The following is a 72,089-nucleotide window of genomic DNA, read 5'->3' on the forward strand; positions in this document are numbered from 1 at the left end:
TAAAATGTCAAACACTTAAAGTACTAATTTTGCAAAAAGAAGCCCTATATATATATTACTGTACACGTACATCCCATCTTCAGCAGCTTAACAACAGCATCACTCTGTGTCCTGTTGTTGTGTGTGATCAAATGCATATAGAATCTCACAGCTGTAGTGGGACTTGGCACCTTGTGATAGTAAGCGGTGCCTTGAGGTGCTAAAAATGTTCCTCTTTAAACGGCCACATGACGTTAACTCTAAGTGACTTAAGCTCCATGTTAAAATGTCCGACTTCACAGCAGAAATAAACATGTTTACAGGGTTTTTTACATGATTGTCTGGGAAATAACTCTTCAGGAACCTGTAAGTGACATCACAGAGGGTTCAGCCATCTTTATTTAAAGTCCGAGCTTTGCTCTAATGCAAACTAGGATCTTTTCCTAACAAGTGGTTAGGATTCTGGATTAGTGTTTTTTCTCACTTATGTTTACCAGAACAGAGTCAGAGTCCCTCTGAGCCGATCCTCTTAAACAGCAAAAGTACAACATGTCCTCCTGGTTTCTTTTCTTTTTTCTTTAAAATCCATATTATTATATTGTAACCAACCCAGAAATATTAACATGTAATTCTACTGGACCACACAGAGAAGCCAGAATTCACCTCTGACTTCTTTATTGTGAGCGTTCAGCTTCCAGCTGGGTCTCTCTGAACCGCTACAGGTTTTTTTTTTTTTTTTACAGTTTTTTTCTTAAGGAAATGAAGTTTTTGCCAACCCTCCTGCGTCTCCCCTGCGTGCCCCACTGACCCTCTCAGAGCTGCTGTTGGCATCCTCGGCGCTGGCTGCAACCCCCGCTCAAACAACGACGGCATAATGCTTCCCATATGGCAGACAACATCTCCTGCTGAGGGACTCCTTCATTTCTAATAATACGCACAGTGTAATAAAGGGCTCAATTGAATTAATCAGCTTGAAGACATTAATCAGACATTAATGAAGTATTAACCTCTGCACTGCACTGCTGTTCACCGTGTCTGTCTGCCTGCCTGTTTACAGCTCCACTCACATCATCGACCTGCTGCTCTGCCTCTTGGAAGGTTTTTCCGCTGACAGTTAAGAAAGGAATCTCCTGCTTTTAAACGACAAAAAACTTTTTTTAGCCACATTTTTTTATTAGATGAAGGCTGAAAACAGCTTAAAAAAGTCGGAGGGAAAGCTCCACCAACATGTTTAGTTGTCAGGGGTTCTGATTGTCCACCGTTGATTAGTGAATAATGGGACAATGGTGCCCAATAACTGTAATTGCAGTAATTCTGTTAACTCTGCACAATTAATCAATGAGGCGCTTTCAAAGCAGCAGCAAGAAAAGTGAAAGAGAGACAGAGACATAGGAGGGCGAAAATCAGGAAGGAGGTAAATTATATACCATCAGACAAATGTGATCTGAGTGGTGATGTAAAGAAACACAGCGGAGGTGCTAATCATCTGTAACCATTCAGCACATCCACTTGGGATAATTGTGTATTGTTAGCAGGGTCTGAAGGTCAAAGCTCTTCCAGTTCAATTGGCTCTTTGAGATTCTTTGAAAAAAAAAATGTAAAGAGAAGAAGCCAATCCAGTGTGTGTGTGTGTGTGGAGAAATAATTAACTTGAGAAATAATTAGCTTTTTACTTTAATTTAATCAAGTTTTACATTTGGAAGAGGCGAAACACAGACAATGCCTGCTTGATTTGCATGAACAATATTTTCATTTTTCTCACAGAAAATTCCAACGTCTCCATCTTGATTTGATAAAAAAATGTCAACACCCCCCCCACCCCAACCAAAAAACTGCCGTAATAAAAATATTTAGTCTGAAAAGACGTTAGGGCCACACAGGAAAGATGAGTGCATGGAAAGCATGAGCCTGCATGACTCTGATTTGGAGAATTATTTCATAGCAACTCATGCCAAATGAGCTCCAGATTACAATAATACCACTGGCGGGCAATTACGTCCATATAAACAGTGCATGCAGAGAGCTGGCACCAGGATAAGCCACACACACACACACACACACACAGGTTGGAGCTGGGTGTTTAGAGTCCGTATCCATCAGCAGCAGCAGCAGCAGCAGATGAAGGCTAACCTGACAAACACCCAATATCACCAGCAGCTGCCTGGGCGAGGATAATTAACACAGCCAGCAATTTGGCAGAGTTCTAAATGTCCTGACACTGCGACACCGAGGGCCGACTGGCGCAGAGAGCGACTGTCACCAGGCAGGAGAGAGACTGATCATCCAGGAAACATAACAGTAATGTCATTGTCTCTGTCAAAGGACTGTAGAAATACTCCTCTGTCCTGACAGTGACTTTTAGATACTTAAAAAAACACACATGTGGAGACTCCCATGATGCATTTCAGCAATAAACATTCATTCACACCCCTCACTGGCTTCAAGCTGCAGCTAATGAGTATCATTAGCATAACCCTGTGGTACTGCTCAATCACACAAAAGTCTTCTTAATGTTTTTTTTTACATACTTTGTATTCACATTTATATGTTTAATAGTATTATTGAGTAGCAAACCTTTCATTGGAATTTAATGTTTATCTTTATAACTGTAATGTTTGTATTTCTGTTGGGTTTAAAAGAGAATGTGAAACGTGGCGGCCATGTTGGTGACATATACTGCACCAGAAGGATTCAATGAACATGTCATGTGACATTCTGCCGTGGTGCTGATGCGGGTGTTGTGTGACCAGGTACTGTCCTGGAGCTCAGATCATTGAGGCTGAGACTGTGATAGTATGGTCGCCACCAGTGGGCCAGCACCGTGGCTGCTTTAAACTTTTTAACCTAAAGGATGACAAACATCATTGGAAGCCACGCCTCCCAATCACGAGCTGCGGTCTGTGACTTCGGCCATCATGCACGTACCTCTCTGGTGCGCGCAGAGCAGGAAGAGAGTGACAACCAGCCAATACTCCGCGCAGGATCCACCCGGAGGATTGGCTGATGTTTGTAGCGTTTTATAGCTTCCACAGATGATTCATATTCTTCGTTTTAAAGCGAAACTGCCGAACTAATTGGTTGCTATCGGATTGTAAAGAGAAGTTACACTAATTTAACAAATAGTGCATAAGAATGAAATCTCCTACCCTACTTTTAACAGGCTTACTGTATACGAAGTGTTAATCAAAGGACAGATACACAACATGCGCCTTCACACGGTGAAAAAATAAAAGTGCCCGTATTCATTCACACCCACAACGCAGCAGAGCCAGAGCAGCCATGTCTCCTCCTGCTCATCTGTGGCCTATGTTAATATGATTAGACTGGATTATGGTAATGTGCAGGGGGATCTGGTGGGTGTGGGGTGATGCTTTGCTGTTCTCGTTTCAGGGAATAGTTAATTGGTTGGGCTGCTTTGATGTCGTGGTGATGAGAGAAGGGGGTTGGTGGGAACGGCTGGCAAAGGCGCCCTACAACTCAAGCCCATTTTATTTTTGGCCTACGAGGGGATCTGTGCTGGCAAGCGGTAAAAAGGAATGAAACCTGATGAAACCCACAAGAAACTGTGCAGATCTGGAGCGGAGAGCATTTTGAACGTATCTTTCATTGTCGTTGAAATTCCCGGAGAAATCGTCGGTCAGGTGGCACCTGTTATGACAGATATTGCGTAATAACAAACTAAGCATTCCGCGACGAATCCAACGTTTTATCTGTAACATTATTTCAAACAGCTAACCCTCGCAGCTGGCAAGGTCAGTGTGCAAAAGGATTTACATTTCAGCTTTAAAGGTTTTTATCTACAATCCCTGCAGGAGAAAAATCTGCTTCACTTTATTTTCATGTGTGAGTCGAGACTTTAGGCAAGTTGCTGCACAATCAGGGCCAGCAGGTGTGCTGCCTGTAACACCTGCTGTGATGTCGGGCTGTACAGATAAGCATACATTTATACGCTGTATGACTAAGTATTCAAACAGCCCCTCATAAGTAGGCCGAGCATGCATGCAGCTGTGGTGAGTACATGGTCAACACTACAAAATTCAATATTTACATTAGTGGCTGATACAGTGTTGATATTTTATAAGGTAAGAGCTGTTCATATGCTTAATGTGAAACAATTAAATAAAAATATAAGATGATGGTTTCCTTTATGTGCTAGCTAAATACCAGTATTATAAATGGATGGATCGTGCAGTTCCACCTCCACCTATTGTACAAACTCGGCCATGTTGGAAAAACATGCCAGTCTGTGCAGTAGTTTGAGAGGTGAAGCCTCACCCGAATGACGGGGCTCCTGACACTGTCTCTAAGCGAGAGTCCAGCCAGCCTGCGGTGAACACTCGTTTCAGCAGCTGGTATTTGTACATCCCATTCGTTTGGTGACCTCCCCATAGTTCCTGCACATACAGTAGGTGAGAGGAGGAATCAGATCGACCACTAAAACAAGTGCCTTGCCTTTTGGCTCAGCTCTCTCTTTACCAGAAGGGACCTAAGCAGAGCCCACATTGCTGAGGAACCAGCACCTTTACACACCACATCAGCTGATGCAAACTAAATGCTCTGTGTGAAATTTAATACAAACATATTGGGAAAAGGAGCATTTGAACACGGGGGAGCTGTCATGTCATCCATCTTTATGTACAGTAGAAATGTAAATAATGAGTCATATAATTCACGATAAATGATTAAATTGGTCTAAAATGAAGCAGCACCCGCAGAAATAAAACCACCATAAAAATGTCAAACATGTTCTTTGAAGGGCCATTTCAGGCCCCGAACCTCTGTCTTCAATAAGCATGTTTACAGTTTGGTTTCTTTAGGTAATATCACAATATGGCAACAATGGCCGGAGCCTCTAGAATAAACTTTACGACCTGGTTTTGGGGAAAATGACAGACCTGTTGTAGAGGCTCAGAATTGTTTAGCTGTATACAAATAACTTGCCTGTTTTGATTTCTTGTGTTTGCTTCCAACTGCGTAAATGAGCATCAAACAAAATGGAAAAAAGAGACTGATTGCTGAGCTCCTCATATCCTCCAGTCTGTACAATGAAGCACAGAAAAAAAAACAATGTGTGGAGACACAAGTTTAGCTGCAACTAGAGAATATCAGAGCAGAGAATGTAAATTAGGCGCTCAACGCGCTCGCAGGCTTGTGAGAGACCAGAGGGAGTCTGAGTGTGTGGAGCAGATTTTAATATCAATGACTCCGGACTAGAGTGAGAGTTTAACCTTTTGACTCGAGATAACTTTGATATTCTCTTCAGCAAACGTGAGCAATGAAGCAATTCTTCTTTCCAGAATATATATATATATATATATATACATACACACACACACATACACACTGTCCACACCTTAGAAGTCATTTTTCTTTAGATTTAGTACACTGCAAATTTGTTGAAGGACCAACATTGTGTTAGTTTTCCTATTTGAGAGGCCCAGAGATGCAGATAAATGATGATCATTAACAGACATTCACATTAGACTGAACGTAGTGTTAAGTCTTGTGTTTGGAGACTGATTCATTCAACACCTTAGTGTAAAGCCAGAACTAAGACAGGTAGTGGGTGGTGTCACTCAACAGGTGACTAACTACTAAAAAATCCCTAGCTACCCCACAAAGTCAGTGAGACAAAATAATAATGTAACAATTTAACAGTCAATAAGCAGACATTTAACTGTCAGCATGTATTATTCCAGGAAAAACACAGGAGCATGAACCATGTCTGTAAAAAGGTCACATTAGTGGGCCATAGCTCCATCTGAGGAAGTGAATCTCTCTCTAGATTTTAAAAATAGAAAAAAAGAGTCAGTTTCATAAGTAAAAATCTTGCAATTTTATTTGCATATAAAGGCAGCTAAATATATCACAATGAACTGAAAGAGAACTAACATTTCCATGAAGAGGGATACAATCAGAGAAAGAGCGAGAGAGGAACAGAGCACGAAAAAGAGCATTTACAGCGGCAAAGTTGAGACAACTATTGGCAACGTTTTTTTTTGTGCTAGCAAGATTGCATTTACACACAGTGCAAAATTAGAAAAAAAAGCAATAAAACACAAATACTATCAGATTTACACTTTAAAGGACAACTTAACCATGTTTAGGCAGGTGTGTTGTTGAGAACAATCGGCACCTGTTGGATTGTGATCGACAAATTTTCCTCTCTTCCAAAAAAAAAAAGAAAAAAATACAAAATAAAAAAAATTACCCTACAGGGAGATACAAAAACATTAAAGAAACAGATTTGATGGAGCATTAAAGAAACATCATACAGGTGCATACAGGAAAAAAATGCACCTCATTTTCTTTTTTCTGTCAAACACAACTTTTTAGTACAGATGTTTTACAACATGAATATATAATATATATATTTTTATACATACATTTTCCAAATTAGATAATGGGATGATAAAAAATGAATTTTTCAGGCTGTAATCCGATAACTTTTCCGTCCCTGCGTTCATCAGATGTTTTTTTTGCGGGGATGATGGGTAATAAATAAAGGACTTTTCTCTGAGCTCGCAGAGAGAGCGGGGGATCTAGCTGAGAACATTAAAGCTAGTTTAAGGCAGCGTCCCTGTCAGCCAATAAGAAAAGAGGAACTGACGAGAAAAAAAAAAAAACCAAAAAGAAGAATCTAAACACAAAATATTTGATGACACAACATAAAACAATGGCATCCATTGTCTGGCAAAACAAAGAAATTGTACAAATTCACAAAGCATCATTTATCTTACAGATCTGACCAATATTTATCAAGAGCAAGATTGTTTAACCACAAAAACCCCTCAAAGAAAGGAGAATACCGGCGCCAGCTTCACACGCCCTCAAATTTGAAGGACTTTAATTTTTCTTTCCTTATTCTGACCGTCCAGATTAACTGCTACAATCTGGAAGGCAGAATAAAAAAAACTGTTCCCGTGCGTTGTTGTAATGCTCATCAAAATCGTGTTTTTTAAGGGGTTTATTTGCTGGCAGGAAGCCGAGTGTGAAATGAAGTAGCCACAAAAAAAAAAAAAAAAAACAACGCTCAACTCTCTGCACACTGAAATCAGGACAACAGAAAAGCTTCTTCATCTTGCTTTGTGGAAGCTGGTTTCTCCTTCTAAACAACACTCTGGTGGAAAACAGGCCCTAATATCTGCAACGACACAGACGGCGTGCAGAAACCAGGATTGTTGGCACGAGCTTTAAAAAATAAAACATCAGTATTCTCCTTTAAACGCTCCCAAAACTAACTCCCCACCCCCCCTTTGTCTCAAAATCTTCTCAACAACAACTTGGAGAAGACTAAAAGTTTGCAAAGAAACACTTAGACTTTTTAACTTGACATATTTATAGAAAAGAAGTAGTTTATCTAGCCTGGTGACCTTCCCCACCCCTCCCTCCCTCCCCTGTCGTCTGGTCTCAGGAGCTGGATGGGTTGGGCAGGTCGAACACGATGGGTGGGTTGGTGGGCTGGAAGCTGACAGTGCAGGTCGACGCGTTGATGAACGTCGTGTAGCCGTCTGTCATAATCCCGTACCCTGAAGGGAGGAGGCAAGCAGCATCAGCCACCAAAGCATTATGAACACACCTGCACAACACGCTGCCAGGCGAGGCTCAAGTTGCACTGCGGCTCCTGACAGCACGATGGTAGCAGCGACTCCTTTAAGGTGTTGTAACATTATGAGATGGAGCAGCCGCATGTTCTCTGTCAGCAGCTTCGGTTTCCAACCACTGGATGTCTTCAGACCTTCTATAAAGTCTCCTCTCATTCATAAAAAGACCACCACCAGAGGACCAGGACTCCCCCCCACCCCACCCCCAGGCTCAAAGCACTCTGTCACTCAGTTGATCGAGTCTGCGCCAAATTCTTAATCAATAAATCATACTGCCTCATATTAAGGCGTTGAAGTCTCTTCTCTCTATAAATAAACATTTCATCTGACCGGTCAGAATATTTGGCTCATCAGTATATATACATCTAATCTTAGTTTTTAAATATATGAAGTGTCATATTTATGCTTATGTTAAAACTGTCAAATTCTAAATACAAATACAGAAATGGAAGTTTTTAAACTTCACAGTTGCTGAGTGTTATAGTAGCATAAGCTAAACTTGCTAAACTGCTTGTAGTGACACACAGATGTTTAAATTAATTGCCACCACGTGATCGCTCTCATGCGATCATGACTTTCCTGCACAAAAAGATAATTCACAGGAGTTTTTACCTTCGTGAATGCCTCCGAAGGCATGAAGTTTGGGTCGCACTCTCTTCTGGACCGTGTTGAGCAGCTCGACACAGCCGACCCGCTGGAGCTCTTTAGGGACCCAGTCTCGAAAACCTACAAAAAATATTCACATTTTAAAAACCTTTCCACGATCAAACATGTTCTTTATTGCTGCAGGACATCTTTACTTTGCCATCTTTTCTACTCATTAACTCAACCTGGTAGGTAAATGAAAACCTCACACTTATTTTCACATGTTACAGTGAATAAATCTGTTCCCTGCAAATGTTCTTTTTTCATCCTCCATCTTCAGCTGCCCCCCCACCTCCCTCCAACCCTGCTCCCCCCCTCTCCCATGGTCTCCATCCAGTCATTTGCAGTGTCTGTCACACTGCTGCAAAATCGAGTTTCCATGCAATCAAACGGCCACAGCAGCAGCAGCAGCAGCAGCAGCAGCAGCCCTCCGTAGGCGAGAGGGAAGGAAATCACTCAATAAAGCCAGATGGAGAGCGCAAAGAAAAAAAAACATAGAAACAAGGCAAAGAAAAAAAACAACTGGGACCAAAACAACTAGGAGGTAAACTGAATGAATCCAGAGTGAAAAAAACAAATATAAACTTTCTTTGTTAATAAAGTCAAACACAAATATTGAGTTATGGAGCATGTGTGGACTGTGATGTAGACACACACGGCTGGCTACCACACCACCAGTTACTCCATACAGACTATTCATTAGGTGATAAGAAGGGTGGCTTGCTGTGATTGGTTAATTAACACTCACCGAGTGGAGGTCCGTGGGTCATCAGGATGTCGATGCCCTCAGGGATGAGGTTCCATTTATCCAGCAGAGACTGACCCCGAGGCAGGTTGAACCCCCAGCCGTTAAACCACGGAGTCCTGCAGAGACAGAGGGCGAGAGATCACATTAACATCACACAGGAGACCAACTCCACCATTATTAGAGCACCGAGCAAAAAAATGATATCAGGAAGCAATAAATGTTAGCGAAATCTTTCAACATGCCATGAAAGGAGCAGGCGGAATTCACAGTTACTGGCACCAGTTTGTAAAATTAATTAACGAGAAATTATTTGGTTTTGTTTTGCATTTTATTATAGTTTGCCAAACCGGTCGCTGTGGGCCAAAGGGCGAGCAGAACACACCGTATTAACAGAGCGCGCTGGAGGAGGCTTCGTTTATTGTTTGTGAATGTGTAAAAGTGATCAATGGTTGCATAAAGGAGGGGTGTTATCTCTGTGAAGCAGCTCCAAAAAACTGTCAAACAAAACTCAGCAACCATCAGCAAATTTGACATTTTCCTATGTGTTTGAAATGGCTTTAGATAAAAAAGCTGCAAAATTCTGGAAGTCAACCTGTGAGAAGAAGCGAAGTGGCGACCAGATGGTGCAGCACATTTCTCAGTGGAGTCACTGACCTCTAGTAGCACTGCACAGTTTTTTCTATGGGAGGCATAAGGATGCACATGCATGTAAACAAACAGAGGAAATTATTAAAAAAAAGGATCTTCATTGATGAGGTGCTTTTAGAGATGCTAAAAATCTACATAACTTGTCTGTGCTACAGCCTCTTTCAAAGTTTTTGACCTCTTGCACAACTCAACTCTATTGATCAATGATACTATTGACTGGTGTAGTTAAAGCTCTTATAGCATCAGGGAAAATCTAATTTTGTTTACCACAGTAAACTGTGATAAAGCCTGAAATAAGATCCAAGATGCATGAGATAAGAAGCAATCCCAGCATAATATGTGCATGTTACCCTCGTTTGCTCAAAAGTTAGGGAGCACTTTTAAATGTGCTTCAGATTCCAAAAGCCAACTGCGCATGCCTCATAGATGAGAGAAAAAAAAGTGCATTTCTAAACAGCATGGAGCCACATCATGTGTCAACCCCCACTCCCTCTGCTATCCTTCTACAGATTGATTGACAGCAGCCGGGCCACCTCCAGCAGCCTGGATGGGAGTCTGCATCTCTGGGGGTGACAGGCAGCTTCTCAGCCTTCCCTGGCAGACACAAAGAAAGCTTCGCTGTGGCTGAGTGGGAATGAGGACTGGGATAGATGGATGGGTGGATGGATGGATGCAGAGGGTTGAAAACAGATGAAGAAATAAAGTGAACTGTACAGAGGTTAGATATAGGAGCTGGGCTGTGGAAACCAATGAGGGGGGGGGGGAGAAGGAATCGAGTAGAGGATGGTTGATAAATTGAGCCTTCATTTATCACAATAGTGGTAATGGCAGAAGAAGGCTGACAACAGAGGAAAGGAAGATAGATTATCATCACATAATACCTCAGTATATAAGCTGACCTACTGCTGCAAACCCAAAGAAGAATCTTTTTATTTTAATGTAAGGATTTGCAGCAGAGTCGCTGATGAAAAGATGATTTTGGTTCCATTACTCTCAGGTTACTTTGGGACAGAATTTCCAGTCACTTAGTGATGGCGCTGCGTATGGTATTTGACCGAGGGGAAATCAGGGCTCCACAAACATCAATAGGCTTTGTTACAGTGAAGGATGGACGCTCCAGCACTAATCAATAGCTACCGTTCCACAGGAGGGCCGAGTGGGGCTAACCAGAGCCAGAGCCGACTCGAGATGTGTAAAACATGAGATCCCAGTTCCCCTCGGTTCATTTTAAAACACAACCAACCACCTAAAGCACTGCTGCTGAGAGTAAGAACCCAAAAAAAATCTCATTAATTCAGTGCAGCGAGAGAAACAAGAATTACAATGCAGTCTAAGCACCAGCGCGACCTGTTTGGAGTGTTTATGTGTTCGAACAAAAAAAGGCGGTGGCGGCGGCGGCCAGAGACCCAGAGCTCGGGTCTTTGATTTGTTCACTCAGTCGTTGCCTCGTTCTCTCGCTCAGTGGAGAGCTGAGAAATGAGGTTAAAAATGAAATGTGAGGAGCGCACAGGGGAGTGAAGGCCACAGACTGAACTGATTAATTAGAACTAATCACACAAATCGGAGCTAATGGAAGTCTAATGGATTACTGGGAAGAGTCACCACTTTCGAAGATGGAAACAGCGCTGCTTCTGCTGCGGCATGGAGAAAGTTAGAAAGTGGTGAATCAGAGCAGAGCAGGGCCTGGTCGGCTGGCTGCACACGGAAAGCACCAGCAGGGTATTTGTCTGGCTCTGGTTTTGACTAATAGCGACAAGGCCAAACTTTGAAAAATGGCCGGGCGCGTTTATTCCTCCCCATTCAGAAAAATAAATTGTGCCTTCTTGCAGCACAAATAAATAAACAGCTGGAACCTTGATTTTGCTCTGTGTTTCACATGTTTTCTCCCACATAAACACATTCATCTGGGAGATGAAACATAACCCCTGACATGAGCTGCGGATCCGCAGCCAACCAAAAGGTCCTGACTGAATGCAGAGCGGGCCGCTACAGCTCGACACCACAATGGCCCCATTGTCGGCTGTCTGCCTATGAAATATACCTTCCATGCAAGTGCATTTGTTAACCTCCGCCAAGATTAATGACATCCCGGTCACATAAAGGAGAGATTGTTTCCTGTGTGGCTGTGACACAGGTTTAATTATACTGTACTGCTGAGTGTGAGTCTACGTGCAAGAGTGTGTGTGTGTGTGTGTGTATAGTGGGCAAAGTGCAGCAGCATCTGAGTAGGATGTGTGTTGAACAGAATGTACACTGCCAGTGTCTCAGTCTGTTCTCTGACAGTATATATATGCAGACCAATGTGTGTGTGTTGTGATCAGACTACATTCAGAGCCCAGTCTTTCCTTGACACTCGCCATCTGGAGAGCGTCGCTGTGGCAACAAAGGAGAAGCGTCTGGAGGCAAGCACAGTGGGAAGTGAAACGCCGTCACAAGAATAGAAGCAAAAGTAAGAGAAAAAGAAAAGAAGGAAGGAGATGCAGAGCAGAGAAAAGAAAGGAAGAAAGAGCGGAAACAACGCTGACATTGTACATGTTTGGTGCCAGAAGGTGTTTAAGTGTAAAACCTCCTGATAAGAAAATATTTTTAAAATCTGTTCTTTAACTTAAACATCAGCAATGTCAAACAAAACACAAAGATACTACATCAAATGAACAAAAACCTGGTGACCATGGTAACAGGAACATTTAACAACCCCCCCCCCCACCCCCCCAAGGAAATCAAACAGTGCAAAAGGGTTAAAAATCTGCAGCCCGAGCAAGCAGCGGAGGTAAAGCAGACAGAAGCCATTTAGCCCTGTGCAGAACGTCAATATTCAATTAGGCCGGTGGACATCATTAGGACGGCGGCGCAGCGTCTCTCTGGGCGTGACACTGCTCTTAACCCCTCTGCTCCCCCGAGCTGTGCTCTCTGGGGCCCTAGACAGGCTAAAGGATACCCCCCCCCCACCCCGATTCAATACCATACACACAGAAACACACACAAAAACACACAAAACTGAACGGTTCAAATCTCTCATTACGGCTTTTAATCCGACTCCTCCCTCATTTAATGGATCATTTTAACCAGTTTTACACCTCAGTGAATCTGCAGTTTTAAGGTTATCTGACATTTGTGTGACACTTTAAGCCAAAATGTTTTCGACCCCACAGACACAGCAATAAACACAACATTACAGGATTGGTTAAAGCCACAAATTCAGACTGAAAAACAGATTTTATTTCCCTTAACACAGTATTTATTCTTCTTCTTAATGCTTTATTTATGCCATCAAAAATCATTTAATAACACCATTTGATAGATGGTGGAATTATGTGATTATATCACATATGATGCTCAATGGTTCACCTAAAATCACTCTGAAACAGGTCAGACTAAAGGAAAAATGTACACAGTGACGTGTAGAAGTCTAAACACTGTCTGAATCCGACAAATTAAATTCAGCCAGCGATGCTCTAAGGCCATTTGTTTTTAACAATATTCCAAACAGCACGTAGGCAACTCCAACCTGCATTTAGCTGTATATGGTTTTGCACATGGCATCTACACAAACACCGGCTGTTACATTAACATATATATGTGTTGTTTGGCATTCAAGAGCTGTTTGTTTCATCCTGGACATTTTTAGCCCTTATATTTTCTGATACAGTAAATAACACAGTAATATGAGCCTAAAGTGCCCATCATTAAGCCTCGGGGGTTTTCAGTCTGTTTCCTTCTCTTCTGTTTAACCTGCTTGTTCAGTAGTCAAACCTATAAAGGCTTTTTTTTTCTCCCTAATCTCAGTTTAACCTTCCTGAACTCCAAACACACACACACACACACACTCTGAGCGGTACCTTCATTTATGCTGTGCAGAGAGCAGTCTGTTTACCAAACACAGTGCAGGCTCTCAGCCACCTCTGCTCGTCTCACTCAACATACGACTCAGACATCAGCACAGACCTCAACAACAAACACTTGAGCTGAAAAGTTCAAGCAAACGCTGTCTGTTTGCATCACTACACCTACACAGAGCCTGACTCCATCCGTTTATCGAGGCAAAAAAACTAAACGTCCGATCATTTTCTACAAATATGCCAGACTGCATACGTGTGCAATGTCCCACATTAAACACACAGGGATTCAAATGATCAGAAATACACCAAAACAAAAAAATCCACAGAAAATATGATGTAAATATAACCATGTTCATCAGATCAACAGTGTGAGCTAAAGGCAAAAAGGAATTAGTATTACAACAACATAAATACTTTAGGTTTTAGGGTCTGAAGCAGGAGAGCCCATTTTTTCTATAACAATCATAGACGAAGAAGATTTTTTTTTAAATTATTATTCTGAGGCACAGAGAATGAATTCTAAAGCCAGAGCAGCAGGACCAGAATACATCTACAGGCCATGTTTAGATTAAAGGGCTCAGTTGTGATTATGGTTGATTATCAAACTCCTTCTGAGTTAATTCACCAAACTCTCCAGTGGAAGTGGAGAGTTTGGTGTATGGAACAGCTAAACGGAGCACTCCACTAGACCCTTAAAACATTCCTTCATGGTGAGACAGAGCACAGAGGGTATGCGTGTGCGATCGGGTCATGTTGAGAGTGGCGATAAGATCAAAACATGTCTTAAGTAAAGTATGAACCTCCTTCCTAAAAGCTGGAAAACAGTTGCACCCTGGGATATCAGCCTGGTGCTGAACACACAACGGGACGAACAAGCTGCACTGTGACCAGCCCAGAGATAACAGAAGACAGAGAGAGGGGGAGTTCAGAGTGTGTGTGTGTGTGTGCAGGTCCAGCGATCCATCGTGTCTGACCTCTGAGTCAGACCAGCCCCGGGGTCAGCGGGGGGAGGGGTCTAATTGATCAGCCTGTCAGAACCAATGAGGAGGGCCATGTTAATGGGACTTTTATAAGCCCCGCGGGACGCACCACCTGACATTCAGAGCTGTATGAGTATGTGCAAAGCAGAGTGCATGCCCTGTGTGTGTGTGTGAGTGTGCGAGTGTGTCTACGTGTGTAATCCCAGAGCCCAGGTAGCCTTATTAAAAGGAGCCAAGTGGAGACTCTGGCTGGGTTTTGACAAATGGCCTCTCAACACCAAGGCCACCTTTTCAAACTTTGGGGACAAGGTAGAAGGCGAAGTCACAAGGGTGAAAGGGCCTTGTTGGTGTGTGTGTGTGAGAGAGAGAGAGAGAGAGGGGAAAAAAAAGAGTGTGTTCTCTGCTCTGGCCCCAGCACTAATAACCTGTGCCTAGTGACTGATGGAGTGTGGAATGGATTAATCTCACTGCAGTCATGCTGCCAAATGCAGAGGCGCTAAGGGTTAGCCACCAGACTTAGCCCGCTTAGGAAAGGCTACAACCATGGGGACGTGTTGGTTCACACACACACACTCACACATAGTATATATATATATATATATATATATACACACACCAACACACACTGTGTCTCTGGGGTTTGTCTCCACGCAGAGATGCAGCCAGCTGCAGTTTGACCTGCAGGCTGCTAATGTAAAACAACCATTGCAGACACTTCACAGCAAACACAGCTGCTCTCTGCGACCCAGCAGCTCCCAGCACTTCAGTACATGCACTACAGGTAAGAGTGCAAGATACACTGCACTCATGCACGGTCTCACAGCTTCACAGCAGACGGAGGTATGATTAGACATCAAAGTCCTCAAAGAATATATGTGACAGTACATGTGTGTGTAAGCTAACATAAGGGGAACACAGGTTTAATGAATTAAGCTACGCAGTTTGATCTTATAGTTAAATAATCTGAAACTAGTTTCAGTAGCACTGGGTGAAAACTCCTTTTGGATGTTGCAGGTGGGGGTTAGGCGGAGCAGCAAGGCGTTGTGAGAACACAGATGCGACAACATGCGAACATGGAATCTAAACACTTTGAAATATGGATGTGTCAGGAAGCAAGGCAGCTCTGCGGAAACTGGAGACCAGACTAATAAAGAAAGGAGGGGGGTTTGGGTCCTATTCAGAGAGGCTGTATGGGGCCTGGGGGCAGGGGCCAAGACCTATTCAACCTGCCCCAAGACACAGGGACAAGGGTCCCATTACCCTCCTCCAGCCCCGACCTCTGTGAACTTGATCCTGGAGAACAATGAGAGAAGGGGGGGCAGGGGAGCAGAGGAGAGAGGATAATATCTCTGGGAAATTAGTGAGCTTTCCTTGGTGACAATAACAGACAGGCAAGGTTTCATTTCCCAGGTCTGCTCCAAGGACCAGGGCTTTTTTTTCTACAGTTTTCAAATGGGACAAGGTGATCTGAAAATGGATTAAATGCACTTTGAACACAGGTGTGTCTTTCAGGCCATTTCAAAGCTGTACCCTCTTACTGCTTTTCTTCCTCAACACAAAGACGACAGCTCCAGGTCCACAAGTTAATTGAAAAAAAAAAAAAAAAAGAATTGAAAAAGCAGTTTTGTACGTCTCAAAACTTTCGTTTATGACATGCAATACTGAGAAGCACAGATAAGGGATAAAAGAAAATTTATTAAAAAGGACTATTGTGTGTTTTGGCCTCTGCCAGACATTGTGCCAATTCAGGCCTAAAGCTGAAGGTCTGTTGCTCTTCAAACACAGAAAGAATTTAAACAGAAAGAAAAAAAGATATAAAAATCGAGATGCTTTGATGGGAATTAGCCCGCTGACAGTACAATAGAAGTATTCAGACTTCAAATCCTTGTTCCTTTAATAAAAAGCTACACCGTCCTCAAAATAATCTACTACTCAAACCATCAAAACAATCCTTTGTGCCCTTATACCTGTGAATTCTTGTGCAAGGCGGCACAAGATCTTACACAATGTTAGCCTTCTCCTTCTGTACTTGACTACATGTCACTGTATATCTACAGCTAATGAATGCATATTGTAATTACGTACATCTATTTACCATGAAGTCTATTGACTGGTCCACTCTGCTTTCACACCACAATACCACCAGAGTCCACAACTTACAAAGTTAAACAGGAAAAAAACACATTTTATTTTGAGAGGACTTTTAATGGAAACACATAATAGAAAGTGGTTTTGAATGTTAGATATAGTGTAATTTTGGCAGTTCTTTGTTCTTTAAAAAGGCATACACTGACATGTTTGTGGTTCTGAGGATTAATTATTTTGGAATTCCCCTCTTCTGCAGTGTAGAATTACTCCCCTTACAAGGATTTTAAGAGAGAAAGCAGCAAGTTCTCTTAGAGTCCTGTCATAAGGCCTGGAGCACACTCCTGCCTTGTCCCGACATGACAGGGTCAACCAGGCTTTGCTGCAGGAGTCAAAGGCCACACGGGGGGGTGGATGAGGAAAGGGGTGTTAAAGGCAACAGGAAGGGGCACGAGGTCAGGCCAGTGCAGATACATGGCACTCTGTCTGTAGCTATTGTCATGACCTTACAACGAGTGGATGTTACCGAGGGCACAGAGACACAGCAGCAACAATAGGCACAGGAAGGCACACAAACTGGCATTGTTAGTCCCGCGGGTTCGTATACAAAGAGCCGGAATACAGACATAACAAAACGCACAAGGTTGATCAGGGCGCAGGAGTTAAACAACTCAAAGAATTCAAGTGTATGTAGATGCAATTCTTTAAGAAAAAACTAACCTAACTTGTATTTAACAGTCAAAACTTTATAAGATGTGAACATTTTCGGCTGTACTCAGTTCTATGTATTTAAGAACAGGTAAGGCTTTAAGGTATTCTTAGTCTTAGTGTTATTTAAATACACTCAAAATAACTTTTTTCTCTATTGTTAGTTGTTTGCTTGTCACAGATGACAGAATCGAGGTCACGGTTTGTTCACCCCTATGTTTACAACACCATGTCCCTGCTGACACCTGTGTGTGTTCCGATCACCGTCACCAATCGTCTAAATGTGTCTAAATCCAGCATGGTGGAGATAAGCAGGGACCTGTCCTTGTTGCTGAAGCTTGTCCAGAGGTCAGCAGGAAGGAGAGGAAGTGCTGCAGGACGACGTGAATGCTATCACTGCAGAGCAGAAACCAGTAGGTAGGCTGCATTTCTGTTTATGGAGCTGTCGTTACAGCCATGATTGATGGCTCACTATAGACAATTCCCAACTCCCTCGTGGGCTGCACAACGGCACGGTGGGAGATGAATTGGGAGAATCCAGAGTGTGTTTGTGTAAAGAAATTTCTAGCTTGTTGCTCTGTTATTCTGCAGTTTTTCAAGATCAATAAATTAATGTGGTGTAAATTTTATTTCAGTTTCAACCTAATTTGCTAATAAATACAGATTTTTTTTAAATGGCACACTAACCTTTGAAATAAAGACTATAAATAAAGAAAGGAAATGGTCCACTGAGGGGTTTTCTGTATTTGTTTTATATTCTTTATATTCTTCTTCACCAAAGTCACCCATTTAAATAATGGTTCAATTTTTCATGAGCTACATGTCTATCTGTCAGAACTGGCAACTCTTATTTGACTGCGTTGGCTTCTTGGCCAGGACAAAGTGGGTAATGCAACTTGGAGCAGAGTTTGAACATCTCATTCCAAAACTATGGGCACATTCTGTAACCAGGTTACAGGAATTTGATCAGAATCAGGCATCTGATGCCCCACACTGACGTTAGTTGTTTGGTTTGGCTCAGAACTTCAGTTCAGGTCAGAGTCTATGCAACCTAGGGTTTAAAAAAAATGATATTTATTATTTATGGACCTGGCTTTGTGCACTCGACCATTATACTGAAACAGAAAAAATGCTTTACAGAAACTGCTGCTGCAAAAAATGCAACCACAGTATTGTCTAAAACATCCCTGTTCACTCCAGCAGTCAAATGTTCCTCCAAATAAACAAAGCCTGTATATATATATATATATATGCAACCTGGGATGAACAGACTGCAGAAGAAACTATTTTAAGTACAGAAGCATAATCCACACCAAATCTGATACACTTTATAGATGAGACTAAATCCGAAGAGTGAGCTGCATTGAGACGGCACCAACTGCAAAAAATAACACCTTGAAAAGTCTGACACAGCCTTTGAGTTATCCCTTCACATTTCCCTCCTAAATCATTAATGGTTTCTTTCCTCTAAAAATTGCAAGAGGAAGTGGAGCTTGCACCTTTTTTCCCTCTGTATCAAAAACCTTGCTGCACTTAGGTCCTGCAGTGTCGTGTCCAGACATGTTGTCATTGATGGTATGACTTATTTATCTCAGCTTTTTTTAATGTGTGTTGCATTCAGCTGCGCTGGCACTTAGGTTTGTGACCTTTCACACCAAGCTCTGCACAGAATAATGGACTGGACACTAAGATACACTTTGAGCTGAAATCTATGTTTAGAAAAAGAAAAAGGTGCAACTAATGCAGGGCAGCCACACCTCGGGCCACAGCAGCTGGGGACTCAGGGCTTCCTCTGCTTTTCAAATATTTATCCCCTCATAGCGTGAGACGCAGCATGGGATGGAAAACAAGATGAAGTCATGCTGTGCCCAGGATCTGCCAGTGTACACACATATACACCAGGACAAACACAGCAAAGAAAAAACAAACAGATGGGCAGATTCAGATGTCAGAAACATACATGCACCCCCCCTTTTAACCATGACTACAGCTCTGACAGTGATGGAAACTGCAGCCTGCCAGCTGCAACAGCAGCCTGGAGTTTTCAGCATCCAACCAGGTAGCCTGAGGTCGGGTTCAGGGGGACACCACGGGGAGACCAGGGGACCGTCTGCTGACAGATCGCTTTTATTCCCCGACTGGTAGCTGAGCCATCTTGGGCTCCCTTCCAGGGGATTGTGATTGCATTTTATAGCCTTGAGCAGCCTTCTCATGTCATGTATCCCTCCTCATGTTGCAGACATCTGGCTAGCTCTGGGCTCTTCTGGTCTCCCCTGCGCTCCCTGCTGTGCTGGATCGTTTGATTAAGCCTGCATTGCTTGTAATCAGGCTTAAAGCTCTTCCACCCCCCCACCCCCCAAACCGGCAGACCCCCTTCCTAACTGTGAAAACAATGGTGTGTTAAGCAATGTAAAAAAAATTCTAATGAATCTTCTTTCTCCCTTTACTGAGGATGAGGAAACTCATGTGATGACGTTTTTGATTTTAACCTAATAAATAAAAACATATTTCTTGGTTAAATCAAACTTTCAAACAGTACATGCTGTTTAAATCACTATTCCTCCAACAGTTTGATTTAACCAAGAAATATGTTTTTATTTATTAGGTTAAAATCAAAAACGTCATCACATGAGTTTCCTCATGTGCAACAAATTGATGACATGTCACCAAACAGCGTAGGATGAACTTGCGGCACAGAACCCATTTATTACCTCTTCCTCACCTGCCCCATTGCTAAGCTATTCATTATCAAGGTGACTAACCTGCACAGCCATTAGCTGCAGTGCTATTCATATCCCGTTAGTTAGCGCAGGTATGCTGTTAATGGGCGACGTGCCATTAATTCTGCAGGTACAAAGAGACGTGACCCTGTTTCAGAAAATCCGTGGTGAGCCGGTACGCTGCCATCACATGGCCACCGTGTGTTTAACGGGCCTCATAGGGGGAAACAGACTGAGAGTGTGTTTACACAGTGGCATCTCTGAGCCGGTATTAATAATGGAGCCACTTAGCATTCAGAGGCACTGGTCTCAGCCACGCTGTTTGTTTCACAGGTCATTAAATTTATACCGCAGCCCTAATGTTCATTACAGCAGCAAGCTGGCCAGGGGTCTGTAACACTCGCTCACTGTCTTTAATCCCCCGCTGTATTCCCAACACCGGCTTTCTTTTCATCCCTCACCCATTCTCCCTCTCTCACATCTCAGTCCATTTGCTTGACAACAATCTTCCCCTGGTTTAATTAAAAGGCTTGTGCCAGTGTTTCCAGGTTTATGAATATATCTTTCAGCCATGGCACACATGCAAAAAAAAAATATATAATTTCAAACAAATGCCTTCGCAAATATTTTATCTGTGTTGTGGTGTTTCACCCCTTTTTTGTTTGCGGTCACTGGCAAGAAGCTGCAGATCCCTGTTCAGGCCGAACAGCTGCTAATTCCACTTCCAAAGTCACTGTGCTGCAAGCTGACAGACTCGAGGTCAATGGCGACACAAAAGGCACACACAGTATGTAAACCCATTAGGGAGTTTAACAAGGATTTTACAGAAATGATGAAACCGGGAAACAGCAGGGAGTTAAATAGGACAAATAAACAACTAGAACTAACTTCTCTGTCCTTCCATCTGAGAACCCCTTTGGCTTCTGATCAGGTGCATTTGCACACAAACATCAAATGCATGCATGACAATGTGGGCGGCACGTTTAACATGCGCATACACACGTTGTAAAACAACACTGCATGGATTCACGTTGCAGCCACAGACACAGCCTGGTCCCATGGGCTTCAAACTGCCTACCAATCCCTCCATTATTCCTTTAGAAAATGTATAATATAAAAAGCAACACAAAAAAACACTCATTCCTGCAGGAGAAAACACAAACACTTTAAAGAGTGTGCAAACACTGTTTAATCTAATTAATCCTCTTGGAAATGTGGCACAATTAGAAAGCTGACTGTTCAACCACTGGAGGAAGAATACAGCAGCAAAGGAAAACAGAACTGTTTCTTTTATTGTGGGACATTTAGCAATGTGACTGAGACATGGTTTAGTGATCCACAGTAGGAGTAGTAAAACCTGAAGACCACAGTGCTGATGTACTACCTTAAAGTGCACTGACAGAACACTCCAGAAACCTTCAAAACATCTAAAATAAGAATATTTTCTACACTAATCTTAAAAAGTTATTACGTTTTACTGTTGACATTTGTTTTATAAGTAGAATTAGAAGTAGAATTAGCATTGATCTAATCAAAATAAAACCTCGCCCTTCTCGTGGGGTCCTGGCTTTGGGAACTGGCTGATCTCACCCTCTGTGTGTATTTGTCAGTCATTAGATGCATCTGTTGTCCCGTCTGCCTGGTCCGGCCTGCATCGAGGATCAGAGGCTCTGTTGGAGTATCGAGTCGTGTGGCTTTCTAATTAAAGCTGATGCTGAAGCCCGCCAGCCCCAGGGTCAAAGGTCATCATGCAACCACTGACACGAGCAGGTACCCAGCCACTGTGAAACAGGCTGAAAGCCTCCCTTCCCTCCACCTCCCACCACTTCAAATTGTCATCCTCCCCCACTACTCGCTGCTTCATCTTCTATTCTTGAGAAAAAAAAAAAAAACAGCCCGCCCTTACTCGCATATTCCGTCAATGACACAGGAGAAAAAGAATAGACAGAGGATAAAAGATGGAAAGAGGGAGGGGAGGAAGAGGAAAGGCTTTTAAACAATGACAGATCTATAGGAAACACGCACTTCAGAGTCCTTTCAGTTTGATAAAAGAGTGGGGACACTGCTCTGAAGGCCAAACATGTTACAAGAAGAAAAAATATTGTAGGTGGAGAACTTCTCTGTGTAGCACTCATAGATTATCCTATTGGTTCACCAGAACAAAGGAACGCTGTTGACCTTGCATGTCAGTTCTATGGGAGAAAAGTGGAACCGGACCTTGGTGTGTTTTCTTGAGAAACAGCAAAGCAAAAAAAAAGGTGATTCAATGACAACAGTGCCAAAGAAACCCATTTATCATGCTCCCAAACAAGAAAGAAAACGGTGTATTCTTTGATCCCTGTGGTCAAGTACAAGTGAACCAGAGCTGTAAACAGAAGTCACGCGGACTCAGAGGCCTCTTGTTTATCGGTCATAGTTGTAGCAGCGAATCGACCCTGGAGGTCAGACCCTGCCAGCTGCAGAGGAGGAAAGTCAACAGTTACTTCATCTACACTGTTGTCAGGCTTGTTTTTTCTTCTATAGGAACTGTGGGATGTCAGATGTCAACATTCACCTCCTCTTTTGAGTTGATTGGGTTTACATGCTCGGTCTGTACTCTTATCATGCTTCATGTGGTTTGTTTGATAGTGATGCACACAAATACACACCATCCCAGCTAAGAGTGCAGAACCTCACCTGCATTTTGTGAGGATGTGAAAAGTCACTTGTGAATCTGCTCTCTCTGTACACCAGGATCTGCACCGCCAGTCACCAGTTTGTCAAGCTCCTGAAGATTGCAGACACCAGCACCCTCCTTGGGCTTATCGCTGAGGGGGAAGGGTCTGCCTACAGATGGAAGATTGACCATCTGGCGACACGGTGTAACAACAACAACCTGGAGCTTAACATCGACAAGACAGTGGAGCAGGTTGAGGATTCCTGGAGGACGTCCTGAGTGACTCTGCAGTCCTTCTGCTTCCTGGGAAACATAATCAACCAGGATCTCAATCTGAACATCAGTTCTCTCATCAAAAAGAGCTAACAGACCATTTGCTTCCAGTGTTGGTGCATGTCTACACCTCCATCACTAAGTCCATCCTCACCTCCTTCATCCCAGTCTGGTACACTGCTGCTGCTACTGCTAAGAACAAAAGCAGGCTGCAGCATATTCTGCTGAGAAGGTGACCGGCCCACTGCATGGCCTGCACACCGCCCGGACTTGGGCTTAGTGTTGAGGTGGGCAGGAAAGTCCCATGAAATGTCCAACGTTACAGCCTGCTTTCTGGTGTCTATAGATAATTTCTCAATTAAGGACACTGTATAAGGTTGAACACATATTTAACCACCCATTACAAGTGCTGAAATAAAATGGACACCATTTTAGGACCTCCTTACACAGCCATCTGTTCACCTCAGGTACTCTTAAAGTCCTGTTGGTGTGTCCAGCATGTGAGAGAGACTTTAAAGCCTGCTACACGAAAGGAAACATAGCAAAACAATTTTCAAATTGAATGTGACACAGACATTCACTAACAAAAGCTGCCGCAGCTACAAAGCAACAATAACTTGCCCTATTCGTCAGAATTTTTCACAATAACGTATTTTTGGGAAAGATCAGGAGGAAGCTTAGCTAAATGAAAATTCATGGCAACAAACATGTCAACGTGTGTGTTCACACTGCAACCAAAATTAGCTTAAGATGAGATGCGTCTCCTTTTAGCCTCCCGCATGAGTGTCTCACAGCCACAGATGGATAGCATTTCTCACACTTATGCAGAAAATTCAAGAGCTTCAACTTAAAAGATGGAAACCATATTAGGTGAAAAGAGCCTGGTGACTCATATCTGCATATTTATGTCAGTTACAATTTACTGACTAGAAGACAGTGACAAGGTCTTTCATGCTCATTTTCTATGCAAAAGAGTTGTTACAAAGAAGATGCTGTTTGTTATCCATCTTCAACGTCCACATCAAAAGGACGAGGTTGCCCACAGACAGGGGCAACCCACTGTTCACAATCACAAATACACACACACAAAAGCACAGACAGGAACAATTACCTTCCAGCTGGAGGCTTTGTGTGTACTGTAACTACAGTCTGTCCACACCGCCAGGGACAAACACCAATCTGACCTCAGAGCAGCGTTAACAGTCTGCTACGTACCTCGGGACCGGAAACACACTGCCGGCTGGAACCCAGCTGTCTCCCTTCATTATCTCACATTATTACTTTTATTCACAGTGTAGTCAAGACAGGGAAACCTGACAGCTGCAGACATTAACAGATTAAAGACATAAATGACTCGCCATCATCCTAGAACAATGCATAGAGAAAAGCAGCAGGTTAAATTACCTACAAAGGGCAAAAACTCTAATATAATCAAAACTGTCTCAAATAAAAAAATGATACTGATGTTGATAGATGCTTCTAAATCAATAACATACTACCTTATTCCCTCAGTGTCTTAATATGAAATTTATCAGCCCAAAACAGATTTATTTTTAGAGAAATTCATATTTTTGACATATTAGATAACATGAAAGGTGTTTTTTTCTTGAAAATATGGATGTGCTGTACAAGAAGTCTGCTGTTTTATGTCTTTCCACTTTCAAGTAAATCCCTCGACACCTTGAGTGAACTTGTATTGGACAGCATTCAAAGGAAAAACATGATGTTCCTCCCACAACAAAGACCCGACCAACAACTTGTCAAGAGTGAAAGAGGCAGAGTAAATGACTTCAAATTGATTATTTCCCTGTTTTTTTGTTGCTGTGTATCTCATGTTGTGGCCTGAATAAGAGCAGGATTTTGGCTGTGTCAGCCTTTTTTCCCCAGACTCGGCGAGTGTTTGATGGAGCTGCTGAGCGTCGCGTGGCAGACCTCTGCCTGCCCAGCCAGTGACTGATGCACAAGAGGCCACGGAGGAGAGCTTTATTAAACGACGGCGAAGACCCATCACTCTCCTTCTGACATATTGGGGGCCTAACTTGGGCTGGGGGTTGGGAGGTGCACCAGGAAACATTTAGCCCATCGGTACCAACTCACAACTATGTGCGTGATGGGTTCCATTATGGGGCACATTTTAATTTGTCAGATGTTTTTGTTACAAAAAAAGAGGTATGCTAGTGAGTGCGTACATGGGCCTGTGTGCGTGAGTCATTATGGGGGAACACTGTGAGCCATCATACCACAGAGAGCGAGGGCGCGATGACAAATCCATCACTTAACCCTCTTATTCACTCTACTGACACACACTGTGAAACAAATACACACACACACACAGCTGCCGGCCTGCACAGAACAAACCTCCAGAACACATGCCTCCTTGACACCCACCAGCTGCAGCAGGCTCCACACAGTCTGAACCTCAGCACATCTGCAAACTGAAAAACACCTGCATCTGCACAAGCACCCATGGGTGCTCACAACACACCGAAAAACAACAAGAAACACACACACACGTACAGAAGCACGGTTCACGTCAAATTGTGTCCTTTAACAGATGCTTGGCGACTTCTATTTTTTACCTCATTAAGTAAAGGTTTCACATTGTAACATCATCAAATCGGTATCTCATTAATTCTGAAATATTGCAGTAATTAATGCAGCTGTCGAGTGAAACAGTTCATGTTATAGTTAATTTTTCACATCATGAAATAATTTTCTTTAGGGTTGGTATACATTACCACAAACGCACTTCATGTATGCACATAGCACAAATAAACTACCAAGTATATACAATTAATCAATAATAATAATAGTAATATTATTATAAAAATAATATTTTAAACAGCTTGGAAACAGTGTTTTACTTGTTTCTTGTTTCTCTACTTTTTTTCCACATTTCTCCACATTATAAACAAGTGACTTCACCAGACCAGCTTTGATTCCATCCAAAGCATCGTCCCTCCTCTTTGTCCCTCACTGCCACCTGAACAATATCAAACAGTGGCAAATAAGCCTATAGAATAAATAACACAAATAAACAATGCTAGTAATATCCAAGCTCTACAAACTGACCAACATAGAAGAGGCACTGCTTTTCAGTCTATTCCAAAACTCAGAAAATATAACACACATAATGCTTTTTATTCTCCTTGTGCCCTCTCTTATAATGCGACAATGAACTCCCTGTAGGGTGAGAGAAAGAGGGCAGAGCGGCCATGAAGTCCTTGACTTTTTGGTGATGGACATTTGTCAGGGCCCATTGCCTCATCGGAGGTTAAGCTGCCATGTGCTCACACTCTGACAGGGAAAATACTGTGTGTGTGTGTGTGTGTGTGTGTGTGTGTATGGCAGGCAGACAGCCAACACAAACTGACAGAGGCTGGCGCCGGTGAAGAGGTGACTTAGGGGTGATTAAGCTAAAAGCAGCCGACACAAATGCCAGATCTCAGCGACGTGGACAAATGAAAACAAGTTAAAAACGTCCCTCTATTCACTTTCATACATACAGTATTCTAAATATATAAATATAAATATTATAAATGTAAAGCTTTAAAATTAACTGTAAATTAATTGTTACCAGCAGTGATAGTGTGGCTGGTATTGTACGTACCTTGTTAGGTGTCTGTAGATAGATTTTGTTAACACAACCCTGAAAGATTAAGGCCTGTTTACTCACTGAGTACTCATGGTTCAGAATGCTAAAACGTTAACGGGTGTCATGGCTGACAAATGTTTGCAGACAGGCGTGTCTGCATAGTGTACAGAGAGACAGATAGATGAGAAGCAGGAGGTTAAAATGAGTCCAGAGTCAAGAGAAACTGCTGCAATATCCCATTTTATAGCAAGAAATCCTGTGGATAAACATGCCGATATTCAAACATCACTTCCATGTATTACTCTCCATGCAGCTCACACATACGCGGGTGACCTTTACAGTGAAAAATGAATACATGAATAAAACTAAAATCTGCAAATGACAAATCTGCATTTGGCCCTCTGGGTTTCCCCTGAGGTGAGCTTCACAGTCAAATGAGGGCAGTTGGATTTAATCTGCCACCTCAGGGAGGCGCACACACACACACACACGAGCCAGCAGAGTGATATAATACGAACCAACCAAGAAAAACATCGATTGCTGTTTCGCTGGTTAACAGGCACCAAAGTAAGCACTAGCAAAGGAGAGGAGCGTGAAGAGAAAAAGAAAATGAGGGTAGGGGAGGAAAGAAAAATATGACAGAAGAGGAAGAGAGAAGACGGGAGGAGAGGGGAGAGACTCCCCAGTGGACAGCAGAGGAGTAACGCTGGGAGGATCAGGGACAAAGGGAGCAGAGGGAGCAGCAATAGTTTAACCTTCAACCGGGGAGCTCAATCGTGGTCAAGCCCAGAATCACAAAACAGGTTAATCTATACAGAGAGAGAAATGTGTGGGTCTCCTCTGTGTCTTTCCCTCCCTTCGTCTCTTTCCTGCTCATATTTCTCTGTTCTGAATCAGTCAGCAGAGCTAATCGGAGTCTGCAAACCCAGCAGGATTCCTCACTTATCTGTGACCGGCCTGCCGTCATTCCGTCTCTACTGATGTGTGTGAGTAGAGTACATGCTATACAATTATTTTTATGGTATCTTGTAGCCGATTTATAATTTAGTCTCTAAAAATGAAAAAGAATGGCATGTAATAAAAACAATAATTTGCATGGTTTGGCATCGACCTAATACTGCACATTGTGCGTTTTTCTTTTTCTTTTTCTTTTCTTCTCTTTTATCTGGACACAACAAAACAGAGACACATTTAAGAAGCTGAAGAGCGATGCCTGCAAATTAGATTTATCAGTCAAAGGGCTGTAATTCTAACATCTGAGCTCACAGCTGTTAAGTGTGTACTGATCATCTGGAGCAGCTCTTGACTTTTTACCATTTACAAAGGACAAAACCCGATAATAATGACTGGCATAAAAGCAGTAGATTAAAAAAGAAGATTAATAAAAAAATGACTTCAGTTCAAAGTTCAGAGACTCAAGAGTTTTACTTCAATCTTGCCTAAAGCAGAAAGAATTGACGATCGGAATAAAAACCCACACTGTCCAGCTGCAGGAGACCTTCAACTCCACTAAAACCGCTGTGATTGACATGATGCAGAAGCCTGCTCATCCCTCCACAGAGTGTGTGTGTGTGTGTGTGTGTGTGTGTGTGTGTGTGAGTGAGGAGAAGAGGTTTAGGTATTCGGTCTGTTAAGCATCTGTCATTAAACAGTGCGAGCTGTGTGTCTTTCATGGTACACTGCTTTCACTCCATCAGCCCTCTTTTCCAAACAGAGGAGAGCAGTTTTACCCTGAATGTTTAGAACAGGAGCATTATGGTGCTAAAACGTTCAAAGAGTCTATTATGAGGGAGAATATATCTGGACATTCCTCGGCTAAATTTTATTCTTCAGCTGAAACAGAAACAAAAACAAAAGTGTTGAATCTAAAAGTTAAGCTGTCACCTTAGTGGAAATTGTCAGAGGGTTTATCTAACTTAAAATATTGCAAAAATATTTCACATTAAATGAAATTTCTTTGCACCTTTATCTTGATTTTTTTCTGTCAAAGCAGAAAGAGTACAATTTTAATTAATGTAGCCTCAAAAAGGTTTTGATGTTTATAGTTTAAACCACTGAAATAATGTCCAGAACATGAGGATAATTGCAATTTGAAACTTCCTCTGTATAACAACATAATAATGTGAGAAATTCTAAATCACACCTAATCCCTAAAATCCTTGGTTTTTTTTTAAATATAAATCGTGTCTCTGAATACCTGTTTTCCCAGGAATAAACCCACAGCTCAGACAGAGCTCACATTTTCAACATCTGGGGAAAATTTTCTGTTCATTTTATTTATTTATTATCTTTAACAAGATAGCTTTTGTGTTTTTCTTTCTGATTCTCTAGTGAGGTTAATTAACCCAAGGCAACCAGTTGGCAAACTTTCAGTGTGAACACGTATTTGAGTATCCAAAAAGTGCAAGCGAGAAAGCAAATCCAGCTCCTTCCCTGAATAGTCAGACTTTACTTTCTCAGACGAGAACTCGGAAACTACCATGCGTGGGAAAGATTAGTACTGACATGATGTACAACAAGCTGCATAAAATGTTCTTTAGTTGTCTTTTCCGAATCTTTCCACACACTGAACCTGGATAAAATGGATTATGCTTCCGGATATCTGGAATACAGGCATTTAAATGATGGATTATGTAATGTAATGTAATGTTGCTTATCCTTCTATCAGAGCAGAATGCTGCTTCTCATTTCACACGGGGAAAACCTGAAGTGCCACTGATTGTGTATTAAACTGCTGCTTTTTCCACAACATCTGACAGAAAACTTCAAAGTCCTGCTTGTGGTAGAAATCTGACAAACTCCAAATCCAGCATGTGTTTTGTAAACCGTAAACACTCATTTAAGAGGAAATCATAAAGCACAACAGTGGCGGTAAAGAGAACATTAACATTTTTCAGACTTGCTGGTGATAATATCTGTTTTGTGTTGTATAAGGGTCACAAAATGTGTTTTCATTCCAAGAAGAAACAATCAGCTTTTTCATCTTCTGTGCGCAATGGTTTAAGGATTAAAAAAAAAGCTGAACAAACAAGAAAATTAAGAATGAAAATGAAGAAAAGCAAACAGCCGTCTTTTTGTTCCTTTTACTGACAGTTTAGCTGGACTTAAAATTTGTTCTGAAATGTTCACAGAGTATTTAAATTTGTGTCATTATGCCTCAAAATTGTATGTCTTGTACTATTTTATATATATAAAGAAGAGGAGTACAATAAAGCTCATCTAAGGTAGTTAACCACACAATTTAATACACTGCGGTCACTGTTTGGAATAATGACCTCACTGCTGCATGTTATTTGAACTGGGATGCAAAATATACTTCACATTGACCTCTTTTAGCAGATTCCCACCACTGATGAGGACTCTATCCATAGCACACGACTGTTATATGGAAGAATGGTCTGTTTTTAGGAATTACAGACACAAAAAGCGACAAGTAACTTATCAGAATCCTAATTGGATTCCTAAAAGCAGCATAGCAGACCGCTGCAGCTACTGTGGTGTTTATCAGGTGGTTGTTACACACTACATTTCCCTGAGAGATGCTGTTGCATCCTGGCCTGCAGCAGCAGCAGCAGCAGCAGCAGACCTCTCGGGGCTTAAAGGAGCTCGGCCACCCAGGCAGTGAGCTGGTGAGCTGTTGATGAAGTGAGGGGTCACTGCGGGGCTAAGTGAGACCTCACACTGGACAAGCAAGCCAGACCTCAGGCCACGGTGGCATATGGGTGTGAAGGAGGTGAGGAAGCTGTGGAAAAGAAGAGGGGGAGGCGGTAGGGTAACAGCCAAGCTGTCCACCCTGCCTCTCATGAGACCCCCAGCTGTCACAACAGACACTTACCAGCCCTCACACTAAACACCCACCAGGGAGAGGAGGGGTAGCATCCTTCCTCTCTCAAACAGAAGGATGGAAAAGAGGAAGGATGGAAAGCATAATCTTTTCTTCCTGTTGCTGTGATGTCTGAGGAATGCTGGGATCTGCTCCGGCCTCTACCCTGCGCCTCTTTACTCCGTCACCTCTATAGCTGCTAAAGGATGAAGGTGTGACCTAAATAGTTATTTTGGGTCCTCTGTGCTAAAAAAGCACAGAGTCACAGCAGGACAGGGGAAGTTTCAGCCTCCTGCTAGACTCCAGCCAGCTGCAGCGCAGGCAAGCCGAGGTCAAAAAGCAAAGAATAAATACTGCAAGATGACAGGAGTTTAGACAGATATACAGTTTTCTTTCTATACGTTTCTATAAGGCTACAAAGCAAAGGTGAGTGGAGGAAAGAGGAGGGCAGCTCAGAATAAAAGAAACTATTTTAAAATGTCTCACCTGGAGGGATGTAGGCAGCTGTAGGACTATTTGTTCATTTATAGCTGCGGCTAGATGAACTTTGTGAGCAGTTTTATAGGAATATTAAAATAATAAATGGATGGAGAACACATTTTAAGCATTGGTGATGAGCAGGATGGGGACAGCTGAATGCACTTGAGGTTGTATACCTCAATATATACTACAATAATTCTAACTTATGAACAAAACAGAGACTTTTGAGGCTACTAAATGAAGCTGCAAAATAACTTATGCATCCATGAATATCACACTAATCTCAGGGGAGCATCATGACTTTGCACACAACCACTTCTCACCTGCCTGTCTGCTAAATGCATGCTGCGTACACCCTCCCTGCCTCACCCCCTCAGCGCTCCCGCCACACCTGAGAGGTTACTGACAGAGTGTCCTGGTACCACGCGTATCACTTAACCCTGTGTCAAAACACAGGTGTAACATAAGCCCAGGGAGCAGGCGAAGGTCCTGAGCTCATAAAGGAATGTGCGAGTTGGGAATAGCACCCTGCATGTACAAGAGGCCCTTTGCTTTGAGCGTACAGCAGAGTACAGAGAGACAGCAGCGAGGGGAGCTGGAAAACAGCCAGAGAGCGACAGAGGAGAAGGCGCGCCTTCACCTTAGAGATTCACAACACAATGAGACAGAAATGTGACTCAGCGCTTGATAGAAGTCATGAGTGTAATTTTTTGGCGCTCTTACCATGGTGTCCCGTATATCCGGAATCCCTTTATGGTGACGTCTGAGTCCTGCAGGTACACACAGTTTGTGAGGAGCGACTGGACATTGTCAAAGTCCTCTGGTTTGAGTTTGGAGACTGAGGGGAATCGGTAGTAATCCTGCTTGACCAGCTCAGCCATAAAGTCCTTATCAAAGGTCAGCTCGTGGTTCCCAGCGATCACGACCTTGAACTCGTAAGGGAGGCCACCTGGAAGAGAAAAGAAGAGGGTCTTGAATCCACTATGTGTGACGTACAACAATAATATCGACTAACGGCACAAACAAGAATGTAAATAACAAAAATAAATCAGCACAATTCTGACTCACTTGTGACCAACAGTTGTATAATAAAAAAAAATGGGGCTTTGGCTGAGGTTTGTAAAATAGTGTTTAAACCTGTAGTACAGGAAACTACAGTATGTCTTTCTTGCAATATGGTGGAAAAATGGTGAGAAAAGTTCAGTACAGCATTTTGAATCTCAAAAGTCTACGGTAAAGCTACACAAGATTTGCTTCTTAGGTTGTTTAACTTACAAAAAGAAGAAATATTTTGATTACTTTACAATGTATTCTTTACAATCTGCACTTTTTATCCATATTTTCACCTCTGCGCGCTCCTTTGAGGCAGAACAGTATAACAGAAATCACACAGGAGCTGTACGTACATTCCACCTGGTCAGTCAGTTTCTACAGAAACAGCAGTTTGTCCAAATATTTTGTACGTAGAGCCTACACTCCCTCAGTAGCTCCCTGTATACCTAACCCTGAGCACAGATCAGGGCTAGAAAGAAAGTCAGATAATTGGACGGGAAAAATACCCTCAATTCAGACAGTCATGGAGGTTACAACCACAGCTGACGGCTCAGCTTGACCTCAGCAGACCGCCGTCCATCTCTGCTGATGCCAGGCAGCTGGAAAAAGCATGAACCTGAACTAAATAGAGAAGAACATCTATTACAATTCTCATCCCCTCATCTTTCAACTTCTGCTGTGCCCTTTTCGCTCTCCTCTGTCGAGGTGATTTGTCCCGGTTCCCCTTCACCATCAAGAAACTGACTTACTACTTTATTCCAGCCGACTGAGCACTCAACGGAAGGGTCTGGCCTTCATCACCTTTCCCTTCGCTCTCTAAATTTCTCCCTTTTCTCGCCAGAGTTCAGTTTTTTTAGCCTTCCTGTTGATTTTTCATCCTTCCTTCCTTCCGTTCTGTCTTTTCTTGTCTGCTCTGTATGGACTGATGCACAGGCTAATATATGTGCATTGTTAACTCAACCATAGCCTCAGAAAGAATGGATGCTAGAGAACTCTGGCTCCTAAAACCTTGGTTGGTAATGATTTTCCCTATTGAATAATCTGCAGGCTATTCTTTGGTATATGAAATGTCAGGAACATGTCAATCTTTCTAGATTCCAAAAGATCCAATGTAAAATTTTCCATCAATTCCTTCAGTATATATGTGCAGTGACAATAGGTCTTCATAAATTTCAAAGTAATTATGATTACTTTAGATTACAAGAAGAAAATTGCTGCAGAGACAGATGTGTTTTCTTTGAAGCACCAGGAACCTGGATGTGCCAAGCACTGCAGTTTCTCAAATGGCCACTTGAGGCTGGTTTCAAAGCGAGTCAATCCCTATAGACCACCATGGTAAAATTTTGCACAATTGGCACCATTTAACATAAATAAACACGCTTGCAGAGAGGTACAAAAACAGATTTTTGCTGCATCTATAGACACATTTTAATATAAAACAGAAGTCGCCCAATATTTTTGAATTAGTTACTATTTAGGCAGCATCAGACAGTGTCAAGGTGGTGCCATAGACAAAAGGTTTGCACGGGTATATACAACATTAACTGACTTTGAAGATCTCCTAAACGGTTTTCTCTTGTTGACTTCAGATAAAGCCTGGTGAATCAGTTGCTTACACCTCAAACACAGAGTCTGATTAATGTCTGCTGTGACCAAATTGGACATCTGCATTCACAGCTTCACTGTGTGATATAAAAGAGGCTCTAGACACAAAAGCTGTACACAGGCCCTCTAAACAAAAGAGATCTTCTACATAAACTACAGGATCATTGCACAGATTTATGTGTGAGATGCATCACAACACAGTGGTATTTGTCTCACATCCTTTTTTTCTGTGAAGTGCTTTTGTCTGTGTATTTCTATGCTTTGTTTTCACTCTGGCGGGTAAAAGCAGAAGGTTATGATGCAAGCCAGGCGGGGCAAATTGAATAACGTGCCGAATAAAAAGTCCAATAAAACGTATTTGTTGAATAAAAATGGTTTTGAGGCACAATGGGAAGTGAAAGAAAAGAGGGCACTGCTCAATGTTGCACAACTGGAACAAAAACTAATAGAAACTGAATACATGAGAATAAAAATTCAATCAAAAAACATTGGCTCAATACAAATAGATTATACCAGAGCAACTTAAACGTGTGTGTGTGTTATCTAATGCTGGAAATAAAAGAGTCATGGCTCCCGGTCTATAGGTTTCATTCCCGCTGCTCCAAATTAGCACTTGTCGCATCTCAGGATCATAAATTCCAGTCTAAACTCAAATGAAAGGGCCGACTCTCGGCTCCCCCAGCACTCTTAACTGGATCACGCATCCATTTACACACACACAACCCAAAGTAAATCATCCTCTCCAGCACCACCAGGCAGGGAAAAGATGGGGAAAACATAATTACCATCACACAACTCTATATCCATTACTCCACTGGGAATTTCTACTGCTTTGTACTGTGATACAGTTTTGATGCAGTGATGCACCTGGATTTATTTTTGTTCTTCAGTGACAGTTATGAAGAAGAGCAGGAGAGAAAACACAATGAAATGTTTTGTCAAACAGGCAGACAGAACATTTAAAAAAGACACAAACTTCTTCACATTTAAAATGTTTCACTCCAGTGCATTCTAAAAATACACTCCCCAACAAGCATAAAGTTTCAGTATGAATACATGAATGCATGTAAATTAAAGACTCCTCTCAGGTACTTCAATTCTTAAAAACATAAAATATTGAAAACACGTCTGATTGGTACAATAATGACAAACCTGGCAGATAACTGGCTAATAAACCATTGTAACTCTTTGTCCAACTGTCTAACAACACAACATGTTTTTTTTTTGTAGTTTGCAATTGGCTGATTGGAAAGTAGCTTAGCTTAGCCAAATGATTTACTACTTATCCGCAGAGACACACAGACTTACACAGAGACATGCACTACAGAGGTCTTTGGGAGCAGCTTAAAGAGGGAGATCAGAGCCAGTGCTACACAATCAGATAGGCAGGGTCAGGGAAAAGCTTGCTCCTCTGCATCAATCTCCAAAGCTTTCCTCCAAACAGCGGTTAATGGCTCAGACAAACTGCTGCCTCCTCTGGACTGTGAGCAAAGCAGAAACACAAACTTCCTCCATCCCAAAATCTGTGCAGATTTTCCTGATAAGACCTTTTTTGGCTGCAGTTCCACTTTAAATGGTTTCCACAGCAGAAAATTGTCCATGATGCATTTGGCACAATGGTTTGATTTTCTTATGTAACTAATGTAGTGTTCTAGTGCATTAAAGAGGACATCAGTAAAAAGTCCAACCTTTACTTTCAGAAAATGCTAAAGAAGAAGTAGTACGTTCTTTGAACCATCCCCTGGTTCTCATTACCTAAGCCTATCCAGATTTTCATACACCATCGTGGAATTATTAGTGGAACAGCCAGTTCTCTGTCTACACAGCGTTTCATTCCCAACAGATTGTAAAATCAGACTGTCTTTGAAAACTGCATTGTTGTCTTGTGACAATGTCAAGTCGAGCCAGACGGCGACCATAAAAATGACAACAGAAAATATGCAGCTTCAAGATCTTTGGAGTTGTTACAATGTATCAGCTCTTTTTGTTTTTCCTCGTACGTTTAGGTTTTGAGTGTGTACGAGTAATCGGTGTGTACATTACAGGCACAGATCTTTCATCCAGGCTTTAAGAACTATGTTTTTCCCCCCATCACACAGCCATCCATTTTCTTCACTCAGACTACCTACGCCTTTCCCAGAGACAATACAATCTACTCTGTAGTGAAGCTCACAGCAGCGATGTGACATTAATAGGTAAGATTTTCTCACCCTGCAAATGAAACCTCAGATGAGTAGTTTGTTACTCGACAGCTGTGAACTATTAATTTGTGTTTAAATAGGCAATGTAAAATGTAAGAATCAATGTCACCGTAACACTGACTATGTATAGTTATATATATCGATTTGCTTTTCATTTTTCCTTATCGCTGTATTATCAGTATTTTTTAACCCCACTGTCCTTTTTTTCTGTCAAAACATTACAACTCTGAAACTCTTTTCAGCCAAGCGGGTCTAATAACCTTCCCTTCACTCATATGTCCATGTGTATGGACATTAAAAGGCAGTGCGCTCCAAACTACACAAAGTCATTTTCGTCTTTGCTCTGCATCGATTCCCCATTACAGCCAACATCACTGTTTTCACACGGGCTAAACGCAGCACACACTTACACAGGATGTGACAGACTGTAATGATAGATGATGTCCTGGTGGTGCCAGGTGCTGTTATTGAGGGTGACACAGTAGAAAGAAGTAGAAGAAATTGGACGTGCAGAAAGACAGCATGAGTGTGTGTTTACCTTTTGTATAAGAGTGAGTGAGTGTTTGATGCAAATATATTTCTGGCTGTTGAGATGAGCATAATGGAAGCTTTTTTTTAGCTAATTTGTGTCGAAATCATGACGGTTTTAACATGCCGAGAGTTTGAACGGTGGATGATGGTGCAGAGGTGGTTGCAGAAGTTGCTATGAAAACTGGGTCAGTGTTGGAATCCACTGTAATTGCTGTGAATCCCGACTGCGGCGCCTTTGGAGAGGCAAAACTTTGACAGCCACCTTTCAACTCTACAGGGGGTAAGTGTTTGATACTCGACACACAGATTTTGAGAGGAGTTCCACTTTCCACCTTATGTATCTTTTTCTTATTTGTTTTTTTTTTTAGCTTGGAGGTTTTCATTTTGAAAAACTTAAAATTAGTCATGTCAATTTTTATAAAGCAATTCTGAATATTCACAATTTTGACATTTCTGTTGTAATTATCTGCTGCTTGGTCGGAAACGGTGAGATTTCCTTTCTTCCTGGTTTAATGAAAGGTTTTTTTCTTAAGTTCACTAGCAAGAGGTGAAAAAAACACAGAAAAAAATGCACATATAGATGTTAATACTATCATGAAATTCCTCTGGTGATCAGCCAAACAATGAGTGTTTATGTGAAGTTACAGTAGCACAGTTGCTTTGTTTACAGCAACTCTAAATGAAATTTAAATTGCTATAATTGCTGTCAGTTAGTAATTAGTCTGGGTTGATTTCATTTGTTTTCATTGAGCATAGGATTTCCATTTTTAAACAAGTAGACGTTTGGCTCTCAGGCAAGAAAAACACATTTGCCACCTGCCCGAAGGCCAAGTGGCTGAAAAAGCTCAATGTCAAACTTACTGACAATGTAGCATTGTGTCTACAAAAAACACAACGTGAACTTTCCAATGATAGAGCTTCTGCAGTTGCAGTTCATGTTTATTCAACCCCATCAGCCAGTGAGAGAAACATTACATATAACTTGTTAACATCATGCACACACTGGTCGTGTGAGGGGGGGAGCCTGTGCGTGTTTGCATGACAGCTCAGCCTCTGACTGATTTCAGAGCTCACGCAGAGCTGCAGTTTTTCCCTCCAGCATCGCTCCATCATACTCTCTCTGCATGTTCAAGAAGTGAGAGTCAGAAAGCTTCAGACTTTGCAAAATATTGTCAACTCATGCAGACATGTCTCTGCTGTGATTTATAGCTTTCTATTTAGATTATATGCAATCATGGTCAGTCTTTTAAATTCAAAGAGGTTTTTCTGTCTCACCTGCCTATGGCTGATATGGCCTATGGCTACGGCTGCAAAAACACATATCAAGCAAAATCTAGAAACAAATAAATATGATGGGTGGCACTTACTGATTTAAAATGTGTGGATCGCTTGAGCATTTGAGCTATCAAGAGCCAGTGATAAAACTCACTGCTAAAACCACACACATCTCAGACCTCCCACCCACAGCATAGTGTCAGAGGGAGAGGTCAAAGGTTAACTTATCTAGGATGTTAGGTCAGGAGGTTTAAACTGGACACTTTAACGCAGCAGTTGGGGAGGGAGGAAGGGTCAACAGGGCAGAAAGGGGGGGTTATTGTGTGCAACATGTCTCGTGCCTCTGGCCAAACCTCCCCTTGTGTATTACAGGCTGTACGTGTCTGTGTGTGTGTGAGTGTAAAAACTATGCAGTGGCGTGTGGACCAATGTGTGTGTTAAGCAGTTTAGTACCTAGCCAGTCGTTGAACTTCTTAACCTCAGAGGGCAGGCCCAGCTCGGTGAAGTCGCCCATGTGCAGCAGCACGTCGCCGTAGGGCATCTGGATGCCATCTGTACGCGAATGTGTGTCTGAAACACACACAAACCTGGTGTGTCCTGCTGGCTTGGGAGTGTCATAAGGAATGGGGTCCACCCTGAAAAGACAGTGAGGAGACAACAGTTGGTGAGAGTCAATGAAAAGGATTGAAATAAACTTCAGGTGATTGATGTTAATGCTATTGAGATTTTAATTTTGAAAAGCCATTTTGATGTGTTGTATTTGTCACGCCTTCACTTCATGTGAAAGTATTGTAGAATTCAAAGAACGCGACTTCAAATCACACCGTTATCGGTCAAGTACATGTATGCCCAACAATAAAACAAAAACCATATTTCCAAGCGGTAAAATTCAGCACTTATGTTTGCCCTTGGTTTTTATTTAGTCATGTAATAATTTTAAGCACAGTCCTTATAAAAAAAAAAAATATGCACCCTTTCTTGTTCAATACAGAAGCATATTTTGATTATATTAATTTCACACCAGATGGGACCAGAGGAAAATTTGATGCACGAAATAAATTACATGGAAGGCAGCATAATACATTTAGCAGAGCAAAATGCATCAAGAAGAAAAGGAGGCGAGGAGACATAAGAGCAAAAAAATGTGTAGTGGAGCTGGAAAACAACCAGAGCCTCGCCTGATGTGTTCACACATCAAGGAGGGCATTGGCTGTTTTCTGGCATTAGATTGGCTAAAGAGAGGGTGAATTAAGACATGCCATGTTCTTTTCTATCCTTTATCTAAAGGAAAAAACACTTAGACCCAAGTCTGGCTGGAAAAAAATGTCCTTTATTCAGCCTTTTTGTTTGTTGTAAGCATGTCTGTTTAAAAGGAAGAAAACCTGTACTTTTTCTGACTGAAAGGAAAGAGGGGGGGAAATCATCTTGTCTGTAATTGAAGTCTACAATGTGCAATCCTCCAGCACTCTGCCACTAGACCATTATTTCATTAGAAGGGATGTCACTCTGTCGACAACATCAGACACATAATCAACCCTGCAATCTCCAACCTGACAAGCACGCACACACACACACAAACACACAGAGTTAACTCGCATTTTTTGCACAAACATGGCATAGAAACAGCCGCAGAAACAGATGGAATCAAAAGGTTTCAGACCAGCGAAGATGTCATTAACAGAGATAGAGAAAAAAGGCACGTCTGCACAAAGGAAAATCTTATTCAGGGAGTGGCAATGTTGCATTTAAGGGTTTCATTTTGGACACAATTTTTTCCCTTTTTCTTGTGCCATGTGGAGCAGAGTATCAGACAAGGACGGCAATCAAACAGCCTGGAATCTGTTGTTTTTTTGATTTGAATGTCATCTGCATGATAACGATGGTAAGGCATTGGTGGAAAAGCTGGTCTCCATTTGCAGCAAACATCTCCTGTGTAGCAGACGTGTGCAGTCTGTCGACTGTCTGGAGTCCAGCAATGGCTGTCAGGACAACCCAACATAGAGAGTCAGGTGTCCATCCACCATCAGCCTTCAAAACTACCTCAGTGCATCTTGTCATATGTGCTTTTTGTGTTTAGGACCCAAGGGATGAACACCGTCCTCTAAATGTGTGATTAATTTAGTGTTTTGATGACATGTCACTCAAAATCAGGAAAGGGCGGGTTTGATTGAAGTGTTAATTTATCACGATTTTAATCAAACCAATCAATAACATCTGATTGTGTGTCTCCACTGTTTTCAGCTGAAATGTTCTGTCTCAACCTCCCTTCTTCTTCCTTTTTTATCTTCTGCTCTTTGACTATTTCTAATGGAAGATTTTAAACAAACAGTAAAGACTAGTTTTTCCAATGGCACTCAGAAGCACCTACGCTGCAGAAGCTAATCAACAGCCCTGAATGAGTGTCAGCAAGAAAAAGCTCCTGCTGTGGAACACACTCAAAAAGTGCAGGTTGCCCCTAAACGATTTTGAAATTCCTCCTCTTTAAAAACATCTACTCAGATTACTTTTATAGTACTAAAAATATGAAACAACCTGATGTGAATGTCTCTTCTTGATCAGTCTGCAGTCACAGGCTGTATTTGTCCATCATTGGTCCTGTCCTTTTTTGATACTCCTCCTTCCTCAGCTGAAAAATCTCAGCTTTGCTCTCACACACGGGAGCAAAGTGATACTCAGAGTTATCCAAGCAGCTACATTTTAAACACACTAAACAAAATGAAAAACTAACCACACAGATAATGATATTTACTATGGATCGGGTGGTGTAAATAAGTCTGTGCTCTCTCCTATATATAAACACACACCAACACCCACATTAACCTAGCATATACATCGCTGATGATAGATTTGGTGCTCTGTGGTGCCTGGAAGTCTTGCAGCTTTACAGGATTCGACAGTTCTCGTCATGGAGAAAGGACAAATGCAGAACCGCATGGGATAACAAAACAGACACACACATATAAGCACATACTCAAACATACACACAAGCATGCATATTAAAACAAAGCCAGGAGAAAAACAACCTCCATCTCCTCCCCTTTCCTTTGAGATCTAATCCACACGGAGAACGTAAGTAAATACCAGCAGCCCCTATCAATTAGAGCAGGCCCAGGCCAAGAAACCTTCATGATAGTAATGCATTGGTCTCACACACACAAAGCGAGAGAGCCCCCGTCTTTCCTGTTAACATATGACTGTATAACAATCCAGAGGTTCATTAGTAATGTATACAGGGGTTCAGGAGTTCAGCAGTGCAGCAGAGGCCTCTGATCTATTGTAAACGGAGACAGTGAAAATGAAAAAGTCTTCCTGCGCTCCAGCGGCAGGTAAAAGAATATTCTCCAGTGACGGACTGAACTGTGTTAGCATGAAGGTGCGTGTTAACATGTCTGAGCTCCGGCGTGACATCAGAGGGAAGACTGCAGAGGGAAAAAAGACTTGGGGGGAGGGGGGAAATGCTAATGCACTCGGGGAGGGCAGGAGCACACTCTGAAATCCGCCATGACATTGGAGCTGACACAAAACTGGGGTCTGTGGCTGCAGAAATATCTGCTCGATGAAGAAATGTCTGTGATCCTTCAGCAGAGAAAAGCTCCAGGCATTTACTTCTCCTCACCTACGGCTGCAACCATTAGATTTTTGTTCAAATCCATGATTTTTCACTAAAATAAAATAATGTTTCTGCAAGTTAACGTTCATTTTCAGTGCAAAACTGCAGATGTTACATATTTTAAAATAATCTGCCCTCTAAAAAAAATAAGCAGATTTGTTCTTTTTAAGGTTGCTTGCTTTAAATCTTAAGTTATTAATGGGGAAATTGGACAACATCATGCTGTGATTATTAACATCAGAGCCTGTGATAATTTCATTGAATCCCTAAAGCCATGATTATAACAGCAACAACAAAATTAAAGTTATAATCTTGAGGTGCTCTGCCCCTAAAGATGCAAACAAAGTCATTAGGTTTGATAACGATTAATTGCTGTGCAGAAGAGAGCAACCGCGAGGGAAGTAAACTCAGTGTGTGGGAGAGGGAAAGGGAGTGCTCTCTGATGTCTGCAGGAGGATATTTCATTTGACTGAACACACTTGGCTCCATGGCCTTTTGTAAAAACACACAAGCAAACGGGGTCAAAGTTCAGCCTAAGCTTGCTCCTTCAAACGGGACACTTAACTCGCAGCAGATAAAAAGGTCGCCGTCTCTGTCACTCTGCGACTTGTTGAGCTCTTTAAGGATGCCACATAATCATTATGATTGATTGCAATGCTTCCCCAAGTTTTTCTTCCCTGGAAACCTCCTCACATCGTTCAAAAACAGGCAGCCACTGTTTCCCACTCAGCCAAAAATCTGTCCGACTAAAGAGCGCTCTTATCAAACATTTTAGTATGACTTACATTTAAAATCCATTATTTAAAAGTTAGGTGCAAATCTGAAGACATTTGTTGTAGAGGCTCAGGGTGTAACACCTCTTTCTCAACCACCTACATCAACTCACAGAGCTTTTATTGTTAAGCTTGTAAAATTTTAAATGTCTGTGTTGTTGTGTGCCTGGTCTGCCTTGTAAACTGCTCGTTGATCGCGTTTCCTAGAAGAATGCTTTGCAGTTTTTTATGAACTTTTAACTGATTTGAAGACAACCAAGGCCGAATTTGTTGAAAGAAAAATTAAATGAAGATATTTCTTTTTTACCATAAACCTCAAAGGCCTTCAAAATCTTAACAATTACACGTAGAGACATTTTGCTCTATAACTATATAACTTGACATTTTGTTGTTTGCACTGTGTCAATGGCTTTAACCAAAACTATAGGTCTTATTATAATATCAGATGTTCTGAGCTGGGTTTGAAAGGTTAATAGGGTCAACAACCTTGGAGCACTTTTTTCAGACGAAACTCATTAGCCTTAAGCTCCTCCTCCTCCTCATCCTCCTTCTAAGAGTGAAGCTGTCCTGGTAATCAGTGAAGGCCACCGGCAGGCATACTGCCACCTGAACCTCCAGGGTCAAAAGGGAAATGTGTAAATAGACTGCTAATCAACTTGCCTTTCACTCATGTCGCAAAGAAAAGATGATGTTTTTGTAAAGATCCAGCCCGTTTGCAATTGCCTGAGATGACTAAGATGTTTCTATTTAAGACTCCTCATTGTGTCGCCTGTGAACACTTGACTCAAAATTTAGCTACGCAACGTCTGTGCTCTGTTTGCAGCGTGCAGTTGCAGTCACTCCTGGATTTCTTTTTTAAATTTGTGTGACGATTTCAGCATTCACATTGTCTCGTCTATCCAGTTAAGTTAAGACATTTATGTTGATTGATGTCTTTCTTGCAAATGACCTTCCTTCTGCATCACAGGAAGCTTGTATTCTTTCATTCTCAGAAATTTGTCCACTTACTCAATGAGAATTCTCCAAATTCACACACAAGTTTGACACAGACTGATTTACAGATACAGCTTATCTAGGTATGGTCCGATAAGTGTTATGGCTGAATGTAAATCTGTACTTTATCACTTCTTTGTTGATCCAAAAGATGAGTCTAAGTGTCCACGGTTTAAGAGGAATTGAGATTTTAAAACATAATTGCAGATGAACCGCAGACAAAATAGTTCCTGTTCTTTCACCAGGCTCATACTGTCTTTATCGCTCTTTCAGGAGAAACATCAAAACACAATGCTTCCCATTTCCTCTGTCTATAACCTCTGCATCAATTCCCCTCCCCCTCCTATAGAGTCACACACACACACACCGCTCACTCATCCACGGTGCAATACCATTTCTCTGAGAGGAGCACAGAGAGCGCCTCTCTTATCTTCTGCGTTTCAGCTGTCTGCGCTAATTCAATAAACTTCAGAGGAACAAAATGAACACAGGAATAACGGAGAGGGGGTGTTGGCAGGGTTGGGGGTGGTGGTGGTGCACAACAGAGAAGAGACAGAGGCAAAGGTGGGAGACAAAAACAAGCCAACAAGAAACCCCGAAAGGAAAACACACAACAGCACAAGCAGAATGTACAATGATGATGCAGAGTGATGAACATTCATAAGGGTGGAGAATAAGGAAAGGAAACACAAGAAAACAAACACAAAACACTGGAATTGCAGCTGATTTTCAAGAATGCTGAAAGATGGTCTCGTGTCTTGATGCCCTTGCACTACCCCCTTCACTCCATTTGTTCAGCCAGTGTGTGCCCTCCTCATCCCTTCCCATAATGGCCGAGCACAGAACACAAAGCCGGCGCTGGAATATCAGCACTGGAGAAACCTTCCGGCACTGCGCTGGGAAATAAATTGCTTCTGCTAATGCCCCTTTCATTATGGCACAGCCCTTAATTGTGCTGCTGACAGTCTGCCTGGCTGCAGGGCTGATGGGAGAAATGCTGAGGAGACGTGGCCCCCGGGCCAAACACCGACTTGCAGACTGCAGGGAGAATAATCTAGTGGAGAAGTGTTCACCTGGACAGATAACACAGCACTCTCAAGAGAGTGAGTGTGCACAAAAAGAAACAGCAGGTTCCCATTTTAGACCTTTCAACAGCAGATGTGGTTTACGAGATTTTATGCAGCATTTATTTATTCTTCTGATGTATACATGCATTACCAGTACATCTTAAGTTTCATCATGTAAGTATATAACCTAGCTGCAAATGTTTAGTCTGCCTCAATATCTTGCTTCTTCCCTTGACAGAACACTTTTGTGTGTTGCAAAGGTGTTGTGTTTAGTCAAAAAGGCTAACTTTGAGAATAAAGAACTTATAGAAAGGCACAACACCAATAATTTTGGACAATTTCCACACAAAAAAAGGTATTTGAATTAAAAAAAATTAATTAATGTCAGAACATGAGACAATTAGCTGGATGTTTGTTTTGCAAATAATTCCAAATAAGTCCAGTTTTTAAACTTTGTGTCACAGTCTACCTATGATAAATTGTTGATACACCCACATTTTTAGTTCTTTTATCCAATACAAATCACAAACAAGGTGAAAAAAGCAAAAAAGTTTTTTGTTCATCAAGTCTGTGTAACGCCTTAAATTACCATGCAGAAAAAAAACATTTTCCCCACAATAACATCACTCATATATCTAATACAAATAATTTATCCAATATAAGAAATTTCTGAGAACAGCTAGGATGGGATCACCAACTTACGAACAACTTATGGAGAAGAAAACACATCTCAAAAGTGTCCATTAAGGGTTTAATAAGGAAATAAAGTGTCTGGTAAATAAGTCATCAGTAAAAGGGAAAACTAAACAAACTTAAACTACATAAGCAGAGGTGCTGTCACATTGAAAAGTTGCAGGCTAGGCGCAGGTTGCCGTTTTTTTTCCATGTCAAATGAAGTGACATCATCAGGGGATTGTGCCCTGCAATGCCAGGTTCTATAAGCTTAAAGGTCCAAAAATCTCTAAGACATCAAAAGGAACCTAAAAAAAACAGACCTGTCCAATGTCAACTCTCACTTAACCCCCACCACCACCATCCTACCAGACTCCAACAGCAGGTCAGGGGTGGAGAGGGAACTTAATCAAGGGTTCTCCTGTTACAAAAGCCCCTCCACTCCTGCCGGCAAACAGCAGCAGGGCCGACAGAAACAAAAGGCCACGAAATGGGACTGGTTCTTTGTGCTCAGGAGAGCTGAAGCCTGACTGCTGCTCCTGCTCCTCTACAAATGATTTGAAAGGTGAAGGGTAAAACATGTGGCTGCAGTATTAATTGGAAACTCTTTTTTTATTTTTTAAATGTGCTATTACTTCATAATCACAGTTTTCCAAACTAGCGAGGTGCTTTCAATTCTGAAAAAAAAAACACACAAACAAGTCCAATTGTGGTGCAGCAATAGCCTCATAATCAGAGTGAAATGCTCTTTCATTTTCATGTTAATATTCAGGCTGATGGTGTGTTCGTGTTAGCTGTTTATGGGAAAAGGGAAAAGGGGGTTATTTAGCTCTCAGCAGGGTGTGAAATATCTACTCCGACAATTTAATTTTCATTCCACACCCTTGTGGTTGCTTGGTTGAATTAATGCAGGTTATTTTGATTCAGAAAACGTGTCAAGTTAAGAGTTATGTCTTCTGTAAGTTAAGCTACATTAACCCACGCATCTGTGTGTCTATCACATCTTTTTTTTCTGGATTCGGAAAATAGAGCAAGAAGATGACAATCCCGTCTTAATCCCACTTTAAAAGCTGACTGGCATGTTTGTTTTTCTAACCTATTTGAATCAATGAAGAAATCGAAGATGTGGGTGGAGATTAAAGAGGTTAGTGTTTCCATTACAACTAACCAATCACCATCCACACTGAACCCAAACCAAAGAAGCAGCAGGGAAAAACCTCACACAAAGCATCTGTGGAAAAACAGATCAGGCAGAGCTTACAGAACATGTTTTCAGTTCCTAAATGTGGATCATCATCTGTCATCTGGAGACACTTTGGTTTGAAACCAGACAACCACAACCAAGAACAGACACTGCATGTAGTTTACCTCCAGGTTGTCACTGCACCACAAACTAATAAAATATCAGTATTGGAATAATTACAGAAAAACAGTGAACAGTGAAAAACCAGAGAAATCCTACAATAAATAAAGTAACAACACATGTTTGGCCTCAAACATGTAATTCAATAGTTGTATTCTTAAACCCAAGACAAATAAGTGTTATTTATAGATAATATTTAGCAAAAGGACAAGTAGAAACAAAGCAGAGCCTTGTTGTCCCGAGAGCTGGAACGCCAAAACATGAAGCAAACAGCGAGGAGAAACATGTTTTCTCTTGTTTGTGGTTGTATCTAAGATGTATCCATCCACTACAACTGAAGCTGCGAGGAGAGGGTGAAAATACTGTGACACTTCAATGGTAAAACTTAAGACAACAGAGCAGGCTTTAAAAATTCCACATTTCTTCTTGCAAAGTCACACATTTTTCCACAATTAAATTGGCAATTATCTGAGCATTTTCATCTTCAAAGCGACCCGCGCCACGGAGGGGCTTGTGTAAACAAGGTTTAACTTGTTTATCTACAACACGACACAAGAAAAGTGGAGTTCCTTTCCAGGACAGAAACACACACACACAGTCCATTCCGGGTTGGAAATGGGAATCACATGAGTGGAAAAGCTACTATTATCAACAAAGAGATGGAAATGTCCCGTTTAATTACCATCCCGGCACCTCGACCAGCCTCTTCTGTCACGTGACTGGACATCCTCCCTCCTTTCAATACACCAACTCATTTATGGACGCAGAAACAGGAGGCTGAATTTCCTTGTGTGCACACACACACACACACACATGGAATATATATATATATATATATAAAAAACAGCATCAGCTCCTCACACTGTGCAGAAACACACTTTCAAAACAATTTCCTGTACCACATTTAAGGCTCTGTTCCAATATAGTACGAAAAGGAAACACGGAACATAAAAAATCCTGAAGGAGTTCATTAATAAAAACCAGAACAGTGTTGAAAATGAATATGTGAAGGTTGCAGCCGTTTCCCTCCGCAGCTGTGTGAATATCCATGTGTATGGATGCAGGCGGCGGCTCCATTAAATGATTCATTCTTATGAGCTCCTCAATTATTCAGAGGGCGGGAATAATTAACAAGGCATCTGGAGAAGAAGCAGTTTGTTAAATGTGGATTATTTTTTTTTTTTTTTTTTAAGGTTGGGGTTGGAGGATTTCCATTTCCAAGCTTTAAAATTAATGTTATGAGCTCAGGTGTCTGGGGTGAATGATGTTTTATACAAAGCAAATAATGAAGTAAGACAGCCTTAAAAGGAAAACCAATGCAGAGTATCTGTAGTTAAAGGGGAGCTGGATGAACAGGGTAGCCTTAGATTGGCTCCTAAATGACTTTACACTCTTCTAAATCAGATTATGAAAATAAAAAATGAAACTAAAACTTCATTCCTTCTGCTACAAACAAACAACCTGTTAGACTGCAGAGAATTTTACATAATACACTCCAAGGTGTCCTGGTGTTTACACCAGCATTTCAGATTCTTTAAAGGTTACTTTTGGAATCACTGCTGGACAGGGCACTATCATGTCATGTGAAAACTTTCCTAATGACTTTATAGACATCAGCGCTAACTACCAGTGGTTAGTTCAACATGGATAATTTCGTGTGTAATTACAGACGTTGCTGACCTGGTTGTCTATGCTTGCAGATGTTGTGCAATTAAATTCTGCATTTTATCAAGGGACTACTGCCTACATAAGCAGCAGGCAAGCTTCAATGTTTAATGTCCATATTGTAAGTATGCACAGTGCAGAGGACTGTACAGAATGTCGTCAACACTGACACTCACTTCTGTACTTAAGAGTTTTCAAATCTCTGCACGTATGGTTTTTTTAACAGAAAATATTACAGATCTATACTGGTACATTTTCAGCTTCTGCTGCTTTTCAGCTGTGCAGGAACATCATGCTTGCAAAAAACACACACACAAAGGTCCTTGAACACTTCCAAAAGTGCAACAGTAGCAAATGACACAACCATAATTCAAAACATTATTTTCTTATGCAGCTACTTGTGCCAAGACAAAACATTTTAACCAAAGTAAACATTTCTGTCAGATGCTGTTATTGACCGCTGGTTGCCAAGAACCTAAAGAACATTTTAGAATCTTTTAGGACTATGCATTGGTATTTATTACATTCCAAGCTCTAATAATCACTGGAAACCTCTCTGGTCTGTGACAGCCTGTTGACAAAACTGGGAGCTGAACACACACATATAAAACACAGCAGAATCATTATTCACAAATGTTTCCAAACCTCTCATAGCTCTTAACTCAAGTTTAAAAAAACTGCCGAACACACGCCGCAAACTAATACTTTAACATGTTTATTATTTTTAAATGAAGAAGAGGAGAAATTATCCGTTGTTAGACAGCAGGATGTATATGGACACAAACATGTCTGTCCCTCGCAGCATTGAAGGAGTCATCCTTCTCCGCTGACACTGCCTCACTGCCTTGCACGGTGCACTTATCCGGTTGGAATTAAATAAATTAACACTCTAAAGGTGTTAATGGCGTAATGCAGTTAAATGGCAACACATCTGCGATCAAGATCAACCACAAACAACATCATCCCTTTACAATCTAATCTGGTGCGCTTGATTAATTCCATATTACTTAAGGTTTGAATCACTTTGCTTCCCTCCAACGCTTCATGCAGCTGTTTTCTTTTTTCACACCTAAACACTCCAACAGCTGTAATGCTAGACTTTAATAAATCCAAAATAAAATGCAGACATTTTCGCCAACTCAATTTATCAAGCACAAATTCAGTGGTTTTTTTTGCAGCTTGTCTTGTTGTTTTATTCTGATTTACTCTAAATTAATTCAAACAAAATTAAACTTATTTGTTGCAGTATTATTAATATTTATTTGCAAGGAGTAATTATTTTTGAAAGGTTTCCAAAATAGAGCTGCCAGACTTTTTTCTGCCATTCATCAACAAGATTTGAGACGTTTTAATCGATGCTACAAGCATTTTTCAAAAATCACTTTAAAAGACTCTTTTAGTCTGCTTGTCTGTCTGCGTCTGTGTGTCGAGCCTTCCCACAGTCTTGCCCAGATCCTGATCAAATTGGATTCGAAGCCATTAGTGTCCCAACTCGAAGCATATGTTCCAAGTTGCTGAGCATTTCATTTCACAAGACGACGACGACGAGGGGGTTTAGAAGAAAAAGGAAAAAAAAAAAAAAAACACAGACAAGAGCAGAAAAATAAACCAGACACAAACAGGGCTGCACTGAGTCTGTCGCTCACTCACAGACAGAGATGGAGACGTCCCATGCTCCACAGAAAGCCCACTTTGACTTCAGGGTCACGTTCCAAAGCATTAGCTTGTAACTGCCACGGCGTGCATGTGTGTGTGTGTTTGTGTGTGTGTGTGTGTGTGTGTGTGTCTGCCAGCCTGCCTGTGTACGTGCTCTATATGCATGTTTTCATATGTGGTTCAGAGAACGATACCTTCCACACCGCACAAAAGGCGCTGCTGTACTCCATCTGAGAAATCTAAATATTCTGTCTACTGGGGAAAAAAACATTAGAGCTGGGATTATATTTCAAAAGGCAGGCAACCCCCTCACTCAAGCTTTTTTCCCCCTCTTTACTCTCAGAGAAGCAACAACTTTATTTATGTCCAAATACTGTGGATGCAGTGAGAGAGTCGGATCATTATCTCCCAAACCTAAACAAGCCTTAGCTTTCCTAGAACAGAACTCGTATTCTATAAGCACTTAAACATCATGGGGGGATGGGCTTATAGGAGTGTGTGTGTGTGTGTGTGTGCATGTGTGAGTGTGTGTGATCCCAGGGTTCCCCGTCTGAGTTTAAGAATGACAGAGTAAAACACTGCAGGCTCTGTGGAGGCCAGGAAACAGCCTAATGTATTTATCCAAACACATATCTGCTGAGAGGCCCCACGGCTTCAACACCATCCCTTAGTCTAACCCTACAGGGGCTTCACCTCCAAAAAACTACCACAGCGAAAATGAAAGGAACAGCAGGACCCACACAATGTGAGCAAAAGAAAAAGTGATTATACAGAAACACTCTGATTAGTTCCAAGTTTCAGGAAATGTAACAGTGTTTGTGCACCTTTAACGCTCAGACAACCTGAAGCTGCCTTTTAACTCCTGACATCCTTTTTACATATGCACAAGGCAAACAACATTTCCAATTTTGACTTATTTTCACTGAATTTTACTTAAGCATGACAAACAAAAACTCTTAAATTTAGAAAGAAGCTGCCCGGTAACGTTAACCTCAACTCAAATACAGTAGACACAAATATCCTGGCTTTGTTAAAATGGACACAAACACAAACTAAAAAGTGACATCGTCTCCTTTTTTTCCCACACTCTTGGATGTTCACTGTACTGGCTGCCCTGCTCACAGCTAAGGAATCCCAAAACAACACAGTGGCACAATCATGTGAACGCTGCCAACACCAGGAGGGAGGTAAGAGGCCCATTTAGTCGTTTATTCCACCTCCACAAATAATCCTGTTTACATGAACATACGGAATTGTGCGCTGGTAAACAATATTAAAAAAACAAAAACCTTGCCAGATGTGGCTTTCTGAAGTGACTTTTTAATCTCTCTACTCTGCAGAGATCTCACAGAGCACTGCCTAAATCTATGTGATCATACCTCGTGATCATACCAAGTTTAAATATTTGTATTATTCATTACAACCATGCTTGAATTAAAGAAAATAAACTTTTTGCATTAATAAGATTCTCTAAAAAAACAAGAATTCTGCATCCCACACTGCTGTCTCAGTTGCATCCAGCTGTCATGTGACAGAAAAATCAGTGAGTGTTTGGCTTTTCTGCAGGATTTCTACAATTGATTGCAGTGGTGTAAAAAATGCGAATACAAACTTAACAGTTATAGAATGTGGAGGTATTATTCATACCAGCAGGGCACCTTTGAATCAGTATGCTGGTTCATGTTTTTTTATATTTTATAATAATTGAAGAAACTTAACTTTTATCTTATGTTTGAATTTGCTCTATACTCTAGCCATGATGGTGCTGTTTTCAAGGAGGTACAGGGTTTTTTATGACAATTAATATGTTGCAGTGATTTTATATATTGCAGTGCAAAGTGACTAAAAGGAGCGTGGAGTTCAAAAGGCTAAACCTTCATTGTGATTTTACCCCAAACAGTTTATCTTTATCTAAAGATTTGAATTTCCTGTCCAACTGAAGACGCCAAAAGCACTCAGTGTGTTGAGATGTTCCATGACTTCCTATTTTATTATATGTTGCAATAGTGCTAAAGAAAAAGACGCATGCATCAGTGTTCCTCCAAACCAATAATAATGATAATAAAAAAAAACACTGTAACAACGATGAAAACCTTCAATCATTTCCTTGCCCTGCTTTGGGTTAACTTCACGCACCATGCTCTCAGCTAATATGACATATCTTGAGCATATTGCACATGCAAACACAACCAACAGTCAGAAACTGTTTGTAAAAACTCTCCTAATTGGAAGAAGGCACAAAGTGAGCTGCAGCTCTGCGTTAATATCTGTCCACAGATAAAACATACAGCGTCTCTGATGAGTGTGTGTGTATGCAGCAAAAGGGTTGATGGGTCACAGCGCTCTGACCCACTAATGAGAGGCAGAGCGTAACCACATCAGACAAGAGCAATGCTAAGTAACTGGTCTGATAAATAAATAAAAAGGCCGCCCTAATGCGGACAAAGCGTTCACGTACCGCAATGACAGCATGGCACAAATGATAACAGTCTCATCGTAAACAGCGGCGAGCCACAACGCATGGTGGGGAAAGAACTAACGCAGAGTTCGGAAAAGCTTTAGCTCAAATCTGCATGACCCACGAAAATAACATTTAGTCGTTAGTGTGATCTGATGCTTTCAAACTTGCTACGCTACATTCAAGTTTTCAAACAGCAATGTTTAATTTACTCAAATGTTACACAGTGCAGTCTATGCTCTGCATGATCACAAAGTTTGTCCCTGCTGGCACACCGTACATCCTCTGAGCATGAGCCAATTAAATCAGAGCATAAACACAGACTCTGCATCAAACAGGGTCCTGATTGGCTTCCTGTTGCACCTCAATGTGTCTACATAACAGTTTACTAATGCATTGAAAAGTTGAATAAAATGGTCAAAACACACATCAATCAGCACAAAAGTATCTGGATCAATGCAGACTTTAAAGTAAAGGTACCTCTGACATTTCATAAGAATCAGTATTTTTCAGTGTGTGTGTGTGTGTTTGCGGTTGCTTGCACTTACATGTGGACATGTGGAGGTTGGAAGCGGCTCTGGTTGATGTTGTAGTGTGTGAAGGCCTGCGTGGGGTTGGAGCTGTACTCGTCCACCGTAATGGTCACTTTGCCATGAGCCATCCTTCCGCCGTTTGGACATGAGACGCCGTTCGTTCACCGGGATTCAGCAGCGAGCCGTGCAGCGGTCATCCTTCAGAGCCGCTTCAAGAAGCCCAGGAAGTCTCTCCCAGCAGCAGCAGCAGCAGCAGGAGCAACTGCAGCGACCCGGCCGACAGACTCGACCACGACACACTGCTGTCTACACAGCGACAGGAGCACAGAGACAGACACACACACACATATCAGCTGCTTTAAATAACCAGAGAGCAGGGGAACAAAATACACTGTTAAAATGTTAAAAAACTAACATGCACAAGCACAGTCAGGTGTGTGTGTGTGTGCTACAGAAGGCTTTGTACTAATTATAGTTTCTCTTTGACTTCAAAGAGCAGAACTATTGTGTTGGATTTTGTAAAAATTAAATATCATTTAATTTACTTTTTAAAGCCAAATTGCATTTTCTTGAAGACACAACATAAAAAGCTTGAAAGTTTGCACATAACTTTTGCTTTTCCAAAAAAAATTAAACACAGGGCTAATAAAGGCTGCAATGCAAAAGGACAAATTACTGCAGGCGTGACCTCTAAGGCATCAGAATTAAATACACCAGGAATGAAAAGCTGCAGGCAAAAAAACAAAAAAAAATCTCCACTGGTGATTTGCAAAAGCCTTCAATAAATAACAACGCATGCACAAACCAGCCTCCCTGCTGACAGTTACCCCCCTCAACAAACAGGAAAATAAAATAAAATTAGATCTGCTTTTGTTATTCCAGACCCGGTGCTCCAATTCTGAAACGAACCAGTAACAATTAATCTGCCAGCTGAGCTCCTCTGGTGCATGACTGTACAATAAAGCAAAAATTTTAGGTAAAAACAAACAGCAACAACAACAAAAAAGCTGAGCAGCGTGGCTTTAAAATCCTCACTCACCAGGCTTCGCTGTGCTCCTGTCTGACCTCCCCCCTAACCGATTGTAAAAGTGGCCACTGTGGGTTTGACAGGCGTTTTATACCAGACCTCCTGATGCAGCCATGAGGCGAAGGAGAAGCAGGAGGAGGAGGCGGATGCGAAGGGTGGTGGTGGTGGTGGTGGTGGTGGGAAGGAAAAGAAAAAAAAATGCCCTCAATTTAACAAGTCTGTCATCTTTTCTGGAGGGAAATCAACAACTCTGCAGTTCATTTGACAACACCCCCAATTCAAGCTTAAAAAACTGTCCTATTTTCACAAAAGCATTGATTTATGTGGTGGTTTTTTTTTCTGGGTCAGCTGCCACTTCCTGTGATGTTTTGCTATGAATTTAAGTTAAAAATATTTATGCCACAGCCTAAAAAAAACAAAACTAGGTAATTCTGTCAAATTCAAAATAAATAAATCTACTCATCCTCAATCCTTGTTGCACAAGTTTGCAAAAAAAAACTGTCAGATGTCCTGCACACACAGCATCTCATCTCTTCTAAATATACACAACAGAAAATTAACTGTTTTTGTTTCCAGAAAATAGGCCAAAAAAAAACGGAAGTTAATGTGCAGCATGCTTCACAGTCTCCTCGCCGTGTGTGTGTGTGTGTGTGTGTGTGTGTGCTGAAACTCGCCCTGTCTGTGTCTACCTTATGGCTACAGTAGCAGCAACTAGCTCTCTAGCTTAGCCTGCTAAACCTGCCCTGCAATAGATTTTTTTATTATGCACGTTGTAGCTTCGCATTGTGAGCTTTTCTGTACACACACACTCACACACACTCACACACTGTCAGTCCACCCGTTGAATAAACACAGCGCCTGCTGTACACAGCATAAAGCTAACTTCACTCCGGTAAGCACACACAGAGAGAGGGAGAGAGAGAGAGAGAGAAGGGGGCGAAGGCGAATAAATTGACCCTTTCTTGATACCATGCATGGGCACGATGTGTGCTATGCGCCGCTTGCAGCAGTGAACACAAAAAGAAAAGCTCCGTGCATGGCTGAACTCTGCTCCTTAAAAATGATAAGAAAAAACCCCCCCAGAGGTGGTCAGTGTCACGGCAGCGCCGCGCTAACCTCTTGCTCTTCCTCGTAAATGACAAGCCACCTTTTAACCGACGGCTTTGTGTCAGGAATTTCTTTTTTCCGTGCCCCCTCTCTCTCTCCGTCTCTCCCCTCCCTCCCCTCCTCAAACCAAAGCGGAAAGGTTGCTCTACCTTCGTCGTGCTGGAGGTTTTTTTTTTTTTTTGTGCGTCTATTTTTTTTTAATCTGGCCGGAGAAAGAGTGTCGGGTCGGGGTCGCCCTTTACGCGGCGGCGGCGGCGGCAGCAGCAGCGGTGGTGGTGGTGGTGGTGGAGAAGGGACACGGGTCCATGCGGCAGCAGCCAGGAGAAGCGGGCAGGTTGGTTAAGCGGCCGTCCGGGGGTTGCGGCAGTCTGGGCGGGTAGGGCAGAACCTTCGACCCGGCGGGGACCTCCGGCTGGCTCCTATGTAAAAGAAACCAGACAAGGAGAGAAAAGGCTGAGGGGGGTAAGAGAGCCAGAGACGAGGGCGAGAGACACTGACAGACAAGAGGGAGAGAGAGAGAAAGAGAGAGAGGAGGAGGAGAAGAAGAAGAAGAAGAAGAGAGAGAGTAGAGAGCAGGCTCGGTGTGACGGAGGGGGAGCCGGAGTGCAGTGAGTCGGAGCTGCCACTGGGGTCAGAGAGCAGAGAGAGCAGGAGCGAGCACAACCCCCTCCGCCACCTCCCGTGCGCGCTCCCCCACCACCGGCGGGCACGCGCGCGGCGAGGCGCGAGAGCGAAAGGAGGAGGAGGACGAGGAGGGCGCTCGCGCAGTCCCGCTCCCGCTCTACCGCCGTGCGGCATTCACTTCCTCTCGGAAATGACACCTCCTTTTTTGTTTGTTTGTCTCTTATCAATAAAAAAGCTAAAAAAAAAAAATAGTAATTACAGTGAACACACCTTACAATTGCAAAGACGTTATTGATGCACGTGAGGAAATTATTTGAACACTAAAATGCACAAATAGGATAAATAAAAAAATATTGAATAGAATGAAGACTTAAAGGTAGGGTAGGAGATTTTGAAAACTCAGTGAGAGTCAGCCAGATTTCAAAAGTAAACACACGCCCCTTTCTCTCGGAGCTCACCCCGAAGCCACGCCTCCCAATCACATGGACGGCCATCATGCACGTACCTCTCTGGTGCACGCAGAACAGGAAGAGAGTGACAACCAGCCAATACTCTGCGCAGGGTCCACCCGGAAGATTGGCTGATGTTTTTAGTGTTTTATAGCTTCCACAGATGATTAATATTCTTCAGATTAAAGCGAAACTGCCAAACTAATTGGTTGCTATCGGATTGTAAAGAGAAGTTACACTAATTTAACAAAAAGTGCATCAGAATAGAATGAAATCTCCTATCCTACCTTTAAGGTCGGCTACAGCAGTCCTTTTCTTACTCATTGAGCACCATGAAGTAAAATAAACTCCAGGTAATAATAAGTTATTCACCATAATATGATAAAGGAGAAAGATGGCGTATACCATTCATTAGACATGAAGCTTCAGGATGCCACAGACTTCTTATTAAAAAACATTTCCATTTATTTACACAAGGTGTAGGTTTCACATATTACGGTCTATGTCCACTCTTTTTATGATTTCAAAGGCCAAAACATTATTTCTGAGCACAATTCTTCTTCTTCTGTCAACTCTCAATAAAATCTGTTATTCTTTGGTCGGTTTACCTCAGGCTGTCAGCGATTATGGCATGGCATAATAAGAGGGTTATTGATTTTGTCCCACAATACATATGCAGCCTTCAATAATTTGGCCGCAGCACCTTGACCTTGTCTGTACACTAACTAACTGACCATCTTGCTGACGATATAGACCAGAAGTTTCTTTTTGTGCATGAATTAAATTGGACCTATTTTTTTTAGTTAGAACTGGGGCACCAGAATGTAACACAAAGGTAAACTAATGTTTCTGCTATAATACATTGTTCAGAGCAAATGTTGACCTGAAATATCTGCTCATAAGATCACAGATGTGTGGGGGAAATGGTGCCAGAGTGCAGTATAGGTGTTGTAAAATCTATGATTAGAAGACAGCAAGGCCCCTTTGGGTTCACAAGTAAACAATACTAATGAGTACCTGTGGGAGTCCATCACACAACCTGAAATGGGGCAACACAGCTTTCAAACTGGGAAATCCCTGCAACTTGGCTGACTGGGTGTAAAAAAAGCCTCCTGATCACCAGGGTTTACCTACAAAATCTATGAAGTCAGGGAAGAAGTTTGATCTTGAAGTGCAAACTTGCTCAAATACATCATGTTTATAGGTGGTTTTCTGCAGGTGCAGCGACAGAATTGATCTGTTTATTTAAAGCAGATTTCACAATAACGCATGATGTATATATTTTCATGACTTAAAGGTAGGGTAGGAGATTTCATTCTGATGCACTTTTTGTTAAATTAGTGTAACTTCTCTTTACAATCTGATAGCAACCAATTAGTTCGGCAGTTTCTCATTAAAAAGAAGAATATGAATCATCTGTGGAAGCTATAAAACGCTAAAAACATCAGTCAATCCTCCGGGTGGACCCTGCGCGGAGTATTGGCTGGTTGTCACTCTCTTCCTGCTCTGCGTGCACCAGAGAGGTACGTGCATGATGGCCGAAGTCACAGACCGCAGCTTGTCTTCAGGTAATCCGTGTCCATGTGATTGGAGGCGTGGCTTCGGGGTGAGCTCTGAGAGAAAGGAGCGTGTGTTTACTTTCGAAATCTGGCTGACTCTCACCGAGTTTTCAAAATCTCCTACCCTACCTTTAATGACCAAATGTGGACCAAATGGATCAATTGCATGGGTTTAACTGCCACACACTAAACCTACACTTGACGAACACATAGAACTATAAGAGCGTAGCTGCATAGATGTTGGCCTCATTATATGATGATTTCTAACTTGCCTCTTTGTCATGTAAATCCTGCACATGTTAGCCAAGACATCGCTGGACAAACTTGTTGTAAAAGTTTGCTTAATGCTATGCAAGGGTCTGTTTTTAAAGTAAGTATTCATGCCAAACAGCTACTAAAAGTGAAAGATGGTCCTTATCCTGCCTCACCCAAACATCCATCCGTCCATTAAGCAGCACACCAGAGTGTTCCTCCAAGCAAGCTGCTGTTTTCAGAGTATACGAGCAGAGAGAGCTGTTGGATGGCCTGCGGTATTGACTTTGACTGTAGATGTGCTTGATAATTCAGTGTGAATGATAACTGCACTAAACAGCGTGTGGCTGGCAGTCCATCACATTTTAAAATGACGTCAGCACGCCTGCTGTAAATTATTGTCCGCTGCTGAAAAATGAAGGCGTCCCAGTACTTCCATCACAGTTAATGACGCATCACAGAACCCTGCACATTCACAACTCTGCACCACATGTGTGTCACATGTGCATGCACAGTCTGATTTTGAGATTGCCATTGTTTACTCATTAATTATTTGAGACTAAACAGGACGTTTTCAGGCCATATTTGGTTACTCAGAGTCTCAGGGACAAACCTGTCCAGTCACTTCTCTCCCACTGAAGGACTCCTTTTGTTTTGCTTTAACTTATTGTCTTTGTCCTATAATCAATGAACTGAAACCATAGTAGTGGCATGAGTTCCACGTCCATGACAAATAGCTGTATGAAGGCACAGCTAGAAGCTTAGAGCAAGGCTATCAACCTCATTGCACTCCAGGAGTGCGCTGGTGCAGACAGCGAAGGTTTGCCCATACTTACACCACATTTCTCTTTGTGCTGCACACAGTCTGACGCCTTACACAAAACCCAACCGAACTAATAGAAGACTTCACAGACGTGTTTTTTTTTAAAGCTCAATCTGTCACTGACCCTATGTTAACATGAAAAATAATTTTACCATAATGTTGTGAGAGAGTTTCTTCCAATATGGCACAAATTTCTGCTTATACTCAAGGATACATTGATTTAATTTTGATGCTCATAGCTCAAAAGTCAAATTCCATGTGACCTCGTGCCTTTTTCTATTCTTCAAACACCTTAAGTCAAGAATTTTTACACTTATTGTGACAAAATTTCATAAAAATATCTAATAAGGCACTGAAGAATCAACTGAACTGTGGGTTAAAATGCGAATAGACAAACTCTAACTAATGGATAATGATTTGCCACCTTTTTTCTATGAGGAGTGTAACATTGGACTCTCCGCTCCAGGTATTTTTTTTTTTTAAATCCTTAAAAACCATTCATTAAATATAATTGCATTTTTTTGTGCTCTGCAACCTTCCCCCTTAACTTTGCAGTTACAATTTCTTAACAGAGTAAAAGAATTTTTGGAGCTGAAAGAATGTAAAATGATAATATTGAATTGCTTCCCATCATTGAGTTCAGCAGCAATTCAAATCGGCTGAGAAAAAAAAAGAAGAAATAAAGAATTAATTTGTCAGTGCCAAGGCTATACCTTTTTAATATACTGATGGGATTTTTGATGAGAAAAGGCTGCGTGGGACGATCCATAATGGACTCGTCTGAGGGGCTCTACCGCATTTACATGTCTGCCAGTTGAGGCAGAGCTGGCTTTTTTTTTTCTAATTTTACTGACATGCTTCAATTTCCCCGGCCCATCAGTACGTTTCCCCTACTGCCACCACAACAGCCCTGCGAGTCATTTCCATTTGACTTTTTCTCTTATCTGAGCAAAAAAAAAAAGCATTTCCATCTACTAGCCGGCGGGTGTTAACGTGAAAGCAGGGTTTAAATTTTATGTGGAGAGGCCACATTTAAACATTTGACCGGCGTTTGTTCTCCTGGCTGCATATAGAAAACTGATGATAGATATGAGACCAAATGTCACTGAAGAAATGGCTTTTGCCATGAATGTTTTATTCAGGCCCATGTCGCACCGATCACATTTATACAATAGAAAATGTAAATGTTATGCAGAGTATTGGAAAACACCATATATTTTATGACCTTCTATAAAAGAGGGTAAAATGACTTTCCATCCAAATAAGGCAAAAAAATGGAACACATATTTAATGGAAGTGGGAAATAGGACCGTGAGCTCTGTCAGAAGGCAGAGGGTGATATTCACTTAACCTGGTGGCCGCTGCGGTTCAGCAGCTCTAACTTGCACAGATTTATGCCTGTCTGTGGCAATGCCTGTCTTCACTGCCTGCCATGTGGATAAATAAAATAGAGGCCTGTCTGTCTGAGAGGCCCATCCACACACATACACACAGTTGGCTTTTTTAAATGTTAATGTCATTCAGATTTATGGGAGGCAGATAGATGGTTGCTGAGGGTATGGCGGGCTAGATACTGTTTATGTCATTGAAATGCACACAGACAAAAATGTTTGCCCCTGAGCCTCGGCAGCGCTCTGAAGACCGAGCCGCTGCCGGCACCAGGCGTGTGTTTGGAAACAAACAGACAAATGAATGCTATCTCATGAGTCAAGGAGTTTTCGTCTTCTTACTTTTTTCCCACTTTAGCCTGGTAGAAATAGAAGAAGGAAAAAAAATCAAATCTTTATACCAGTTAATTTTATTAGCACATAAAGTGCTTTTGTCCAGTGGAGCTTGAAGAGAAAGAGAGAGCAGGAGTGTAGGGGGAGAAGAAAGGCACTGGCATGAAAGCCAAGTGTATTAATTCTCCCTCCCTCTATTCTCCTGCTGTGTTGTGATAGACTGAGTAATATGCAGGCTCACTTTCTATGCCAAAGGCTAGACGCAGGCTCACAGGAGAGGACTCTCTGAGTCAGGCAGTCTTTGCCTGGCTTGCTCTGTCTTTCCAGCCCTTTAAACTTTAGCAAACTGTAAAAATAAAACAATCTCTTCATTTTCCCCTGAGATGCTTCTTTACCCGCAACCATTCAACACAATCTGTGTGCCTCTGCTCCCGTCCTCTCTCTCTCTCCCTCTCTCTCTCTCTCTCTGCATGTGTGTGAAACGGTCGATACCGTATAAATTAGGAGAACACTGAGCCACGCTGCCTTCCATGTGGAGTGACTGTGTATTAAATCACGTCAATTGATTAGATGAAGTTCAGAGGAGGACAACACCGGATTGCACTCAGTCCTCAGCTGCTCTGTTAAAGTGGCTCCTGGATTCTTAAGGTGACGACCTGCACGCCTACACATGCAGTTAATCCACTTATCGGAAAGACTACTTCCTGTGTCCTGTGCTGGCATTTGCCAAGAATTCCACGTAAAACAAAGCCTAATCAAACCATCAATGTTGTAGATGCACTGTGGAGTATTCGCATGTGTTACAGTCTAATAGGCCCCGTTCACACTGGAGAAAGTCAATCCAGCTAGAGTAGGATTGTATCCGGATAGCCTTTAAGCTGGATACCTATAGACCTATTTTCAAGTCAGGCTATCACACACGCATCTCTGCGCTCAATCCAGCTTAATCCGGCTTGTTTGTTGTCCTCCAAACACTAGGTGGCACCTTGTAGTATACAGAGTCTGTTCAGGCCATGGTAGGATCGCATGTTTTTCGGTTCAAAAAGCAGTTTATTCCTTTGTAGCCCTGTCCAAAATAAACTTGGGGGAAAGCTGTCGTAGTTCGATGGTTGTTTACATACGGCTTTTGTACGCGATCTGGAAACTGTCCCTGTGAACCGGAAGTATCACATTGCTTGCCGGATTCGCTAGCCGCATTTGCGTTCAGACCTGAGCCACATTTGAGCCAATCCGGATTTGAGAGGTGGATGGAGATCTAACCGGATATAACCGGATTCGCGTTGTTCAGACTTCCTGTCTGAGGAAATACAGTATATCATCAGTGTCATACAGTTTACTGAGTACATTTTATCAATCTTTTTGCTGGTATTTTGCATGAGTACTTCTCCAGAAAGCTCCAAGTCACATTCGGCTTGACCTGAAAAAGCCCTTTGCAAAATTAGCATATACCCTAGAGTCATAGATGATGAACACTTAGAAAGCAGAAAGTTTGTCTGAAGAGTGGAATGCATGCTCCAGCACCGCCATCTTGGAGCTCACCTATAGCTTCTGGTTAACCCAAAAATGGACAAGGTAGTAAAATGTGAAGAGAGCTGTAAAGAGAAGGCATGAGGCATTTTTGGGGAACTGTGAATTTTAGCACATTTGTCATTTTCCAGCCCCCGAAGCTGACAATAGAAACTCCATACCTACAAAACCACTTCATTCTTGGGGCGAGAAACTGGCATATCACACTGTAAAGTGCAAGACATCATATAAAAAATGCTGTCTTTGTGTAATAAAGGAAGTGAAAATCCTATATGTGTGTGTGTGTGTGTGTGTGTGTGGGTGGGTGGGTGCATGCTTGGTTTCACCCTCACACTTGTTTCTGAGAATCAGGCAGGAAGTGTGAGTGAGAAAAAGAAAAGAATAACAATGGGATGAAAAGCATGTCAGCAGGTCAGCTGGTCAGACAGCGAGGGCTGAACCTCCAAACACGGAGACTCACCCAGAAAACAGAGCGACAGAAAGAGGGCAGAAACGTCGGATTACAGACAACCAACTCGACAAGAGCAGAGAGAGAAAGAGAAAGGCAGAGGAGGAGGAGGAGAAGGAGGAGGAGGAGGAGGAGGGAATAATGTGAATATATGACTGAAAAGATGAAATGAAAGAACAAATCCACACTGGAACATTGTTAAATCAGAGAGTGAGGATGCACTCTATAAGTCCGATTATGTGTAATTTTATTTATGATGGCCAACAATGACATGTAAGCAATTGCATTGTTTGATTGTAGCTGCAGTTAGTGTTGGGGTTATTTAAGGTAGTGCCCGAGATGCAGGGCTTCTTTTTTTCAGGCTGCCATCTGCCAAAGCAGAATGTAACACACTAATTTACAGAAGAAGTCATATTGAGCCTGAATGCATCATAAAACTTTATTGTTTTTGAAATCAATACAAATTCCCTGCATAATAAACATTCAGCAACATTCTGATAATGTGACGACAGGTGTCTCATAACAAAGGTGAAACATTTCACAGTGGGATTTTCAGCAATGACTGCTGCATATCCTGCTCTTTGTCAAGGTGATGACGTGGGTGGCAGGTGTCTCGCAAAGAACTTGGAAGGCACACACAGTACAGAAGATGAGTGATATCATTGACTCCCGAGAGCAATGGGTTCTTTTTTTTAGGAACACTATGTTCACACATTCAAATCTAAATGCAGCAACCACTGTTCACCACTAAGATACGTTCAAGCCACTGTCACCAGGTGCTGTGTTAATAATGCGTATTTGTTTTAAGGCTAATCGAATCAGTGTCATAAACAATTAAGTATAAAATATCAACTTTATACTGTCATATACAGCAGAAACATACCTAAACTCTACCTAAACTCCTTGGTACTCCAATGCAGGTGAAGAGGCTGAGAACAGGTGGATCTGAAGTGTGAGGTGGGCTACTTCTTCCTTTTATGTAGGATCGAAGGCAGTCTAGCTGCTGCATGTAGTAGTCGGTCCTCACCAGGAAAAAGTCCCCCCCGTGCCCCCCCCCACCGAGCCTCAAAACGGCTCTTCAGGAGGCTCCGGGACGTGCTGACCATCGCCATGTTGGCGTCACGTCCGCCAAATATGGACAAAGAGGGGGGCACGAGCCGAGTTTAGGGGGGCAGGCGATTGTGGAAGCATCTGTGATATGGCAACCGTCTGTCGCTCAAGCGGCAATGCCCATAATTATGCGTAAATTTAATATGAATATAATTAAAACAAGTGAGTTGTAAAAAAAATTCACCCCTGTACAATTCATTAGAAGAGAACTTATCAATTGAGACCAGAGTGATTTTTTGTACCAGGCTGTAAACATGTTCATTTCTGCTGTGACGTTGGACATTTTAACATGGGAGTCTATGCGAAATGACTCGCTTCTGGAGCCAGCCCCCAGTGATGTTTGAGCCCCCGAAGGTTGCCGCTTGGTCAACGCAAACATAACATGATCTTGTATGTCAGGAAATATGTCCACATGTTCCGTTAGCAGAAAGGTATTTTCGAATCATATTTGGCGGCTGTCTTATTGACCAAATGTGGCATTTTTTTCATGAGGACATGTTGGATGTTTCAGTTAGCTAACGCCTTGCAACTGCAAGATATCACAGCATGAAAGCATTAATGCCACATGTTCATGTCTGGCTTCTTCAGGACACTGATGAGGCATTGTGTGGAGTCAAAGAATATAGTACATAACAAAGTAAACTGAACATCACATAAGATAAGTCTCATCTGTACATGCACAGTTTGAGCAGTGATATTTATTTTACCGCACAGTGAAGCCAAGTGTCCACTCAGTGTGTATGATCAGAGGCAATCTGAATGAGAATTACCTGAGGGAGTCATTTGGCATTCACTGTCAGGACCTCATAAGAGTGCACTGCTTAGCTTCCCACAGTATGTTCTGTCTCTGTGTGATGTCCCACCATGTTCGATTCTGATGCCCCGGTCCTTCAGTAAGTATGTGTGTGTGTGTGAGTGAGTGTGTGTGTGTGTGTGTGTGTGTGTGAGAGCCAGGTATGTCTGGGATGTGTTTCATTGCTGTGTTCCCTGCTGTGAAAGTTGATGGGGTTTCCCACTGAGGACGTGCAAAATGATCCCGGCAAGTGATTTGCACGTGTGTCAGTGTGTACATCTGTGTGTGAAAGGCAAAGAGGTAGACTTTCTGTGCATTTTGTGTGTGTGTGTGTCGCAGTTATGCTTGAACAGGTGAGATAGGAAGCGAGGCTGATTGAAAACCCAGGCGATGAGGTCTCATGCTGCGTCTCTCATTTTACCTCACAACTGCTTGGAAACCCATTTGATTGCGGCTGTGTGACTCTTCTCAGTGTCTGTCAATTTTCTGAAGTCTCCCTCCTCAAACATCCTCCATCTCAGACTGGCTGGGAACGATCCACACACACTGCAACCTGAGTGAACAGCTGCAAATCAGATGCAAACGAAAGAAAGATCTTTCAGCACAGCATTTGTTTTTGTTGCAACATCCTGATTAAATGTGTGTGATTTCATAATTTTTTGTTAATACATTTGCACATGTAGTTACTGTATGTGCTAAAATCTTGAACTGACATCAAAGAACTAGCAGCAACAAAGATAAAAAGGACAAAACGCACCACAAAGACCACAGCGAGCTGCCAGCGAACACATCCGGTCTGCACCTGCGTGAGAGAAAGCATGATGTTTTCTAGATGTTGCTCTTTGTATTTTAATGTGAGCATGTATCTCATCACACCCTAATGAATAAACAGCACATTGATCGATCGATGATTACATTCCAGAGAAACGACCCGTGGTTATACCAGATGATCAGAACTGAGCCTATGACTGACATTATATGAACATGGGACTAATATAGCTGCACATTTCTACTAAGGAGGTTGAAGGGAAGGTCGGTTGCACAAAGGCCCTGTTCACACTGGAGAAAGTCAATCCAGCTGGAGTGGGCTTGAATCCGGATAGCTTTTAAAGCTGGATACGTTCAGACCTATTTTCACATCTCACACATGCGTGTCTGCGCTCAATCCAGTTTAACCCGGCTTCTTTGTTGTCCTCCAAAATGGTAGGTGGAACATTGTAAAATTCAGACCGTTTAGGCTGCGGTAAGAGAGCCAGAGCAGTTTGCCTCGCGTCGAGGCAGACTCCAGAGACACAGCCAGAGACAACGGAAATGACTCTCCTACATCTTAGTGGAGACAGAAGAGAATGTCTCCAATGAGACGCAAGGGGGTCCCCGTGTCCCCAACGAGACACAGAGCCTGCACTGTGTTATCAGATGGAACCCCAGAGGTGCCTTTCTGGGCCGTCAGGCTCGTTTTGGCTGCTACCCCCAAGAAACAATAAACAATTGGGGTATGACGATGAAAACCTGCCTTTTACTCTGCTACTGCACTCTTTCAGTGAGCACATATACATCACAGCACATCACAACATGATGAAAGCCTTCTCAGAAACCACTGAGACCCCGTCTAACCTAAACCCAAACCTCATGTCATACAAACGGACATAAGAAGACTGTGAGGTGTTTTTTCTAGTTTGTCTCACAATGATTATGATGCACTAAATTACCACAGAGAGTTCACCAGGGTCCACTGCAGCTATTGACACCTGACCTGAGAGCTATAGACCTGATTAAAGTGAATACAGATTCCTCTAAATTTGGTCACACACAAAGTATATTTACTTCCAAATGTCTGTTCACACTGCTCTGTTTTAAGGTGTTTCTAAATGTCTGACTAAAGCGGTCTGCTTCACAGAATGGATGGTGTTTTTATTTGACTAAATATTGTCAGTGTTGTGCTGGTGAAGGTGCTCAGAGCTCAGTGTGGGTAGTCTGAGAGTGCATGTTTTATCTTCTGTCACTGAGCTTTCACCACTGCGCCCCGCCTTTCAGTGATTTACTGTCGAACAGCAGCCTCGTTGCTGCACAGAGGGAGTGTGTGTGTGTGTGTATAGAAAGGGATTGGGTGAAAGATATATGAGAACATATGATATGAGAGTATGTGTTTAGGAAAAAGTAATCATTTCCTGAAAATTTTATTTAATTGAAATCTTTATCATGTTAACTAACATAATTTTGTCAAGCAAAGTCGTCCACGCTGCTAGGATTTAATTTGATTTCATGCTATAAAAGGTGATATCCTTCCTAACAGAGAATTCTCATCTCATTTTTGTAATATAGTGCAACTCGGTTACTGCATAATTAATGGATTTGAAACAATCTTTCATTAAACTGAAGGACAGGGGTGGGGGGGGGCAGACTGAGCGATGATGTCACCCTGAGACAAAAACCCTGCAGCTCCTTCATGGACGGTGAATAATGGACAAGGACACTGTGACAGCAGCCATAGTGGTTTTACTGGGATAAGCTCCTTTCATTCAAATAAAACTTAGTTGGATGGAAAAGAGGAGACAAGTGTGTGGGCAGCATTATATCCAGCAGCCAGGGGTCGGGAAGTAAAAGTCGATTTTAATTTGTTCTGCTGCTTTTTCACCCTTCAGCCCTTGAAACAATGAAAGACTCGACCTCTCGACAACAATTTAATATAATAGTATATGAGGTGTATAATTCTGCAGCTCCTGAATTCCACCGTTTCATACTGGACTGATGTGCAACTGTTGCATGTGTTACAGAAACAAACTGTGTTCAGGTTTCCATACGACATGCATGTTTTGGCACATACAGTCAACACAAACTCTTCCTTCCTGGCTTTCAGTGAATCAGATAGGCTGCCCAGCCCCCATGAAGGAGATTACACAAATTTATGCAAAGCCTGTAAATGATTTATACTAGCCTAGCACAACAAAGGGCTTTTTTTTGGTAACAACAACACGGACACGATGAGGAGAGAGAGAGAGAGAGCAAGAGACACTGAGACCTGCAGTAATCCTCACATTCATCTCACTGTGCCACTGCCAACAGAAGACCGTGAATATACCATGATGGAATGTCCACATTTTATTTTACATTAATACAACAGACAGGGTGTTTTTTTTTAAGATTCAGCCATTACAGTTATTTGAAAGGAAAAGGAACAGAGTCCTTAACTCCTCCCCCCCCCCCCCCTCTTGCACACAGAACAGCTATTGTGGCTAATTCCACTGCAGAAAGCAGTGGAGATGGTGGAGCTCCATTCAGGACCACAGCACTCACTGTTGGCCTTGGATCTATGTTTAGACATAGCTTTTAAGCACTTTTGTGTTCACTGTAAAAAAAAAAAAAAAAATCAAACAGCATATGTGTATGTGTATTTTTCAAATGTGTGTCTATTTCTCTGGCTGTATATTTGTATAAGTGTCAGTTTTTTTCTATCAGTAAGGGAGGAGGATAAAAGGCAGAAATGTGTTTGAGCTTTTTCCACCTCCTGTGGCAGTGTCACTACATCCTCTCACCCCCACCCCCCTCCACCACCACCACACCCAAGGATCCAACGCGTGGCCGGGTTTATACACTATTCATAAAGACCACTGTGTGGGAGAAAAATGGGCCCATTATTTCTAGGCACTGACGGCATGTATATACAATATGTTTTGTAGCCCTTTAGTGTGGCACAGTGGATGCATATGTGAGTCGCATACAGTACATACTATGTGCAGACAATAAGCATCATGTGGTCAACTGAAGGACATGTTGCATTAAATTACACATGAAAGTGTGCTGCAACTTTGTGAAGAGGACACATGCTGCTGTCAACACTTCACACTTACAGTGACGCACACTAACATTTTCCCAGCATCCTTTTAGAGCAGTCTGCATTAAAAACCACTCACATCCATGGAGCTACTGTGAGATGCTTCTTATAACAAGAAGGACACTTGCGTATATTTGCCGGCTCTCAGGTATAGAGAAATGTTTGAAATTCTGGTCAGACTTCAAGCTATGCTTGTGCTTGCAACTGAACCATAGAGGTTTCAACCAATGAGGACCAACTAGCAATGACAGACATGTGATCAGCTTCTTGTCTGGTGCATCAGTTTACCCTTCACTTCGACACCACATTTAAGCACCGATGATGCACATATTTCAATCACGGGAGACCAAGTAACAAGAATGTACATATTCATATCATAAAGAACGCTGACAGCAGAGAAGACATGTTTTAAATTTTACACTTGAATGCGATTGGGTGCATGAGCACAGGACATGGTCAGTGATAGGAGAAGGAGGTGCTTCTACTAATCAGCTGACTAGAGCGATAGAAAGGGGAGAGAGAGTAAAAGAAGGTATGAAAAGGAAGGGAGGAGAGGAGCTAATATGAGAAGAGGGACGAGTGAGTGACCCAGGAAGCTTGCTGTGAAAGTGAGGAATATAGAAGGTCTTCCTGACTGAACTTTCGCTAAGCTCCGTTGAAGTTACAGGGTCTGGTTTGGTGGCCTCAGGATGCAGTCTCTGCTTTTCACAAATGACGTCCTGTTGCTTTCATTGAACCATGACCTCCAGGTCTCACATTTTGCAGCTGAGTGTGAAACAGCGGGGACGAGAATCACCACCTCCAAATCTGAGGCCATAGTTCTGAGGACAAGATGTCCCCTCATGTGAAAGAGTTTACAATGATCTCTCTTCCACTCCTCACCTATGACCACGGGCTGTCGGTAGTGACTGAGGGATCAACAATCTGCTGCCACACCAAGTGAGCCAAACATGTGAACTAAACATGCAATAGCCTGGAAAATTTCAATCTGTTGCTTCTTCCTTGTTTGTAACTGTCCATATCCAGACCGGACTCTACAAACTTTGCCTGGAGTTCATGTATGCAAATATTATTCAGTAAGTTAGATGAACAAATGAATGAGTGAATGATGATCCAAATATAGCTGCCATGGAAACCACAGTCAGTGACTGACAGACTGCAGTTGAGGTAAATTCTTTTTATATCATAAATGCAGTCAAACATCTTATAACAGGTCCATGCGAATCAACTGAAGTTGTAGCTTTGTCACTAAAATCCTGACCGGAGTTCAAAGTGCAGTTCGCCTCCAGAATTGCTTTAAACCTGCCGACTGCACTTTTAAATACATGCTCCTTTGAACCCCTGCTGGCCCCTGGACCACAACTTGGGAAACCCTGCTTCAGGTCAGTGGTCCTGCCCAACCTCAGAGCAGCATGTTCGCCTTTAGTCCTGAACATTGGCTATTCCTGACCGATGGACTGTGACCATCCCCCCTCACCACCCACTCCCACCCTCACTTCCACCACCCATCCATACACTAATACCAGGTGCTGAGCCCCCCCGCTGTCCCCTCTGCCTCGTCAATCCTCCTCCTCCTCCTCTTCTGTCCTCCGCCCCTATAACCCTGGCCTTCAGACAGCATTGTCTGCGTGAACAATGGAGTCATTGTTACCTCAAGGTGGCGTATTGTGAGTGGTGTTCACCAGGGGCTGCAGAGGTGACCCTGACAGTGTAACTCAGCACGCCCCCCACCCCACACACACACTCACAGAGGGTTTGTTCTTAACCAAAAATTTCCCGCTTATGGCTTCAGGTCACAGGGGACATAAAGGTTGGAAGCAGCATGTTGGTCCTATAACACAATGACACAAACAGTATTCCTGACTCATAATTAAGAAAGATTGGGACAAAATAAACTTTTTAAAAACCAGTTTCAACTCATAAACAGCAGGAAGTTTACTGAACTTTTATACAAAATATTCTTAATGCAAATGGAATATTTTACAAATTCTTTGCTTAGATCTAGATCACTTACTTATATACATCAGACGATGATACATTCAAGTACCATTAAAAAAGTATGAGACTTCCCTTTTTTTCTATGATGAACTCCAACACCTTTTACTCAGCTGCAGTTAGATGTATTATATACTCACAGAAGTGCCCCATGAGTGCAGCCATGATAGGAACTCTTGTGCTTTCATTGCTATCTGACGACAGAGAAAAGTTCAAGCGCTTCACAAGTTTCTAAAAATCACTGAAAATTACTTTTTTTTTAATGTCAAGATTTCCCTTCAGGGTAAGAAAAGGAAAACAGAATCAATAGAAATCTGTCAGGTTACATAATCAAAAATGCTTTAGAAGGATACGTTTCTTATATTCCCTCAGCAAATGGGTTTATCAACCTTTTTGACACCTGACAGCTACAACTTAAATTTCACAAAATGGAGTTAGTCTATGTAGTTCAATGTCTTCGCCCTCCTCTTTGGTATCTCAGTCTGTAATGCCAGGGTGTGGATGGATGACCCATCTGCCCATCTCCTCTCACTGAATACCAGGCTATCATGTTACATACACATACTCACTGTCAGTCTGCCTCCATCTTCTTTCTGTCGGATGGAAACAGACCCGTCTTTGTCGAGTTATATCTTGCTGGTGTGTGTGGGGGCTTAAGCTCACTTCCTGTGCGCAAAAAAAAAGAGACTAGAAAAACAAGAGATAATGTGCCATGTGCTGGCATGTGGCTTGTGAAATTGTCATTCTGCTGCATTCAGCTGTAAGATTTAATGATTCCATTACTAAACTGAGCTGAAAAATGTGATTTATGAGAAATTCAATTAACCCCTATGAGCCAAGGCCTCGACATCACTGACTCTGAAAGTGTAGGGGTTGTTTTTTCAAGTGTTGTAAAGAATCACAGCTAACAAGGTGATGCCAGATAACAGCACACATAAAAGGAAAAAACACTTTTGTTCTAAGATTTCTTTTTAAACTGAGTTTTTGCATTTTAGTTTCTGCTTTGAATGGCCAATAGACCAGGGCGCATTTATTTTTCAGTACCACACAAAACCAGGGACAGCATCTAAATATGAGTGAAGCAATTTTAAAAGTCCTGTGTGTACTCAGAAACAGAAATAATAAAAACACACATTTTTTTCTTAAAAATATATCTTCAAAAATTTAAATGATGACTTTTTGGTATGTATTAGTGTAAATCAGTTCCAAGAAGTGCCACCAAAGCTGCAGTTCCTTGACTGGCCACTGGAGGCTGGCACTAAAAGTGAGTTGGGCTGTAGTCTATCCCAGCTATCTGCAGGTCACCAGTCCTGACATATAAATGTGACTATAAAAACCCTCCATATAGGAACTACAGAGAGGAGACCAATGTTCTGTTTTCAGAGCAGTTTCACAGTCGAATCCAAAGATTCGTCATGACAGGATTTTTATTTACTTTTCAGCAGTGATTTGTATGACATCTCCTGCTGCATTGGGTCATCACAACCATCTAGATGTACCAATATTTATTTAATTGATTAGACTCCCTGTTTCACACGATGCAGGAATTTCAGGCAAAAAATCGATTTGTGTCGATAGCGTCCACCTGTCAGAGACATACAAACAGTGAAGGCGAAGAGTGATGATCGCTGATGTCAACAAGCATGTGACCTCACCACCAGGGTCCGCAGGGTCATGCTGGGTGTAATGGGTGATGTGGGAGGAGACGAGGTCAATGGCTAATTAGAGCTCTAAAACACTGGAGGGGTCACAGAGGTCACATGACATCACCAGGACACATTGCTGTATTGTAAAGAGGCCGAGGATTGAAGTGGAGTCCGTTGAGAAATCCCCTGACCTTTGACCTTAAGCAAAACAGGTGATTAGTTAGGCAAGATCACGAATGTTCCACCACACTGTGCTGTTGTTTCTGATCTTCATCTATGCTGCTACAAACTGCTTCAACAGGCAGAAAAGTGATTGATTTATTGGTATTGCTGCTACAGGATCAGGATCTGCTGTATCCCATTATGCCAAAAGGTAAAACTTCAATACCCAGAATGCACTATTTGCTACTACTGTGTACTACTACACTACTTCTGTCTTACTAGGCTGCCGTTATTTTACTCTCCACCTCTGCACCCACCCACAGCTCACATCAGCCGTCTTACTGGTTGCAGCCATTAATGAACGCACCCAGTGTTAAATAATTAAACCTGTAGTCTTGTGTTTTGCATGTGTTTCGGTTTTTTTAATATCCCCCTGTTCCCTCTTGTCCATTTCCACACTATGACCTCATAGCTGTAAGAGTCACACTATTAAACAGCCTCTCACCTATTTTACAAGACCAGCCAGCCCTCAGCTGGGCTCATATGTTCCCAATCACACTAAAAATAGAATTACACTCTCCACACCCCTTTGAACTCCACTCTCCTGCTCCAAATGTGTGTCAGCTTCGTTGTGGGAGAAGGAAGAAAGACATATCCTCATTCTGAGGACACGCAAAGATAGTTTGGAAAAAGCTTCCTCAAATTATTTTACACTACACAGCGCCGATTAAACAGGATTTCATCATGCATTCTTCTACAGTGCTGCTTCAGGTAGA

At 42.0% G+C, this 72,089-nt stretch overlaps 1 protein-coding gene across 2 annotated transcripts; it reads right to left on the reverse strand.

Moving 5' to 3' along the window:
* Nucleotides 1–5,791: 5,791 nt before the first annotated feature.
* mpped2a (metallophosphoesterase domain containing 2a) lies at nt 5,792–55,005 on the reverse strand. 2 transcript variants are annotated; one of them, XM_028402568.1, is made up of 8 exons: nt 54,522–55,005; nt 53,278–53,367; nt 52,254–52,544; nt 37,902–38,083; nt 31,507–31,732; nt 8,977–9,092; nt 8,196–8,309; nt 5,792–7,508 (listed from the first exon to the last, which is right to left on the reverse strand). In XM_028402568.1, the coding sequence occupies exons 3-8, from the start codon at nt 52,364–52,366 to the stop codon at nt 7,390–7,392; spliced, it is 870 nt and encodes a 289-aa protein (XP_028258369.1). In that variant the 5' UTR covers nt 52,367–52,544; nt 53,278–53,367; nt 54,522–55,005; the 3' UTR covers nt 5,792–7,389. The 2 variants fall into 2 exon arrangements, with proteins under 2 accessions (XP_028258369.1, XP_028258370.1); XM_028402569.1 differs by lacking the exon at nt 53,278–53,367.
* Between the last annotated feature and the right edge of the window lie 17,084 nt (nt 55,006–72,089).

The sequence above is a fragment of the Parambassis ranga genome, chromosome 3 (assembly GCF_900634625.1).
Source record: "Parambassis ranga chromosome 3, fParRan2.1, whole genome shotgun sequence".
Lineage (NCBI taxonomy): Eukaryota > Metazoa > Chordata > Actinopteri > Ambassidae > Parambassis > Parambassis ranga.

Bases quoted from the DNA above. Each gene is read 5' to 3' on its own strand.
- mpped2a (XM_028402569.1), bottom strand. From the start codon at position 52,366: ATGGCTCATGGCAAAGTGACCATTACGGTGGACGAGTACAGCTCCAAC. The intron at 9,093-31,506 runs GTAAGAGCGCCA...CTGTCTCTGCAG, and splicing joins CGGATATACGGGACACCATG to GACTCCGTGGTTTAACGGCT. The intron at 8,310-8,976 runs GTGAGTGTTAAT...TATTTTTTGTAG, and splicing joins GACCCACGGACCTCCACTCG to GTTTTCGAGACTGGGTCCCT.